The 60,948-nt window shown below is 49.8% G+C and overlaps 1 pseudogene; it reads left to right on the top strand.

The window, feature by feature from the left end:
* Nucleotides 1-3,136: 3,136 nt before the first annotated feature.
* LOC137362539 (butyrophilin subfamily 3 member A1-like) lies at nucleotides 3,137-26,338 on the top strand (annotated as a pseudogene).
* Nucleotides 26,339-60,948: the final 34,610 nt, after the last annotated feature.

Here is a 60,948-nt window from a genome sequence, read left to right as displayed (position 1 = left end):
GGACTATGAGGTTGGAAGCTGTAGAGGGAAGATCTCCAGAGGAGATGAGATCAGTGACAGTCCTGTGGACGGTGGCTTGATGTTCAGTGGTGGGGTCATGGTCCAGAGGGAAGTAGGAAGAAGTGTCTGAGAGTTGGTGCTGAGTCTCTGCAAGGTAGAGGTCGATACGCCAGACAACAACAGCACCACCCTTGTCTGCAGGTTTGATCAGAATGTTGGGGTTAGACCTGAGAGGACGGAGTGCAGCAAGTTCAGAGAGAGACAGGTTAGAGTGAGTGAGGGGGGCAGAGAAATTGAGACGACTGATGTCTCGCCGACAGTTTTCAATGAAGAGATCAAGAGTGGGTAAGGGGCCAGAGGGAGGGGTCCAGGTAGAGGGAGAATGCTGGAGGTAGGTGAATGGGTCTGCTGGTCAGGGTGAGGACTCCTGGTCAAAGAAGTGAGCCCGGAGGTGAAGGCAACGGAAGAAGAGCTCAACATCATACCGTGCGTGAAATTCATTGAGGTGGGGGCGTAAGGGGATAAACTGAGTCCTTTGCTGAGTACAGAACATTCAGCGTCAGAGAGGGGGAGGTCAGAGGGTATAGTGAATACACGGCAAGGGGTCAGATCAGAAGGGGTGGGGTCAGAGGGAAGTGAAGGGGAAGAAGGATCTGGAGGGGCATTAATCCCCATCAGCTGCTGGAGCTTGTGTTCCTTAACACCTGAAAGGAAGAACAAACGTTTTTTGTTAATTCGTCAAATTAGACGAAGGATGAAATAAAACTGTGGAGTAGAATAGCTTTGTGATAAGGTGAGGCGGTGCTTCTGGAGAGAGAGGTTCAGTGTGTACATGTGGCGGTGCATGACACTGAGTGTGGATCTCAGGATGTGGTGAGAGTAGCAGTCCGAGGAATGTTGTATTTCTCGGAGATACCTGTGATCCTGGGTGGATTCAAAACATGAAGGATGAAACTGCAGTTGGAATCCACGTGGAATAAGTTGGAGCCGGAGACAGTCACTGAGGAAGGAGATGTGGCTGTGAAAACGAGTTTTGGGAGACACTTTATCAAACACCAGGAGGGAAATAGAAAGCAATGAAGGTGAACAAGGTAAAAGAGACAAATGAAAATCCCGTCGGAGAGGAGGGACGGAGAGAGAGGGAGATATAGGGAGAAAGAGAGGGGGGAGAGTGGATGGAGGGAGAGAAAGAAAGGAAGGGAAGGAGAGAGGGGGCAGAGAGGGAAAGAGAGAGAAGAAAGAGAGAAGAACGGGGGGACGGAACGAGGGGAGAGAGGGGGGACAGAGAGAGAGGGGACAGAGAGAGCAGGAATGACACAGAGAAGGGGGACAACACACAGAGGTGGGGACGACACAGCGGGGAGGGTGACACAGAGAGAGCGAACAACACAGAGGAGAGGGAACAACACAGAGGGAGGGATAAGAGATGGGAGACATCACAGAGGGGAGAACAGAGAATGGGGAGACACAAAGAGGTGGGACAAAGAGAGGGAGGGGAGAGCGAGACAGACAGAGAGAGAGAGGAGGGAGAGCGAGCGATCAAGATCACTCCTGACAGATGAACATCTATCCGGAATACTCTGTATTGCTGCAACATGTGTGCGGGCAGTCATTGACTACTTGTGCAAGCAAAGAAAAAGCTAGGTATCTCACTAAATCACTGTCCAACATAGTGATGAGAAAGTAAGTCAATAAATTATTCTTCTCCTTTAAAGCTTCTTTGCAAAAATGCACATTTGTTACTGTTTTGATTAATAGGAAGTCAAATTTTTAATGACTTTATCTTTCTGAAATTATCTCAGTTTCACCCTGTGTAAGAGACATGGTTGAGAGAGGAGCAGGAATGGCAGCTCAATATTCAAGGGTATAGAATCTTCAGGTGTGACAGGCAAGGGGGTAAAAGAGGAGGTGGCATTGCACTATTGATCAAGGAGTCAACTACTGCAGTAAGGAGGGATGATATCTTAGAAGATTCCTCAAATGAGGCCATGTGGGTAGAACTTAATAACGAAAAGGGGGCAATCACTTGGCTGGGAGTGAACTACAGGCCTCCAAACAGTTAGGGAGAGATAGAGGAGCAGATATGCAGGCAAATCTCAGAGGTGTAAAAATAATCGGGTAATAATAGTAGGGGATTTCAACTTCCCTAATATCAACTGGGATATTCATAGTGCAAAAGACTTAAAGGGGGCAGAATTCTTAAAGTGCATCCAGGGGAACTTTCTGAGTCAGCACGTAGAAAGTCCTTCAAGAGAAGGGGCAGTACTGGACCTAATCCGAGGAAATGAAGCCGGACAAGTGATAGAAATATCAGTGGGAGAGCATTTCGGGGATAGTGACCATAACTCTGTAAGACTTAAGGTAGTTATGGAAAAGGACAAAGATGGACTGGAAATAAAAGTACTGAATTGGGGGAAGGCCGATTTCAATATGATAAAACAGGATCTGGCCAAAGTGGACTGGGAGCAGTTACTTGGTGGAAAGTCTACATCAGACCAGTGGAAGACATTCAAAGAGGAAATAGTGAGAGTTCAGAGCCAACATATTCCCATTAAGGTGAAGGATAGGACTAACAAGTCCAGGGAACCCTGGATGTCAAGGGATAGAGAGGATTGGATAAGGGAAAAAAGGAGGCTTATGGCAGATTCAGAGTGCTGAAAACAGCGGAGGCATTAGAGGAGTATAGAAAGTGTAGGGGAGTACTTAAAAAAATATTGGACTTTTTAAAAATATAAGACAATGTCAGTGAATTAGGGCCCCCACATATACATACACAGACAGGCAAGTCAGAACATACCTGACCTGTTACAACATCAAACACACTGATAGACAATGGCCTTTTGGAATATGTGTGAATGTTTTTCTTCTTGCCTTATTAAGATGCAGATATCACATCCATGGGTGGTATGCACCTAAGACTCCTCCCCCCCTGCTGAGAGCAGGATATGAGCACATGAAGATGGTCTTGCATAGCCAGGGTGGGATTGATAAGGTACTGAAGCCCAATCGGATGACCCAATTCGTAACATTACCTTATATGTCGAGGGACCAGGGTCAGAAAGGGGTATAAAGCCACAGCTCACAAGGACATTGTTGCTGCAGCCGGGAAGTGTGACTTGGTCAGTCACAGGAAGTCATGCGGAAGACATCGTTCAGCGGAGCGAGTTTCTACACAGATCTACTAAGCAACTGGTGTTGTAAGTATATACGATTTCTTGATGAGTTAATAAAGGTGTTCCACATTAAGTGGAAATTGTTTTGTTCTGACCAAGGTGGGAGAAATGCCCTGTTAAATCAGTCCCACTGCTCCACAGGTCATAGCATATCAATAAATATTCCCACCTACTAAAGAATAGCAAAATTAGACACTCTATTTGTCCCCCAGAAGAAGGCACACCAAACCAGGTTTCGTTAAACAACAACACTAACTTTTTATTCGAAGATAAATGATAAGTCTTAACTACTAATGAGATAAATTTATATATATGAAAAACTCCTTTGTTCCTTCGCCAACATGCACACACACATGCATTCAAAATAAAATGATTAACTGGGGAAAAAGGATTTTGGTTCACAACTGTTTCTTAGGAATAGAAGGAATAATAAAAAAACAATCAATTTGTCACTTTCTGAGAGGATGTTTTCAGTTGGCTGAGGTGTTCCAGAGTCGAATAGTCAGATGCCACTCGAAGTCTCTCCAAGCTAGGTTGATGAACAGTCTTTGATGGGTAGGTGTTCAAGGCAACTCAACTACAGCATAGGTCTTTCAGCAGGTGTGTAGCAACAGCTCCACTCAGGACTCACAGCAGCAGCACAGCAGAAGAAGCTTCGTTCAAGTTCCAGGAATACCAAAAACATAGAAGGCAGCAGGAATCTCACTGGATGCAGGAATTCTTCAGGGACAGGAGGCAATAGGAATCTGCTATCTTTCAAATGCAGGATTTCTTTTCAAGAGATGCAGGTTTCCTTTACAGAGAGAGGTCTTTTTCTCCAGTCTCCAGGCGGGTCAGGTCTAAGTTTCAAAAACCTCCTCTTTATCCAACTCTGTTTATTTTTAAAAGGGTCCAAATTGAAAGAACCTTCCTGAACCGATCACATGACCAGACACAGTGCCTCCTCTGTCATTCAAAGTGTTGCTATGAGGAAGTCAAACTCCTGACTGGCTTCCTTAAAACTGCTTGCCTTACCTATTCTTGTATACAAAGTCAACATCCAAAAATTTCAGCTATTTGCAGGTGTCCAAGTCTATTAAAAAATATTTTTTTCAGTCTGTTAAAACACACAGAATTCTCGGATTTTAGTACAGAAATAAAACCTCGGATAACAGTATCCAACATCTGTTTCGTGTGATTGACACTCAGTACGGGGTCAGGACCTTAGAGGGAAATGAGACCCCGTGTTAAGACTCTTACTTGCACCACACCCCGTGCCATTTCATCCTTCCAATGCCATCTGTATTTCATTCCTTCCATCCCTCTTGTGCCATCTCCATCCCTTTCTTCCCATCTCCATTTCTCACAAAACAAACTCTCCACCCAGGGTAACTTTGTTTTTGGGCTCCCTTTACCTTCCATTGTTTTTGTTCTCCACCAACCCTCCCAACCCTGCCGCTGCCACCAACAACCGTTAGCAGCTGCACTTGTGTCACACTCTCCAGTCCTCCAGGAGCTCCGCGTGCCTCCCTGTGCACCAGGTACCACCACCAACAGACGCACCCCTTAAACTGACCAATCAAAATAGTCCCAAAGAAAAGTCAGACAGTACGTTCATGGAGCCAGAGTGATTTTCACTCAGATTCAAAATGGAGGAATGTTAGAATAGCTTAAAATGGTTGAAATTGGTCAAAGTATCCCAGCATGTTTTGTTTCAGCTGTTTAGCCAGGAAGTGAATGTAGAGAAAAGGGAAGCTTTTATTTGTCTGTCAATGAAAATGAGCTGAGCCACGTGAATCAGGCACTAAGATAAGGGGCAGTTACTGAGACGCCATATACCACAGTGAGAGATAGTACAAGGCAGTTAAAATTAGTGAAGGCTACAAGGCTACTTGGTCGATGCATTAAACAGAACTTGCAGAACAGGGATCATGCCCAAAAGATTAGAGGTGAGGTGAACTCCTAAATACGTGGCCTCAGCAAATCTGCACCTTCTCGGTTATGCAGAGACACGACCAAAGTTGGCGGAATAGTATAAAGGGACATTTTTCTCTTAAAAGTCAGAGTGTTCTCGGGGTAGTCGTGACCCACAGTCATGTACAGGCCTGGAGTGCATGTAATCAAGGCTGATAATTCCGTACAGAGGGAGTGCTGTCATGTCAGATATGTCATCTTTTGGATGAACCTTTAAACTGAGGTGCCACTTGCCCTCCAAGGTGGATGTATAGATTGAAGAAGAGCAGTGACTTCTCCCCAGTGTCCTGCCAATATCTGCCTCTGAACCAACATCATTAAACAGATACAAAAGCAAAATGCTGCAGATGCTGGAAATCTGAAGTGAAAAGAAAAAATTCTGGAAATACTCATCAGTGACCGTGAGATTACTGGTGCAGACAGATCACACAGCGACTGTGAGATTACTGGTGCAGACAGATCACACAGCGACTGTGGGATTACTGGTACAGACAGATCACACAGTGACTGTGAGATTACTGGTACAGACAGATCACACAGCGACTGTGAGATTACTGGTGCAGACAGATCACACAGCGACCGTGAGATTACTGGTACAGACAGATCACACAGTGACCGTGAGATTACTGGTACAGACAGATCACACAGCGACTGTGAGATTACTGGTGCAGACAGATCACACAGCGACTGTGAGATTACTGGTGCAGACAGATCACACAGCGACCGTGAGATTACTGGTACAGACAGATCACACAGTGACCGTGAGATTACTGGTACAGACAGATCACACAGCGACTGTGAGATTACTGGTGCAGACAGATCACACAGCGACTGTGAGATTACTGGTGCAGACAGATCACACAGCGACTGTGAGATTGCTGGTACAGACAGATCACACAGCGACTGTGAGATTACTGGTGCAGACAGATCACACAGCGACTGTGGGATTACTGGTACAGACAGATCACACAGTGACCGTGAGATTACTGGTACAGACAGATCGCACAGCGACTGTGAGATTACTGGTACAGACAGATCGCACAGCGACTGTGAGATTACTGGTACAGACAGATCGCACAGCGACTGTGAGATTACTGGGACAGACAGATCACACAGTGACTGTGAGATTACTGGTACAGACAGATCACACAGCGACTGTGAGATTACTGGTACAGACAGATCACACAGCGACTGTGAGATTACTGGAACAGACAGATCACACAGTGACCGTGAGATTACTGGTACAGACAGATCACACAGTGACCGTGAGATTACTGGTACAGACAGATTGCACAGCGACTGTGAGATTACTGGGACAGACAGATCACACAGCGACTGTGAGATTACTGGAACAGACAGATCACACAGTGACTGTGAGATTACTGGTACAGACAGATCACACACTGACTGTGAGATTACTGGGACAGACAGATCACACAGCGACCGTGAGATTACTGGTACAGACAGATCAGACAGTGACCGTGAGATTACTGGTACAGACAGATCGCACAGCGACTGTGAGATTACTGGTACAGACAGATCACACACTGACCATGAGATTACTGGTACAGACACATCACACACTGACCGTGCGATTACCGGTACAGACAAATCACACACTGACCATGAGATTACTGGTACAGACAGATCACACACTGACCATGAGGTTACCGGTACAGACACATCACACACTGACCGTGAGATTACCGGTACAGACAGATCACACACTGAGTGTGAGATTACTGGTGCAGACAGATCACACAGTGACCGTGAGATTACCGGTACAGACAGATCACACAGTGACTGTGAGATTACTGGTACAGACAAATCACACACTGACCATGAGATTACTGGTACAGACAGATCACACACTGACCATGAGGTTACCGGTACAGACACATCACACACTGACCGTGAGATTACCGGTACAGACAGATCACACACTGAGTGTGAGATTACTGGTGCAGACAGATCACACACTGACCGTGAGATTACCGGTACAGACAGATCACACACTGACCGTGAGATTACCGGTACAGACAGATCACACAGTGACCGTGAGATTACCGGTACAGACACATCACACACTGACCATGAGATTACTGGTACAGACAGATCACACAGCAACCGTGAGATTACTGGTACAGACAGATCACACAGCAACCGTGTGATTACTGGTACAGACAGATCACACAGCAACCGTGTGATTACCGGTACAGACAGATCACACACTGACCGTGCGATTACTGGTACAGACAGATCACACAGCGACTGTGAGATTACTGGTACAGACAGATCGCACAGCGACTGTGAGATTACCGGTACAGACAGATCACACACTGACCGTGAGATTACTGGTACAGACAGATCACACACTGACCCTGAGATTACTGGTGCAGACAGATCACACAGCGACCGTGAGATTACTGGTACAGACAGATCACACACTGACCCTGAGATTACCGGTACAGACACATCACACACTGACCGGGAGATTACCGGTACAGACACATCACACACTGACCGTGAGATTACTGGTACAGACAGATCACACACTGACCATGAGATTACTGGTACAGACAGATCACACACTGACCATGAGATTACCGGTACAGACAGATCACACACTGACCGTGCGATTACTGGTACAGACAGATCACACAGCGACTGTGAGATTACTGGTACAGACAGATCGCATAGCGACTGTGAGATTACCGGTACAGACAGATCACACACTGACCGTGAGATTACTGGTACAGACAGATCACACACTGACCCTGAGATTACTGGTGCAGACAGATCACACAGCGACCTTGAGATTACTGGTACAGACAGATCACACAGCGACCGTGAGATTACTGGTACAGACAGATCACACACTGACCCTGAGATTACCGGTACAGACACATCACACACTGACCGGGAGATTACCGGTACAGACACATCACACACTGACCGTGAGATTACTGGTACAGACAGATCACACACTGACCATGAGATTACTGGTACAGACAGATCACACACTGACCATGAGATTACCGGTACAGACACATCACACACTGACCGTGAGATTACCGGTACAGACAGATCACACACTGACTGTGAGATTACTGGTACAGACAGATCACACACTGACCATGAGATTACTGGTACAGACAGATCACACACGGACCATGAGATTACTGGTACAGACAGATCACACACTGACCGTGCGATTACTGGTACAGACAGATCACACAGCGACTGTGAGATTACTGGTACAGACAGATCGCACAGCGACTGTGAGATTACCGGTACAGACAGATCACACACTGACCGTGAGATTACTGGTACAGACAGATCACACACTGACCCTGAGATTACTGGTGCAGACAGATCACACAGCGACCTTGAGATTACTGGTACAGACAGATCACACAGCGACCGTGAGATTACTGGTACAGACAGATCACACACTGACCCTGAGATTACCGGTACAGACACATCACACACTGACCGGGAGATTACCGGTACAGACACATCACACACTGACCGTGAGATTACTGGTACAGACAGATCACACACTGACCATGAGATTACTGGTACAGACAGATCACACACTGACCATGAGATTACCGGTACAGACACATCACACACTGACCGTGAGATTACCGGTACAGACAGATCACACACTGACTGTGAGATTACTGGTACAGACAGATCACACACGGACCATGAGATTACTGGTACAGACAGATCACACACTGACCATGAGATTACCGGTACAGACACATCACACACTGACCGTGAGATTACCGGTACAGACAGATCACACACTGACTGTGAGATTACTGGTACAGACAGATCACACACTGAGTGTGAGATTACTGGTACAGACAGATCACACAGTGACCGTGAGATTACCGGTACAGACACATCACACACTGACCGTGAGATTACTGGTACAGACAGATCACACACTGACTGTAAGATTACCGGTACAGACAGATCACACAGTGACCGTGAGATTACAGGTACAGAGAGATTCTCATGAGAAGTTGTAAACTTGTCATTGTAATCTTATGCTGGTCGAAGCTGGAAGTCCAAATCCCACTGAGCTTTGATGTGTTGTACCATGTATCGATCCAAATTTTCATAGAAACATAGAAAATAGGAGCAGGAGTAGGCCATTCGGCCCTTCAAGCCTGCTCTGCCATTCATTGTGATCATGGCTGATCATCCAACTCAGTAACCTGTTCCCGCTTTCCCCCATACCCTTTGACCCTTTAGACCCAAGAGCTATATCTAACTCCTTTTTGAAAACATACAGTGTTTTGGCCTCAACTGCTTTCTGTGTTGGTGAATTCCACAGGCTCACCACTCTCTGGGTGAAGAAATTTCGCCTCATCTCAGTCCTGAAAGGTTTACCCTGTATCCATCGTCTATGACCCCTGGTTCTGGACTCCACCACCATCGGGAACATCCTTCCTGCATCTACCCTGTCAAGTCCTGTTAGAATTTTATAGGTTTCTATGAGATCCCCCTTCTGAACTCTTCTGAACTCCAGTGAATATAATCCTAACCGACTCAATCTCTCCTCATACATCAGTCTCACCATCCCAGGAATCAGTCTGGTAAACATTCGCTGCACTCCCTCTATAGCAAGAACATCCTTCCTCAGATAAGCAGACTGCACACAATATTCCAGGTGTGGTCTCACCAAGGCCCTGTATAATTGCAGCAAGACATCCCTGCTCCTGTACTCGAATCCTTTCGCTATGAAGGCCTACATACCATTTGCCTTTTATACCACCTGTTGCACCTGCATGCTTACCTTCATTCAGCGACTGGTGTACGAGAACACCCAGGTCTCGCTGCATATTCCCTTCTCTCAGTTTATAGCCATTCAGATAATAATCTGCCTTCCTGTTTTTGTTACCAAAGTGGATAACCTCACATTTATCCACATTATACTGCATCTGCTATGCATTATCCCACACACTCAACTTGTCCAAATCACCCTGAAGCCTCTCTGCATCCTCCTCACAACTCACCCTCCCACCCAGTTTTGTGTCATCTGCAAATTTGGCGATAATACATTTAGTTCCCTCATCTAAATCATGAATGTATATTGTGAATAACTGGGGTCCTAGCACTGATCCCTGTGGTACCCCACGAGTCACTGCCTGCCATTAGGAAAAGGACCCATTTATCCCTACTCTTTGTTTCCAGTCCGCCAACCAATTTTCTATCCATCGCAATACACTACCCCCAGTCCCATGCACTTTAATTTTACACGCTAATCTCTTATGTGGGACCTTGTTGAAAGCCTTCTGAAAGTCCAAATATAACCACATCCACTGCTTCCCTTTTATCAACTCTACTAGTTACATCCTCGAAGAATTCTAGTAGATTTGTCAAGCATGATTTCCCTTTCGTAAATCCATGCTGACTCTGCCTGATTCGACCACTGTTCTCCAAGTGCTCTGCTATAAAATCTTTGATCATGGACTCTAGAATTTTCCCCACTACCGACGTCAGGCTGACTGGTTTATAATTCCCTGCTTTCTCTCTACCTCCCTTTTTAAATAGTGGGGTTACATTAACTACCCTCCAATCTGTAGGAACTGTTCCAGAGTCTGTACAATCTTGGAATATGAGCACCAAGGCATCCACTATTTCTAGGCCCACTTACTTATGTCCTCTGGGATGCAGACCATCAGGCCCTGGGGATTTATCAGCCTTCAATCCCATTAATTTCCCCAACACCATTTCTCTACTGATACTGATTTCTTTCAGTTCCTCTCTCTCACTAAACCCTGTGTTCCCCAACATTTCTAGTCTGATATTTGTGTCCTCCTTTGTGAAGACAGAACCAAATTATGCATTTCGTTGGTCAGCCATTTCTTTATTCCCCATAATAAATTCCCCTGTTCCTGACTGTAAGGAACCTACGTTTGTCTTCACCAATCTTTTTCTCTTCACATACCAATAGAAACTTTTACAGTCAGTTTTTATGTTCCCTGTAAGTTTGCTCTGGTACTCTTCTTAATCAATCCTTTGATCCTCCTTTACTGAATTCGAAACTGCTCCCAATCCTCAGGTCTGTTGTTTTTTCTGGTAAATTTATATGCCTCTTCCTTGGATCTAATGCTATCTCTAATTTCCCTTGTAAGCCATGGTTTGGCTACCTTTTCCGTTTTACTTTTGCGCCAGACAGGGATAAACAATTGTTGCAGTTCATCCATGCGCTCTTTAAATGTTTGCCATTGCCTATCCACAGTCATCCCTTTAAGTAATGTTTCTGCCAGTTATCTGTCTGAAATCAGACAAATTAGCGCAAAGATCATGGAATTTTAAACACAAATTTCATCAAGTAAAAATTGATTATCACCGTCTTTGCTGGTTGAAAAATTAATACCCTGCAATTTGGCTGTACAAATAAATCTTACCACAATCCCCAGGGATACTCCCCTATCTCCAAAGCGTCTCTCCCCCGATTCCTAGAGAGTTTCACACCGCTCTCCAGTGAGTCTCTCCCCGATTACCAACAGGTCTCTCGAGATTCCCAGTGAGTCTCTGCCGTGATCCCCAGTGAGTCTCTGCCCTGATTCCCAGTGAGTCTCTCCCCCCCGGATCCCCAGTGAGTCTCTCCCCTGATCCCCAGTGAGTCTCTGCCCTGCTCCTCAGTGAGTCTCTCCCCTGATCCCCAGTGAGTCTCTGCCCTGCTCCTCAGTGAGTCTCTCCCCCGAGATCCGCTCTTTTCTCCACCGAGATTCCCCAGCGAGTCTCTCCCCTGGTGCCCAGTGAGTCTCTGCCCTGCACCCCAGTGAGTCTCTCCCCCAATCCCCAGTGAGTCTCTCCCCCCGATCCCCAGTGAGTCTCTCCCCCGAGATCCGCTCTTTTCCCCACCGAGTTTCCCCAGCGAGTCTCTCCCCTGGTACCCAGCCTCTTCCTTCGATACCCACCGAGTCTCTCCACCGCAATCAAGTGAGTCCCTCCCCCGAACCCCAGCGAGTCCCTCCCCTGATCCCTAGCGGGTCTCTCCCTCCGATCCCCAGCGAGTCTCCCCCCGATCCCCAGCATGTCTCTCCCCCCGATCCCCAGCATATCTTTCCCCCTGATCCCCAGTGAGTCTCTCCCAATTCCCAGCGGATTTCTCGCCCGATCCCCCGTGAGTCTCTCCCACTGATCCCCAATGAGTATCTCCCCAAGACCCAACGAGTCGCTACCCTGATCCCCAGTGAGTGTCTCCCCCGATCCCCTGTGAGTCTCTTGTCCCAGATCCCCAGTGACTCTCTCACCCTGGATCTCCGCTCTTATCGCCACCGGGTTTCACCAGATCCCCAGGGAGTCTTTCCGCCCAGGTGCCCAGCGAGAATCACCCCGCAGATCTCCAGTGAGTCTCTTTCACTGATTCCTAGTGAGTTTCACCCCCCTGATCCCCAGCGTCTCTCCACAGATCCCCAAAGAGTCTCTCCCACCAGATCTCCAGTGAGTCTGTGCCCTGATCCCCATCAAGTCTCTCCCCTGATCCCCAGCGAGTCTTTCCCTTGATCCTTCGTGAGTCTCTCCCCGAGCCCCAGTGTGTCTCTTGCCCCAGATCTACGGCTAGTCTCTCCACGATCCCCAGTGAGTCTTCCCCCAATCCCCAGCAAGTGTCTCCCCCGATCCCCAGTGAGTCTTCCCCCAATCCCCAGCGAGTGTATCTCCCCGATCCCCAGTGAGTCTCTCCCCGATCCCCAGTGAGCCTCTCCCCGATCCCCAGCGTGTCTCTCCCAGATCCCAAGTGAGTCTCTCCCCGATCCCCAGTGAGTCTCTCCCTGATCCCCAGTGAGTCTCTCCCTCAAATCCCCAGTGCGTCTCTCCCAGATCCCCAGTGAGCCTCTCCCCTGATCCCCAATGAATCTCTCCCCTGATCCCCAGTGAGCTTCTCCCCTGATCCCCAGTGAGTTTCTCCCCTGATCCCCAGTGAGTCTCTCCCCCGATCCCCAGTGAGTCTCTCTCCCAGATTTCCAGTCACTCTCCCCCAATCCCCAGTGAATCTTCCCCCAATCCCCATCGAGTCTCTCCCCGATCCCCAGCGAGTCTCTCCCAGATCCCCAGTGAGTCTCTTCCCGATCCCCAGTGAGTCTCTCCCTGATCCCCAGTGAGTCTCTCCCTCAAATCCCCAGTGAGTCTCTCCCCCAAATCCCCAGTGAGTCTCTCCCAGATCCCCAGTGAGTCTCTCCCCTGATCTCCAATGAATCTCTCCCCTGATCCCCAGTGAGTTTCTCCCCTGATCCCCAGTGAGTCTCTCCCCCGATCCCCAGCGAGTCTCTCTCCCAGATTTCCAGTCACTCTCCCCCAATCCCCAGTGAATCTTCCCCCAATCCCCAGCGAGTCTCTCCCCGATCCCCAGTGAGTCTCTCCCCGATCCCCAGTGAGTCTCTCCCCGATCCCCAGCGAGTCTCTCCCAGATCCCCAGTGAGTCTCTCCCTGATCCCCAGTGAGTCTCTCCCTGATCCCCAGTGAGTTTCTCCCTCAAATCCCCTGTGAGTCTCTCCCAGATCCCCAGTGAGTCTCTCCCCTGATCCCCAACGAATCTCTCCCCTGATCCCCAGTGAGTCTCTCCCCCGATCCCCAGTGAGTCTCTCCCTCAAATCCCCTGTGAGTCTCTCCCTCAAATCCCCTGTGAGTCTCTCCCAGATCCCCAGTGAGTCTCTTCCCGATCCCCAGTGAGTCTCTCCCTGATCCCCAGTGAGTCTCTCTCCCAGATTTCCAGTCACTCTCCCCCAGATCCCCAGTGAGTCTCTTACCCCAGATCCCCAATGAGTCTCTCTCCCAGATTTCAAGTCACTCTCCCCCAGATCCCCAGTGAGTCTCTTGCTCCAGATCTGCAAAGAGTTTATCCCCCCAGCCCTCCAGTTAGTCTGTGCCCTGATCCTCAGTGACTCTCTCCCCCCAGATCTGCAGCCTCTCTCCCACTGATCCTCAGTGAGTTCCCGCTCTTATCGCCGCTGTGTTTCACCAGATCACCAGCGTGTCTCTCCCCCGATACCCAGTCTCTTCCTCCGAATCCCACTGAGTCTCCCCACCCCAACCAAGCGAGTCTCTTCCCCCGATCCCCATCGACTCATTCCCCCGTTCACCAGCGAGCCCCTCCTCCGATCCCCAGTGAGTCTCCCCCCGATCCCCAGTGAGTCTCTCCTCAAATCCCCAGCGGGTCTCCCCCCGATCCCCAGCGACTCCCTCCCAATTCCCAGTGAATTTCTCCCCCGAACCCAGGCGAGCCTCTACCCTGATCCCCATCGAGTATCTGCCCCCCCCCCCGATCCCCAGCATATCTTTCCCCCTGATCCCCAGTGAGTCTCTCCCAATTCCCAGCGGATTTCTCGCCCGATCCCCCGTGAGTCTCTCCCACTGATCCCCAATGAGTATCTCCCCAAGACCCAACGAGTCGCTACCCTGATCCCCAGTGAGTGTCTCCCCCGATCCCCTGTGAGTCTCTTGTCCCAGATCCCCAGTGACTCTCTCACCCTGGATCTCCGCTCTTATCGCCACCGGGTTTCACCAGATCCCCAGGGAGTCTTTCCCCCCAGGTGCCCAGCGAGAATCACCCCGCAGATCTCCAGTGAGTCTCTTTCACTGATTCCTAGTGAGTTTCACCCCCCTGATCCCCAGCGTCTCTCCACAGATCCCCAAAGAGTCTCTCCCACCAGATCTCCAGTGAGTCTGTGCCCTGATCCCCATCAAGTCTCTCCCCTGATCCCCAGCGAGTCTTTCCCTTGATCCTTAGTGAGTCTCTCCCCGAGCCCCAGTGTGTCTCTTGCCCCAGATCTACGGCTAGTCTCTCCACGATCCCCAGTGAGTCTTCCCCCAATCCCCAGCAAGTGTCTCCCCCGATCCCCAGTGAGTCTTCCCCCAATCCCCAGCGAGTGTATCTCCCCGATCCCCAGTGAGTCTCTCCCCGATCCCCAGTGAGCCTCTCCCCGATCCCCAGCGTGTCTCTCCCAGATCCCAAGTGAGTCTCTCCCCGATCCCCAGTGAGTCTCTCCCTGATCCCCAGTGAGTCTCTCCCTCAAATCCCCAGTGCGTCTCTCCCAGATCCCCAATGAGCCTCTCCCCTGATCCCCAACGAATCTCTCCCCTGATCCCCAGTGAGTCTCTCCCTGATCCCCAGTGAGTCTCTCCCTCAAATCCCCAGTGAGTCTCTCCCAGATCCCCAGTGAGCCTCTCCCCTGATCCCCAATGAACCTCTCCCCTGATCCCCAGTGAGCTTCTCCCCTGATCCCCAGTGAGTTTCTCCCCTGATCCTCAGTGAGTCTCTCCCCCGATCCCCAGTGAGTCTCTCTCCCAGATTTCCAGTCACTCTCCCCCAATCCCCAGTGAATCTTCCCCCAATCCCCATCGAGTCTCTCCCCGATCCCCAGCGAGTCTCTCCCAGATCCCCAGTGAGTCTCTTCCCGATCCCCAGTGAGTCTCTCCCTGATCCCCAGTGAGTCTCTCCCTCAAATCCCCAGTGAGTCTCTCCCCCAAATCCCCAGTGAGTCTCTCCCAGATCCCCAGTGAGTCTCTCCCCTGATCTCCAACGAATCTCTCCCCTGATCCCCAGTGAGTTTCTCCCCTGATCCCCAGTGAGTCTCTCCCCCGATCCCCAGCGAGTCTCTCTCCCAGATTTCCAGTCACTCTCCCCCAATCCCCAGTGAATCTTCCCCCAATCCCCAGCGAGTCTCTCCCCGATCCCCAGTGAGTCTCTCCCCGATCCCCAGTGAGTCTCTCCCCGATCCCCAGCGAGTCTCTCCCAGATCCCCAGTGAGTCTCTCCCTGATCCCCAGTGAGTCTCTCCCTGATCCCCAGTGAGTTTCTCCCTCAAATCCCCTGTGAGTCTCTCCCAGATCCCCAGTGAGTCTCTCCCCTGATCCCCAACGAATCTCTCCCCTGATCCCCAGTGAGTCTCTCCCCCGATCCCCAGTGAGTCTCTCCCTCAAATCCCCTGTGAGTCTCTCCCTCAAATCCCCTGTGAGTCTCTCCCAGATCCCCAGTGAGTCTCTTCCCGATCCCCAGTGAGTCTCTCCCTGATCCCCAGTGAGTCTCTCTCCCAGATTTCCAGTCACTCTCCCCCAGATCCCCAGTGAGTCTCTTACCCCAGATCCCCAATGAGTCTCTCTCCCAGATTTCAAGTCACTCTCCCCCAGATCCCCAGTGAGTCTCTTGCCCCAGATCCCCAGTGAGTCTCTTGCTCCAGATCCGCAAAGAGTTTATCCCCCCAGCCCTCCAGTTAGTCTGTGCCCTGATTCTCAGTGACTCTCTCCCCCCAGATCTGCAGTCTCTCTCCCACTGATCCTCAGTGAGTTCCCGCTCTTATCGCCGCTGTGTTTCACCAGATCACCAGCGTGTCTCTCCCCCCGATACCCAGTCTCTTCCTCCGAATCCCACTGAGTCTCTCCACCCCAACCAAGCGAGTCTCTCCCCCGATCCCCATCGACTCATTCCCCCGTTCACCAGCGAGCCCCTCCTCCGATCCCCAGTGAGTCTCCCCCCGATCCCCAGTGAGTCTCTCCTCAAATCCCCAGCGAGTCTCCCCCCGATCCCCAGCGACTCCCTCCCAATTCCCAGTGAATTTCTCCCCCGAACCCAGGCGAGCCTCTACCCTGATCCCCATCGAGTATCTGCCCCCCCCACGATCCCCAGCGAGTATGTCCACCCTGATCCCCATCGAGTATCTGCCCCCCGCACGACTCCAGCGAGTATGTCCACCCTGATCCCCAGCAAGTATCTCCCCCCCCCACCATGATCCCCAGCGAGTATGTCCACCCTGATTCCCATCGAGTATCTCCCCCCAACGATCCCCTGCGAGTATGCCCACCCTGAACCCCAGCAAGTATCTCCCCCCCCCCCACACGATCCCCAGCGAGTATCTCCACCCTGATCCCCATCGAGTTTCTGCCCTCGATTCCCAGCAAGAGACTCACCCAGTTCCCAAGCGGGTCTCTGCCACGATCCCCAGAGAGTCTCTGCCCCCGATCCCCAGCGAGTTGCCCCCCCGATTCCCAGCGGGTCTCTGCCACGATCCCCAGCGACTCTCTGCCCCCAGATTCCCAGTGCGTCTCTCCCCCCAGATCCCCAGCGAGTCTCTCCCCAGATCCCCAGCGAGTCTTTCCCCAGATCCCCAGTCAATCTCTCCCCAGATCCCCAGTGAGTCTCTCCCCAGATCTCCAAAGAGTCTCTCCCTCCAGATCTCCAGCGAGTCTGTGCCCTGATCCCCATCAAGTCTCTCCCCAGATCCCCAGTGCGTCTCTCCCCTGATCCCCAGTAAGTCTCTCCTCCCAGATCCCCAGTGAGACTCTCCCCCCCCATCCCCAGTAAGTCTCTCCCCTGATCCCCAGTAAGTCTCTCCTCCCAGATCCCCAGTGAGTCTCTCCCCAGATCTCCAAAGAGTCTCTCCCTCCAGATCTCCAGCGAGTCTGTGCCCTGATCCCCATCAAGTCTCTCCCCAGATCCCCAGTGCGTCTCTCCCCTGATCCCCAGTAAGTCTCTCCTCCCAGATCCCCAGTGAGACTCTCCCCCCCCATCCCCAGTAAGTCTCTCCCCTGATCCCCAGTAAGTCTCTCCCCAGATCCCCAGTGCGTCTCTCCCCCCATCCCCAGTAAGTCTCTCCCCCCAGATCCCCAGTGAGTCTCTCCCCCCAGATCCCCAGTGAGTCTCTCCCCCCAGATCCCCAGTAGGTCTCGTCCCCCAGATCCCCAGTGAGTCTCTCCCCTAATCCCCAGTAAGTCTCTGCCCCCAGATCCCTAGTGAGTTTCTCCCCTGATCCCCATCGAGTCTCTCTCCCAGATTTCCAGTCACTCTCCCCCCAGATCCCCAGTGAGTCTCTCCCCCCAGATCCCCAGTAGGTCTCGTCCCCCAGATCCCCAGTGAGTCTCTCCCCTAATCCCCAGTAAGTCTCTGCCCCCAGATCCCTAGTGAGTTTCTCCCCTGATCCCCATCGAGTCTCTCTCCCAGATTTCCAGTCACTCTCCCTCAGATCCCCTGTGAGTCTCTCCCCGCAGATGCTGAGCGAGCCTCTCCCCAATCCCCAGTGAGTCTCTCTCCGAGCCCCTGTGAGTCTCTCCCCTGAGCCCCAGTGTGTCTCTTGCCCCAGATCCACAGCTAGTCTCTCCCCCGATCCCCAGTGAGTCTTTCCCCGATCCCCGGTGAGTCTTTCCCCGATCCCCAGTGAGTCTTCCTCCAATCCCCAGTGAGTCTCTCCCTGATCCCCAGCGAATCTCTCCCCTGATCCCCAGCGAGTCTCTCTCCCAGATTTCCAGTCACTCTCCCCCAGATCCCCAGTAAGTCTCACCGTTGATCCCCAGCGAGTCTCTTGCCCCAGCTCCCCAAAGAGATTCTCCCCCCAGCCCTCCAGAGAGTCTCTCCCCTGAGCCCCAGTGAGTCTCTTGCCCCAGATCCACAGCTAGTCTCTCCCCGATCTCCAGCGAGTCTCTCCCCTGATCCCCAGCGATTCTTTCCCCTGATTCCCAGTGAGTCTCTCCCCCTAGATCCCCTGTGCGTCTCTCCCATGATCCCCAGTAAGTCTCTCCTCCTAGATCCCCAGTGAGTCTCTCCCCCCAGATCCCCAGTGATCTCTCCCCAGATCCCCAGTGAGTCTCTCCCCTAATCCCCAGTGAGTTTCTCCCCTGATCCCCATCGAGTCTCTCTCCCAGATTTCCAGTCACTCTCCCCAAGATCCCCAGCGAGTCTCTCCCCCCAGATGCCCAGTGAGTCTCTCTCCCAGATTTCCAGTCACTCTCCCCAAGATGCCCAGCGAGTCTCTCCCCCCAGATGCCCAGCGAGTCTCTCCCCCCAGATGCCCAGCGAGTCCCTGTCCCAGATTTCCAGTCACTCTCCCCCAGGTCCCCTGTGAGTCTCTCCCCACAGATGCTGAGCGAGCCTCTCCCCCAATCCCCAGTGAGTCTCTCCCCAGATCTCCAGCGAGTCTCTCCTCCCAGCTCCCCAACAAGTCTCTCCCCTGATTCCCAGCGAGTATCTCCCCCCCGGATCCCCAGCGTGTCTGTCTCCCAAATATCCAGTGGCCCTTCGTCAGATCCCCAGAAAGTCCCCAGGCGGCACAGTGGCGCAGTGGTTAGCACCGCAGCCTCACAGCTCCAGCGACCCGGGTTCAATTCTGGGTACTGCCTGTGTGGAGTTTGCAAGTTCTCCCTGTGTCTGTGTGGGTTTCCTCCGGGTGCTCCGGTTTCCTCCCACAGCCAAAAGACTTGCAGGTTGATAGGTAACAAAAGCAAGAAATGCTGGATTCACTCAGCAGGTCTGGCAGCATCTGTGGAAAGAGAAGCAGAGTTAACGTTTCGGGTCAGTGACCCTTCTTCAGAACTGACAAATATTAGCAAAGTCACAGATTATAATCTTTTCTAATATTTGTCAGTTCCGAAGAAGGGTCACTGACCCGAAACGTTAACTCTGCTTCTCTTTCCACAGATGCTGCCAGACCTGCTGAGTGAATCCAGCATTTCTTGCTTTTGTTTCAGATTTCCAGCCTCCGCAGTATTTTGCTTTTATTTTAAGTTGATAGGTAAATTGGCCATTATAAATTGCCCCTAGTATAGGTAGGTGGTAGGGGAATATAAAGACAGGTGAGGATGTATAGGGACAGGTGAGGATGTGGTAGGAATAGGGGATTAGTGCAGGATTAGTATAAATGGGTGGTTAATGGTCGGCACAGACTCGGTGGGCCGAAGGGCCTGTTTCAGTGCTGTATCTCGAAATCTAAAATCGAAATCTAAAGCAAAATGCCCAGTGAGTCTCTCCCCCCGATCCCCAGTGAATTTCTCCCCCAGATCCCCAGTGAGTCTCCCTCCCAGATCTCCAGTCGCTCTCCCTCAGATCCCCAGCGAGTCTCTCCCCCAATCCCCAGTGAATCTCTCCTCTGATCACCAGCGAAACTCCCCCCCAGATCCACAGTGAGTCTTTCCCCCCGAACCCCAGCGAGTCTCCCTCCCAGAGCTCCAGTCGCTCTCCCTCAGATCCCTAGCGAGTCTTTCCCCCGATCCCCAGTGAGTCTCTCCTCAAATCCCCAGCGCGTCTCCCCCCGATCCCCAGCGAGTCCCTCCCAATTCCCAGTGGATTTCTCCCCCGAACCCAGGCGAGCCTCTACCCTGATCCCCATCGAGTATCTCCCCCCCGACGATCCCCAGCGAGTATGTCCACCCTGATTCCCATCGAGTATCTCCCCCCCAACGATCCCCAGCGAGTATGTCCACCCTGATCCCCAGCAAGTATCTACCCCCCCACGATCCCCAGCGATTATCTCCACCCTGATCCCCATCAAGTTTCTGCCCTCGATTCCCAGCAAGAGACTCCCCCAGTTCCCAAGCGGGTTTCTCCCCCCGATTCCCAGCGAGTCTCTCCCCAGATTCCCAGCAAGCCTCTCCCCTGATCCCCAGCGAGTCTCTCCTCCCAGATCCCCAGCGAGTCTCCTCCCGATCTACAGTGAATCTTTCCCCCTGATCCCCAGTGAGTCTCTCCCCACAGACCCCCAGCGAGTCTCTTCCCCCAGATTCCCAGTGCGTCTCTCCCCCCAGATCCCCAGCGAGTCTCTCTCCCCAGATCCCCAGCGGGTCTCTCCACCGATCCCCAGCAAGTCTCTCCCCTGATCCCCAGTGAGTCTCTGCCCGATCGCCAGTGAGTCTCTCCCCAATTACCAGTGAGTCTCTCCACTGATCCCCAGCAAGTCTCTCCCCTAATCCCCAGTGAGTCTTCCCCCAATCCCCAGTGAGTCTCTCCCCCAATCCCCAGGGAGTCTCTCTCCCAGATTTCCAGTCACTCTCCCCCAGATCCCCAGTAAGTCTCACCGTTGATGCCCCGCTAGTCTCTTGCCCCAGCTCCCCAAAGAGTTTCTCCCCAGATCCCCAGCTAGTCTCTCCCCGATCCCCAGTAGTCTCTCCCCAGATCCCCAGTCAATCTCTCCCCAGATCCCCAGCGAGTCTCTCCCCAGATCACCAGTCAATCTCTCCCCAGATCCCCAGTGATTCTCTCCCTCCAGATCCCCAGCAAGTCTTTCCCCTGATCCCCAGTGAGTGTCTCCCCGATCCCCAGTAGTCTCTCCCCAGATCCCCAGTCAATCTCTCCCCAGATCCCCAGTGATTCTCTCCCTCCAGATCCCCAGCAAGTCTTTCCCCTGATCCCCAGTGAGTGTCTCCCCGATCCCCAGTAGTCTCTCCCCAGATCCCCAGTCAATCTCTCCCCAGATCCCCAGCGAGTCTCTCCCCAGATCCCCAGTCAATCTCTCCCCAGATCCCCAGCGAGTCTCTCCCCAGATCCCCAGTCAATCTCTCCCCAGATCCACAGTGATTCTCTCCCTCCAGATCCCCAGCAAGTCTTTCCCCTGATCCCCAGTGAGTGTCTCCCAGAGCCCCAGTGTGTCTCTTGCCCCAGCTCCACAGCGAGTCTCTCCCCGATCCCCAGCAAGTCTCTCCCCTGATCCCCAGTGAGTCTCTCTCCCCAGATCCCTAGCAAGTCTCTCCCCTGATCCCCAGTGAGTCTCTCCCCGATCCCCTGTTAGTCTCTCCCCTGATCCCCAGTGCGTCTCTCCCCTGATCCCCAGCGAGTCTCTTGCCCCTGATCCCCAAAGGGTTTCTCCCCCCAGCCCTCCAGTTAGTCTGTGCCCTGATCCTCAGTGACTCTCACCCCCCAGATCTGCAGTCTCTCTCCCTCTGATCCTCAGTGAGGTTCCGCTCTTATCGCTGCTGTGTTTCACCAGATCACCAGCGTGGCTCTCGCCCGATACCCAGTCTCTTCCTCCGAATCCCACTGAGTCTCCCCACCCCAACCAAGCGAGTCTGTCCCCCGATCCCCATCGACTCTCTCCCCCGTTCACCAGCGAGTCCCTCCTCCGACCCTCAGCGAGTCGCTCCCAATTCCAGTGAATTTCTCTCCCGAACCCAGGCGAGCCTCTACCCTGATCCCCATCGAGTATCTCGCTCCCCCCCACGATACCCAGCGAGTATGTCCATCCTGATCCCCAGCGAGTATCTCCCCCCCAACGATTCCCAGCAAGTATCTCCACCCTGATCCCCATCGAGTTTCTCCCCCCGATCCCCAGAGAGTCCCTGCCCCCGATCTCCATCGACTCTCTCCCCCGATCACCAGCGAGTCCCTCCTCCGATCCCCAGTGAGTCTCTCCTCCGATCCCCTGCGAGTTCCTCCCCAAATTCCCAGTGAATTTCTCCCCCGATTCCCAGCAACTCTCTCCCTGATCCCGGTCTCTCCTCTGATCCCCAGCTTGTCTCACCCTGATCTCCAGTATCTCTCCCTGAACCCAGGAGAGCCTCGACCCTGATCCCCAGCGAGTCTCCTCCCGATCTCCAGTGAATCTTTCCCCCTGATCCCCAGTGAGTCTCTCCCCGCAGATCCCCAGCGAGTCTCTTCCCCCAGATTCCCAGTGCGTCTCTCCCCCCAGATCCCCAGCGAGTCTCTCTCCCCAGATCCCCAGCGAGTCTCTCCACCGATCCCCAGCAAGTCTCTCCCCTGATCCCCAGTGAGTCTCTGCCCGATCGCCAGTGAGTCTCTCCCCAATTACCAGTGAGTCTCTCCACCGATCCCCAGCAAGTCTCTCCCCTGATCCCCAGTGAGTCTTCCCCCAATCCCCAGTGAGTCTCTCCCCCAATCCCCAGGGAGTCTCTCTCCCAGATTTCCAGTCACTCTCCCCCAGATCCCCAGTAAGTCTCACCGTTGATGCCCAGCGAGTCTCTTGCCCCAGCTCCCCAAAGAGTTTCTCCCCAGATCCCCAGCTAGTCTCTCCCCGATCCCCAGTAGTCTCTCCCCAGATCCCCAGTCAATCTCTCCCCAGATCCCCAGCGAGTCTCTCCCCAGATCCCCAGTCAATCTCTCCCCAGATCCCCAGTGATTCTCTCCCTCCAGATCCCCAGCAAGTCTTTCCCCTGATCCCCAGTGAGTGTCTCCCAGAGCCCCAGTGTGTCTCTTGCCCCAGCTCCACAGCGAGTCTCTCCCCGATCCCCAGCAAGTCTCTCCCCTGATCCCCAGTGAGTCTCTCCCCGATCCCCTGTTAGTCTCTCCGCTGATCCCCAGTGCGTCTCTCCCCTGATCCCCAGCGAGTCTCTTGCCCCTGATCCCCAAAGAGTTTCTCCCCCCAGCCCTCCAGTTAGTCTGTGCCCTGATCCTCAGTGACTCTCACCCCCCAGATCTGCAGTCTCTCTCCCTCTGATCCTCAGTGAGGTTCCGCTCTTATCGCCGCTGTGTTTCACCAGATCACCAGCGTGCCTCTCGCCCGATACCCAGTCTCTTCCTCCGAAACCCACTGAGTCTCTCCACCCCAACCAAGCGAGTCTGTCCCCCGATCCCCATCGACTCTCTCCCCCGTTCACCAGCGAGTCCCTCCTCCGACCCTCAGCGAGTCCCTCCTCCGACCCTCAGCGAGTCTCTCCCCGATCCACAGTGAGTCGCTCCCAATTCCAGTGAATTTCTCTCCCGAACACAGGCGAGCCTCTACCCTGATCCCCATCGAGTATCTCGCACCCCCCCACGATACCCAGCGAGTATGTCCATCCTGATCCCCAGCGAGTATCTCCCCCCTCCAACGATTCCCAGCAAGTATCTCCACCCTGATCCCCATCGAGTTTCTCCCCCCGATCCCCAGAGAGTCCCTGCCCCCGATCCCCAGCGAGTCTCTCCCCAGATTCCCAGCAAGTCTCTCCCCTGATCCCCAGCGAGTCTCTCCTCCCAGATCCCCAGCAAGTCTCCCCACAGATCCCCAAAGAGTTTCTCCCTCTAGATCTCCAGCGAGCCTGTGTCCTGATCCCCAGTCTCTCCCCCTAGATCCCCAGTATGTCTCTCCTCCCAAATCCCCAGTGAGTCTCTCCCCGCAGATCCCCAGTGAGTCTCTCCCTAATTCCCAGTGCAACTCTCCCCTGATCCCCAGTGAGTCTCTCCCCCCAGATCCCCAGTGTGTCTCTCCCCTGATCCCCAGTGAGTCTCTCCCCCCAGATCCCCAGTGAGTCTCTCCCCCAGATCCCCAGTGAGTCTCACCCCTGATCCCCAGCGAGTCTCTTGCCCCAGATCCCCAAAGAGTTTCTACCCCCAGCCCTCCAGTGATTACCTCCCCTAATCCCCAGTGCGTCTCTCCCCGATCCCCAGCGAGTCTCTCTCCCAGATTTCCAGTTACTCTCCCCCGGATCCCCAGTGAATCTCACCCCTGATCCCCAGCGAGTCTCTTGCCCAGATCCCCAAATAATCTCTCCCCCCAGCCCTCCAGCGCCGCTGTGTTTCACCAGATCACCAGCGAGTCTCTCCCCCGATACCCAGTCTCTTCCTCCGAATCCAACTCAGTCTCTCCACCCCAACCAAGTGAGTCTCTCACCCGATCTCCATCGACTCTCTCCCCCGATCACCAGCGAGTCCCTCCTCCGATCCCCAGTGAGTCTCTCCTCCGATCCCCTGCGAGTTCCTCCCCAAATTCCCAGTGAATTTCTCCCCCGATTATCAGCAACTCTCTCCCTGATCCCGGTCTCTCCTCTGATCCCCAGCTTGTCTCACCCTGATCTCCAGTATCTCTCCCTGAACCCAGGAGAGCCTCGACCCTGATCCCCAGCGAGTATCTCCCCTCCCGCAATCCCCAGCGAGTATCACTATCCTGATAACCATCGAGTTTCTGCCCTCGATCCCCAGCAAGTGTCTCCCCCAGTTCCCAAGCGGGTCTCACCCCCCGATCCCCAGCGAGTCTCTGCCCTCGATCCCCAGCGAGTGTCCTCCCAATCCCCAGCGAGTCTCTCCCCGATCCCCAGCGAATCTCTCCCGATTCCCAGTGAGTCTCTCCCGATTCCCAGTGAGTCTCTCCCCCGATCTGCAGCGAGTCTCTGCCCTCGATCCCCAGCGAGTTTCTCCCACTGATCCCCAGTGAGTCTCTCCCCCAATCCCCAGTGAGTTTCTCCCCCAATCCCCAGCGAGTCTCTCCCCGATCCCCAGCGAATCTCTCCCGATTCCCAGTGAGTCTCTCCCCCGATCTGCAGCGAGTCTCTGCCCTCAATCCCCAGTGAGTTTCTCCCACTGATCCCCAGTGAGTCTCTCCCCCCAGATCCGCAGTGAATCTTTCCCCCAGATCTCCAGTCACTCTCCCCCTGATCCCCAGCGAGTCTCTTGCCTCTGATCCCCAGCGAGTCTCTCCTCCCGATGCCCAGCGAGTCTCTCCCACAAACCCCAGAAATTCTCTCCCCACCATCCTCAGCGAGTCTCTCCCACAGATCTTCGGTCTCTCTCCCCCGATCCCCAGCGCCTCTCTACCCCACCCGATCCCAATCCACGGTGATTATCTCCCCCGATCCCCACCGAGTCTCTCCCACAGATCTTCGGTCTCTCTCCCCCGATCCCCAGTGAGTCTCTCCCACAGATCTTCAGTCTCTCTCCCCCGATCCCCAGTGAGTCTCTCCCACAGATCTTCAGTCTCTCTCCCCCGATCCCCAGTGAGTCTCTCCCACAGATCTTCAGTCTCTCTCCCCCGATCCCCAGTGAGTCTCTCCCACAGATCTTCAGTCTCTCTCCCCCGATCCCCAGTGAGTCTCTAATTTCCTGCTTTTTCTCCCAATCCCTGTGACCCTGGATGTGAAAACAGCGAATCCGTGGCTCGAGGTGTCTGAGGATCTGAACAGCTTGAGATGGACCCGGACCAAGAGGAGTCTCCCTGACACTGGGAAGAATTTAATGAACTGGTCCTGTGTGCTGGGAGCAGAGGGATTCACATCGGGGAGACATTACTGGGAGGTGGATGTGCTGGAGAATCGGGGCTGGAATCTGGGAGTAGCCACTGAATCTGTGGCGAGGCAGAGAGAGATCAGCCGGAGCCCGGAGACTGGATTCTGGACCATTGAGCAGATTGATGATCAATTTTATATAAACTCCTCTCCTCCATCCTGTTTCCCTGTTGATCAGATCCCTGGGAAGGTGGGAATTTATCTCAGTTATGAGTCCGGGACAGTGTCATTTTACTGCGCGGACACCAAGTCCCATCTCCACACTTTCACTGGGAATAAATTCACTTTATCCTTTCTTCCAGACTTGGGATGTAAACAAAGAGTTGAGAATCTGATCCGGTTCCGATCTGGATCTGGAAAAGGGGCGGGGCCTCAGGCCAATCACATCATCACTGATATCACAATGACCTGATCCCAGGAGCAGAGGTCAGAGATTGGGGGTCAGAAGTTGGAGGTCAGGGGTTGGGGGTCAGAGGACAGAGGTTGACCCCAGGTTGTCTCTAAATGTATCATTTAATTTCCAAATTATACATTGTAAAATCACAATCAGACTGAAAATAAAACCAATACAAATATAAATGTCAGCAGATTAAAATAAACAGTAAATTAAATATCTTGTGTCTCTCCTTCCTTCATTCACTCCCTGCTTCAGTCAGTCAAACCACCCAGTCCCGTCCTCCATCTCTTCACCTGTTTCCCAGTCTGGAGCTGTGATTTCTTCTGTGTTTCCATTTCTTACTCTGCACCCACAACATGAAAGCCTGAGGGAGAAATCCAAATATTGAAGGAGGAAAATACTGCATTTCCATGGAGTCTGGGGATGTGATCATTGTAATGTTTGAATTTTACATTAAAATCATCTTTTTGTGTTTCATTTTAAGCAGTTTTGTTTATGTTGGATTGTTGATCCTGAAAGGAATAAAAAACTGATATTAGTATTTTCAACCAGAACATCAATTCCATCCAACTCCCCACCTTATCACACACAGACACACTGGGAATGTAATCGGATGCCCAGACTGTTTGATATTTTAGTCACATTCTTCAGGGAAATGTGTGCAGCCGGTAACAACTCCAACCCAGCCCTTTCTCATCACTCCCCCATTCATTTATATTAAAACAGCAGGTAGAAGTTGTGCTCTGAAAATGAGAACATTCCTCAGGTATTCAGCACCGTGCATCATTAGAAACCAGAAATACACAAATTAACTCTCTTGTGTTGGGTGGTAAAAGTGAAAATTCCCTCCAGAATGTTTAACTTTCACTTGCAGTTCATTGTAGTGTCAGTTTCAGCCAGAAGATGGTGATAGCGAGCTGTACAAAGATCAGGAAAGTTTGACAGTGCAGTCTCACCACCTGCTGCTGGATACCTGGTACTGGCAGCAATACCAAGAACTCTTCACACAGTTGGGTTGTCTATTGAACATTCTACCATTATACTGCTCTTATTGTAAATCTGCCTTTAACATTTTCTTGGGCCAGAATAATCCAGAATAACATTAACTAATGGAGTTCTGTTTCACCATTTTGCTGTTGTATTATTTTGATAGTTGCCTCTGTTACAAGGAGATCGGGGAGATTTACTGCTTCCAGTATTAGATGATAAATCTCAGGATGCAGATGCACAGTTTCCTAATTAGCTCCAGAATTAAGAATCAGGATCAAATATCTTCTTATTCAAATCAATGGAAATGAATATCAGAAATCGCTGTGTCCAAGTAAATCTCTTCACACAGCACCTTCCTATACCAGCACAGGAGATACAACACCTGCCTTTTTACCTTCTCTCTTCCCAGTGACCAGGGCCCCAAACACTCCTTCCAGGTGAAACAGTGATTTACTTGTGTTCCTTTCAATTTACTAAACTGTATTCACTGTTCACAATGAATGGGGAGGCCAAAAGCAGATTACTGATCACTTTGCAGAAACACTTCTGTTCAGTTTGCAAGTGTGACCCAGAGCTTGTGGTCACCTGTCATTTTAATTCCCCAGCCCTTTCTGTCCTCTTTGTCCTCTGTCTCCTACACAGTTCTAATGAAGCTCAATGAACAGCACTTCAGCTTTTGATTAGGAACTTTACAGCTTCCAGACTCAATACTGTGTTCAACAATTTCAGACAATAACCTCTGACCCCTTTTATTCTTGTTCTATGATAGATTTCTGAAGTTCCACCTCTGGAAAGATACAATGAAAACATTATGATGAATAAAAGAAGCTGTGACATCATTAATCAAAAGGAAAATGCTGCGGATGCTGGAAATCTGTTCTAAAAACAGAAAATGCTGGAAATACTCAGGAGGTTCGGCAGTGTCTGCGGAGATTTTTAGTCATTTTTAGTTATTTTTTCTTCCTTTTTTTTGCATTCCTTTTTACATTTTTTACAATCTTTTTTTGCATTTATTTCATTTCATCTTAGTTTGTTCAGTTTGCTTACCCACTGTTTTTTTCAGGTTGTTTTTCTTCAGGTTTGCACTTGCTGCTGTTCAATATTCAGTATATTCACACCTAATCTGTACTAATGCTTTGTCTTTCAACACACCATTAACATATTGTTTGCCTTTGCTCTGTGACCTTTTGGTCAGCTATGTGGCCAGGTCCAATCTGCACCTTCTCCTTTGTTATCTCTTGCCCAACCCCCACCTCACTTGCTTATAATCTGTGACTTTTCTAATATTTGTCAGTTCCGAAGAAGGGTCACTGACGCGAAACGTTAACTCTGCTTCTCTTTCCACAGATGCTGCCAGACCTGCTGAGTGAATCCAGCATTTCTTGTTTTTGTTTCAGATTTCCAGCATCCGCAGTATTTTGCTTTTATTAACATTTCAGATTACCGGCAAGTACAGAGGCAGGAAGAGGGAGGAGGGGAGGAAAGAACAAAAGGGAAGATCTGTGATAGGATGGAAGGCAGGAGATATTAAAAAACAAAAGGGACGGTAATGGGAGAAGTAAAGAAACACAAGCTGGGTTTCTTTTTGTTTTTAAATGGCAGCTATTTCCGTTTGTGTTCTTCCCATTTACACCTCCTCTAGACAAAGCTTGTGTTTCTTTACTTACCCTTTTGGTTAATGATGTCACAGCTTCTTTTATTCATCATAATGTTTTCATTGTATCTTTCCAGAGGTGAAACTTCAGAAATCTATCATAGAACTTGGCAAGAATTTAATATTGAAATATTCACAAACTACAAAGAATGTTGCTTTTGGAGTAATTGCAAGTTTAATTAATTATAGATTAATTATATATATCTAGATGCATAAATCAACCAGCGCATGGGAAAGGCTTCCACTGCTATGTCCAGACTGGCCAAGAGAGTGTGGGAAAATGGCGCACTGACACGAAACACGAAAGTCCGAGTGTATCAGGCCTGTGTCCTCAGTACCTTGCTCTATGACAGCGAGGCCTGGACAACGTATGTCAGCCAAGAGCGACGTCTCAATTCATTCCATCTTCGCTGCCTCCGGAGAATACTTGGCATCAGGTGGCAGGACCGTATCTCCAACACAGAAGTCCTCGAGGTGGCCAACATCCCCAGCATATACACACTACTGAGTCAACGGCGCTTGAGATGGCTTGTCCATGTGAGCCGCATGGAAGATGGCAGGATCCCCAAAGACACATTGTACAGCGAGCTCGCCACTGGTATCAGACCCACCGGCCGTCCATGTCACCGCTTTAAAGACGTCTGCAAACGCGACATGAAATCCTGTGACATTGATCGTGGGAGTCAGTTGCCAGCGTTCGCCAGAGCTGGCGGGCAGCTATAAAGACGGGGCTAAAATGTGGCGAGTCGAAGAGACTTAGTAGTTGGCAGGAAAAAAGACAGAGGCGCAAGGGGAGAGCCAACTGTGTAACAGCCCCGGCAAACAAATTTCTCTGCAGCACCTGTGGAAGAGCCTGTCACTCCAGAATTGGCCTTTATAGCCACTCCAGGCGCGGTTTCACAAACCACTGACCACCTCCAGGCGCTTATCCATTGTCTCTCGAGATAAGGAGGCCAAAGGAAAAATTTATTATTTTATCTGTTAGGATCAGGTGTTTATACAAGACTATCCTTTACACCAAAGGCTAATAAACTGTTCCTCTGACCTATTCTTAGTGTAGAATTCAGTGAGAAAGAAAGACTCTCGGAGAAGGATGCACCATCTGTGTCTAACTAAGGAAGTTGAAGATAGTATCAAATTAAAAGAAAAAGTGTACAATTCTACAAAGATTAGTGATAGGTCAGAAGATTGAACAGAATTTAAAAACCAGCAAAGAATGATGAAAATAAATGAGGGAGAAATGAGAGTATGAGAGAAAGCTAACTAGAAATATAAAAACAGATAGTAAGAGTTTCTCCAGGTATTTAAAAAGGAAAAGAGCAACTAAAGTGAATGTGGGTCGTCTAGAGAGTGAGTCTGGGGAATTAATAACAGGAAATAAGGAAATGGTGGAAGTGTTGAACAGATATTTTGTGTCTGTCTTCACTGTAGAAAATACAAATAACATCCCAGAAATACTTGTAAATCAAGAGGTGAAAGGGAGGGAGGAAATTCAAACAATTATCATCACCAGGGAAAAGGTACAGAGAAAACTATTAGAACCACCGGCTGACAAGTTCCCAGGACCTGATGGACTTCATCCTAGGATCTGTAAAGAAGTGGCGAGGGAGATAGTATATGTTGTAGTTTTCCAAAATTTCCCAGATTCTGGAAAAGTCCCATCAGATTGGAAAATAGTGAATGGAACTTCTTGATTCAAGAAAGGAGAGAGACAGAAAGCAGGAAACTACAGGCCAGTTAGCCTAACTTCTGTCATAGGGAAAATGCTAGAACCTATTATTAAGGAGGTTAGAACCATAGCAACCATGGAAAAGTTATGGCATAGAAAGAGGCCATTCAGTCCATCGTGTCTGCAGTGGCTGAAAAAACTAGCCAACCATTCTAATTCCACTTTCCAGTCCCTGGTCCATAGCCTTGCCAGTTACAATACTTCAGGTGCAGGTCCAGGTACTTTTTAAATGAGTTGAGGGTTTCTGCCTCCACCACCAATCTGGGCAGTGAATTCCAGACACCCACCACCCTCTGGGTGAAAACGTTTTTCCTCATGTCATAGAAACGTAGGAAATAGGAGCAGGAGTAGGCCATTCGGCCCTTCGAGCCTGCTCCGACATTCAATACGATCATGGCTGATCATCCAAACTCAGTAATCCGTTCCCGCTTTCTCCCCGTATCCCTTGATTCCATTAGCCCTAAGAACTATATCTAACTCTTTCTTGAATATAATTAATGATTTGGGCTCAACTCCTTTCTGTGGCAGAGAATTCCACAGGTTCACCACTCTCTGGGTGAAGAAATCCCTCCTCATCTCAGTCCTAATTGGCTTACCCCATATCCTGAGATTGTGACCCCTTGTCTTGGACTCCCCCACCATCAGGAACATCCTTCCTGCATCTAGTTTGTCCGGTCCTGTTATGTCACCTCTAATCCTTCTAACAATCACCTTAAATCTGTGCCTCCTGGTAATTGACTTTTCCGTTAGGGAAAACAGGTCCTTCCTGTCTACTCTATCTGGGCCCCTCATAATTTTTTACAACTCAATTAAGTCACCTCTCACCCTCCTCTGTTCTAAGGCAAACAACCCTAGCCTATCCAATCTTTCCTCATGGCTGCAATTTTCAAACCCTGGCAACATTCTTGTAAATCTCCTCTGTACTCTCTCCAGAACAATTATGTCCTTTCTGTAATGTGGTGACCAGAACTGTACGCAATACTCCAGCTGTGGCCTAACCAGCATTTTATACACTTCCAGCATTACATCTCTGCTTTTGTATTCTATACCTCGACCAATGAAGGAAAACATTCCATGTGCCTTCTTCACCACTTTATCTACCTGTCCAGCCACCTTCAGGGACCTGTGGACATGCACTCCAAGGTCTCTCACTTCCTCTACCCCTCTCAAAGTCCTCCTGTTTATTGTGTTTTCTCTTGCTTTGTTTGCCCTTCCCAAATGCATTACCTCTCACTACTCCGGTTTGAATTCCATTTGCCACTTTTCCGCCCACTAAACCAAGCCATTGATATCATTCTGGAGTCTACAGCTGTCCTCTTCACTATCAACAACATGGCCAATGTCAGATGAAAATTTCCCAATCATGCCTCCCACATTTAAGTGCAAATCATTAATATATATCACAAACAGCAAGGGACCCAACACTGAGCCCTGTGGAACGCCACTGGAAACCGCTTTCCATTTGCAAAAACATCTGTTGATCATTATCCTTGGTTTCCTGTCACTGAGCCAATTTTGGATCCAACTTGCCACATTCCTCCTGTATCCCATGGGCTTTTACTTTTCTTACCTGTCTGTCATGTGAGACCTTGTCAAATTAAAGAAAGCTAATTGTATCTAATATTTCACTCCTCTTTAACTACAATGTCTGCATCATCCCTTTCCTTTGCGAAAACAGAGACAACATACTCATTAATGCCCACATCTTCTTCATCCATTCATAAGTTATCTTGTACATCTCTGATAGGACCTACCCTTTCCTTAGTTATCCTCTTGTTCTTAATGTACTGGCATGATCCTATTTTTTGTGGGGAATGTGAAGTGTGTCTTTAAGACAGCAAAGGATCAATACTGCTTTAAGAAAATGCAAGTTTCACGAGTTACCAAGTAAAGGTGCATCTTGGTTGCCTTGGGTACAACCATTCAGAGACCAAGAACAGAATATACAATGTTGCGATTGACCTTTGAACTGGCTTTTGCAGAGTCAGTTGAGACAGACTATTTGAACAGACACAGACATAGCTGGGCCAGCATGAACAGAAAAGAGATCTCTGTCAATTTAAACTGAAGGAAGTAAATTTAGACTATTTTTCAACCTCTCAAAATTCTAAAAGTTAAGCCAGATTGATTCTTTTGAAAGTGGTTGCAAGTTGTTGATTTTGCTGTGGTCATCACTGGAAGGAAGAGGAGTTTGAAGCTTCAGATGTTGGACTGGATTTCCTTCTCTCATTGGAACCTGGAAGATTGCGAGTGGACTTTGAATCAGAGGACTGATCATCAGGAAGGACTTGTTATTGATATGGTTATTACTATTTTTTAAATGTTGTTTTGTCGTTGTGTGTTTAAGATTTTTAGTTTTTTCTAATGAACCATTAATTTGTTGATATCCAAAGATATCTGGTTTGGTTCGCCGCACTCGGGGATTAATAGATTGTTCAATTTGGCTGTGGCTTTCTTTAATTTGGAAAGTTTAAAGTGATATGTTATGTGATCTGTGGAGTAACGGGACTGAATTGACAGTGCATTGCTCCCACCACAATCAGAATCATATATTTTGATTGGGAGCTTTGTCTTGAGCGGTCATGTCATAACCTACTTGCAGTCAGCAGCCGTCCCACTCCGATCTTACGGCCACTGTTTGTGCTCCCTGCACCTTCGGATCTCCACATGGAGTTCCGGGCAAGAACCTGGTGGGAGGGGGGAGCAATAGAATTTTCAGGGCGGGAGGGGTGGAGGAGCAGGGAAATCAATTGTAATTGGATGTGGGGATGGTGGGAAGGCGTTGAGGGTCAAAGGGAACTAATTTCAGGGGGAACATTCTGAATACTAATAAAAGTTTATTATGGTGGGAGCGGGAAATTAATATATAAATGACCAATTGGGGGTGAGAGATGGGATTTAGAGTTGAAATTTAAATTTATTTTCATTTCCCGGAGATCGGGACCTTTAAATTTTAAAATGTTACAGATAGACTTGAAGCCCTTTAAAAATGACACTGACGACATGGCAGCCGCCCCCTTATGTCATCAGGGGTGGCAGCTCCACCCCCTCGTTTTAAATGAGCCCCCACGCAAAATATATTGGGGACCGCTTGGTGACTGCTGAATGCGGGCACCACGCTGAGTTTAAAGGGCGCCGCTGTGGAGTGCAGCACCTGAATAAAATTCAGCCCAATGAGTGGGAAAAAAAACATGGCAGATGGAATATAATGTGGAAAAATGTGAGATTATCCACTTTGGTAGGAGGAATAGATGTGCAGAGTATTTCTAAAATGGTGAGAGATTAGAAAGTGTAGATGTACAAAGGGACCTGGGTGTCCTTGTCAATAAGTCACTGAAATCTAACATGTAGGTCCAGCAAGCAATTAAGAAGGCTAATGGTATGTTAGCCTTTGTCGCAAAAAGATTTGAGTACAGGAGTAGTGAAGTCTTGTTTCAATTGTATCGAGCCTTGGTTAGACTGCATCTGGAGTACTGTGTGCAGTTTTGGCCATGTTATTTTAGGAAGGATATTATTGCCATCGAGGGAGTGCAATGAAGGTTCACCAGACTTGCTCCCGGGATGGGAGGACTGCCCTGTGAAGAGAGATTGGGGAAACTGGGTCTGTATTCTCTAGAGTTTCGAAGAATGAGAGGTGATCTCATTGAAACCTGCAAAATACTTAAAGAGATAAACAGGGTAAATGCATGTCAGATGTTTCCCCTAGTTGGGGACACAATTTCAAAATAAGGGGGAAGCCACTTAGGACCGAGATGAGGAGAAATTTCTTTGCTCAGAACGTTGTGAATCTTGGATTTCTCAACCCCAGAGGGCTGTGGAAGCTTAGTCATTGAATATGTTTAACACAGAGATTGACAGATTTCGAAATACCAATGACATAAGGAGATATGGGGATAGTGTGGGAAAAGGGCATTGAAGTGGATGATCGTATTGAATGGTGCAGCAGGCTTGATGGACTGAATGGCCTACTCCTGCTCCTATGTTCCAAGTCCAGAACCTTGCCTTTTCTTGTTGGACTTGCTACATACTGGCCGAAAAAGGTCTCCTGAATGCACCTCAAGAATTCTGTTTCCTCCATTCCTTTCATATTAAAACTATCCCAGTTAATATTGGGGTAGTTAAAATCCCCTACTATTACTGCCCTGTTGTTTTGACACTTCTCAGAGATTTGCCTACATATCTGTTCTTCTATCTCCCTCTGACTGGGGGTCTGTAGTACATTCCCTGCAGTGTAATTGCCCCTCTTTTGTTCCTAAACTCAATCCATTTGGCCTCAATTGATGAATCTTCCAACATATCATCCCTCCTCACAGCTCTAATTGTTTTATCTGAAAACCCTGTAACCAGGAACGTTGAGCTGCCATTCCAGTCCCTCCTTAAGTCATGTTTCTGGAATAGCTATGATAACATACTACCACGTGTCTATGTGTGCCCTCAGCTCACCTGCTTTTATTTGTTCTGAAGAACAAAGAACAAAGAAAATTACAGCACAGGAACAGGCCCTTCGGCCCTCCAAGCCTGCGCCGATCCAGATCCTCTACCTAAACATGTAGCCTATTTTCTAAGGGTCTGTATCTCTTTGCTTCCTGCCCATTCATGTGTCTGTCTAGATACATCTTAAAAGACACTATCATGTTCACATCTACCACCTCCGCTGGCAACGCGTTCCAGGCACCCACCACCCTCTGCGTAAAGAACTTTCCACGCATATCCCCCCTAAACCTTTCCCCTTTCACTTTGAACTCGTGACCCCTAGTAATTGAATCCCCCACTCTGGGAAAAAGCTTCTTGCTATCCACCCTGTCTATACCTCTCATGATTTTGTACACCTCAATCAGGTTCCCCCTCAACCTCCGTCTTTCTAATGAAAATAATCCTAATCTACTCAATCTCTCTTCATAGCTAGTGCCCTCCATACCAGGCAACATCCTGGTGAACCTCCTCTGCACCCTCTCCAAAGCATCCACATCCTTTTGCTAATGTGGTGACCAGAACTGCACGCAGGATTCCAAATGTGGCCGAACCAAAGTCTTATACAACTGTAACATGACCTGCCAACTCTTGTACTCAATACCCCGTCCGATGAAGGAAAGCATGCCGTATGCCTTCTTGACCACTCTATTTACCTGCGTTGCCACCTTCAGGGAACAATGGACCTGAACACCCAAATCTCTCTGTACATCAATTTTCCCCAGGACTTTTCCATTTACTGTATAGTTCACTCTTGAATTGGATCTTCCAAAATGCATCACCTCGCATTTGCCCTGATTGAACTCCATCTGCCATTTCTCTGCCCAACTCTCCAGTCTATCTATATTCTGCTGTATTCTCTGACAGTCCCCTTCACTATCTGCTACTCCACCAATCTTAGAGTCGTCTGCAAACTTGCTAATCAGACCACTTATACTTTCCTCCAAATCATTAATGTATATCACAAACAACAGTGGTCCCAGCACGGATCCCTGTGGAACACCACTGGTCACACGTCTCCATTTTGAGAAACTCCCTTCCACTGCTACTCTCTGTCTCCTGTTGCCCAGCCAGTTCTTTATCCATCTAGCTAGTACAGCCTGGACCCCATGCGACTTCACTTTCTCCATCAGCTTGTCATGGGGAACCTTATCAAACGCCTTACTGAAGTCCATGTATATGACATCTACAGCCCTTCCCTCATCAATCAACTTTGTCACTTCCTCAAAGAATTCTATTAAGTTGGTAAGACATGACCTTCCCTGCACAAAACCATGTTGCCTATCACTGATGAGCCCATTTTCTTCCAAATGGGAATAGATCCTATCCCTCAGTATCTTCTCCAGCAGCTTCCCTGCCACTGACGTCAGGCTCACCGGTCTATAATTACCTGGATTATCCCTGCTACCCTTCTTAAACAAGGGGACAACATAAGCAATTCTCCAGTCCTCCGGGACCTCACCCGTGTTTAAGGATGCTGCAAAGATATCTGTTAAGGTCCCAGCTATTTCCTCTCTCGCTTCCCACAGTAACCTGGGATAGATCCCATCCGGACCTGGGGACTTGTCCACCTTAATGCCTTTTAGAATATCCAACACTTCCTCCGTCCTTATGCCGACTTGACCTAGAGTAATCAAACATCTGTCCCTAACCTCAACATCCTTCATGTCCCTCTCCTCGGTGAATACCGATGCAAAGTACTCATTTAGAATCTCACCCATTTTCTCTGACTCCACGAATAACTTTCCTCCTTTGTCCTTGAGTGGGCCAATCCTTTCTCTAGTTACCCTCTAGTCCTTGCATTGAAGTAGATACCCTTGAGCACTGCCAAAGGCTGCCTGGTCTGCTGAGTATTTCCAGCATTTCTTGTTTTTATTTCAGATTTCCAGCATCTGCAGTATTTTACTTTGTTTCCCTGTTTTTTCTCACCTTTGTTTTCTCTGCATTCCAGACTCATCCACTAATTTTCTGCCTTCCATTTCCATTTCTGATTTTTCCCGATTTGAGTCTACCCTCAGGTTCCCATCCCCTGCCAAACTAGATTAAACCCTCCCCAACAGCACTAACAAACCTCCCAGCAAGGATGGTGGTCCCAGCCCTATTGAGGTGCAAACTGTGCGGCTTGTACAGGTCCCACCTCCGCCAGACCCGGTCCCAATGACACAGGAATCTAAAGCCCTCCCTCCTGCACTATCTCTCCAGCCATGCACTCATCAGCTCTAACATTCTATTTCTATGCTGACTATTACATGGAAGTGGGAGTAATCCGGAGATTACTACCTCTGAGGTCCCACTTTTTAATGTCTTACCTAACTCCCTAAAATCTGCTTTCAGGACCTCATGCCTATTTCTACCTCTGTCGTTGATACCAATGTGCACCACAACCTCTGGCTGTTCACCCTCCCCCAGAAGAATGTCCTGCAGCCACTCTGGGACATCCTTGAACGTGACACCAGGGAGGCAACTGCCATCCTGGAGTCACGTTTATGGCCACAGGAATACCTGTCTGTTTCCTGTGAGAATGCAGAGGAGACTTACCAGAATGATTCCAGGGATGAGGGATTTTAGTTACAAGGTTAAACTGCAGAACTGGGTTTGATCTCCTAAAGCAATGGAGATTGGGGGGAGATTTGATAGAGGTGTACTAGATCAGGGTTGTCCAACCTTTTCTGGTGAAGGCCCACATTATGATTTTTGCTCGGTCTGGGGGGGTGCCGGTGACCAAATTTCAAAAGATAAAGGTATGAAAAATTTATCTTACTAATAAAAACAACAACATGTGTATTTTTGTGAAGAATCTTTTAATGAGAAGACTAAGTTATTCACTTACTTTCACGTCACTATATTGAAAACTGATTTAGTGACACACCTGGCATTGTTTTTACATGTTTAAGTAATCAATCTCTGCCTGTACACTTGATGTAGCGATGCAGAATATTCTGGATAGATATCCATCTGTCAGGAGTGACCTTGATCTCTCTGTCTCTGTCTTTCTCTCTCTCCCTGTGTTCCCCCCTCTCTGTGTTGTTGCCCCCTCTCTATGGCAGCCTCATTGTGTGTTTCCCCATCCCCCCCTCTCTCTCCTCTCTCTCTCCCCCCTCTCTCTGTGTCTCCCCTCTCCGTGCCTCTCTCTCTGTTTCCTCCTCTCTCTGTTTCCCCCCTCTCCGTTCCCTCCCTCTCTCTCTTTCCCCCCTCTCTCTCTTTCCTCCCTCTCGCTGTTTCTCCCCTCTCTCTGTTTCTCCGCCCTGTCTGTTTCCCCCCCCCTCTGTTCCCTCCTCTCTCTCTCTCTGTTCTCTCTCTCTCTCTGTTCTCCCCTCTGTTTTATCCACTCTCTCTCAGATGTCCCCACTTTCTCTCTGTTTTCCCCCCTCTCTGTTTTCCCTGTTACAACCAGGTGAGAAGGTGTCCGTGGGTCCCTCTCCACCTTCACCAGTCCTTACTGTAACAGGGTTTTAATTTTAAACACACTGTTTTTAGCTCTCCCTTGGTGAGTCCTTGTTCATCGCTTTCCAATTATAAGACAAAGAAACCAATCCACACAGGTTTTCTGAGGTTTAAACAAGAAAGATTGAAATTTTTTTAAACTTACTTAACTCTAAGTCGGTTAACACCTACAGATATACAATGCGCCCATGCTACCATGCATGCAGGATACACACATGCAGATAGGGACAGAAAAGAGAAGAAACTATAAGGTGAAAGGTTTGAGACAGTCTCTGAAGGTTTTTTTTTACTGTTATTGTGCTTCACTCGCTGTAGAGTCCTGAATTATAGGTAGGTCTTATTTTCATTGGGGCCCAGTATTCTTCTTTAACCTTGTTCACCTGGGAAACTTTTCTCTCTTTGAGGTTCACGTGTCTTCACAAGATTCAGTTCCGTGAGAAAGAGATGGGAGCAGGCAGGACAAGAGAGGAGGTCTGTTCAAACCCGGAGCACACGTCTTTCTGATCAGTTCAAAAGTCTGTGGCAAGTTCAAATTCTGCAACAGCCAGCTAGTCATGTGACTTCACTGGTCTGACCAGTCCTGGCCCTTGCGGATTGTATTGTTCTAGCAGACGCTGGAATGTCTGCTCTACACACAATAGCTGGTGATCAAAGGTCTATTGTGGATTAAATTGGAGCAGGGAGTAGCCCCTTTGTCCTTTGAAGTACTGTCTGTTGATAAGCAAAAAGTGACTTCCAGCCAGGATCCATTGTGGGTTTTTTTAACCAGCTATTTCTTCACTCCAGTAACAGTTTAAAATCAATGTTCGTGTGATGAAATTAATATTCCTCATTCTTGGCGGGTGGGAGCCTGCATGACATCCCCCTCTCTCTCTGTTTTCCCCCTCTCTCTCTTCCCCCCTCTCTGTTCCCTCTCTCTCCGTTTCTCCCCTCTTTCTCTGTTTTCCCCCTCTTTCTGTTTCCCCCTCTCTTTTTGTTTCCCCCTCTCTCTGTTCACCCTTTCTCTCTTCCCCCTCTCTCTCCGTTTCTCCCTTCTTTCTCTGTTTTCCCCCTCTTTCTGTTTCCCCCTCTCTTTTTGTTTCCCCCTCTCTCTCTTCCCCCTCTCTCTCTTCCCCCTCTCACTCGGTTTCCCCCCTCTCTGTTTTCCCCCCTCTCTGTTTTCCCTCCTTTCTCTGTATCCCCTTATTTCTCTGTTTTCTCCCCCATTCTCTGTTTCCCCATCTCTGTTTTCCCCCTCTCTTTCTGTTTGTCCCATTCTCCCTGTTCCACCCTCTCTGTTTATTCTCCTCTCTCTTTTTCCCCTTCTCTCTGTTTCCTGTCTCTCTCTCTCTGTTTCCCCCCTCTCTGTTACCCCCTCTCTCTGTGTCCTCCCCTCTCTGTCCCCACTCCCTCTTTGTGAACCCGCCTTCTGTGTTTTCCACCTCTCTCTGTTTCCCTTTCTCTTTCTCTCTTTATTTCCGCCACACCTCTCTCTCTCTGACAGTTGCACTGAGTGGGAGCACTCAGCACAACAGTTTTGTGGTTGGTCAGTTTGTTTAAAAACATCATGCTGTCAATTTCACAGCTGCTGACGCAGGAACACGCTTCCCAACATCAGACAGATTAGGGTTTTCTGACAGGCCTTTAAAAAAGTTGAAAAATCCTGAATCTGACAAAGTTGGGAAGCACATTCCTGTTTCAGCAGCTGTCAGCTGTGAAACTGACAGTGTGATTTTTTAAAAAGGCCAGTCTGCAAGAAGAAGACAAAAGGAAATGTCCCATCTCCCATCATTGAGCCCTGGCAAGGGTGAGGAATGGCCCTGGGTACAGTTTACACCTGTGGGCCAAATGGTAACTTTGGTGGGCCGGATCCTAGCCCACGGGACGTATATTGGACAATCCTGTACTAGTTTATGACAGTTTTAGATCATTTTGGAGAATGTGGTAGATGGCCTCGGGGCACAGATTTAAGATTTTGGCCAAATGATGCATGGGGGGCATGTGAGGAAGAACCTTTTATATGCAGCGAGTGGTAATGAACTCACTGCCTATGAGGGTGGTGAAAGCAGAGATAATTAATGATTTCAAAAAGAAATCAGCATTTTGTGATTCAGTGCAGCTTGTGTTTGTTTTTTAAATGAGTCCCTGATTTGAAAATTAAACTCAAGGCTTCCAAGTTTTTGGGGAGTCAAAGCCAGGTTAGCCAAACAAACAGTCCTGTGACTGAGAAAAAACAAAGTTTTTTTTAACCAAGGACTGGGGTGGGGGTGGGGTGGGGGTTGGGGGGTGGGTGCTAGGTTGCAGTTTAACCAGACAGTTTTTGAAAAAGAAGGAAGCCAGTTGAAGGGCTTTGTGTGTGTTTTTTCATAAAGGCTTTTGGAGAGGGGAGAAGGACTCTGCAGTGGTTGGAAAATCACCCAGATTATTCAAGAGACAGGCTGAGAGCTGAAAGGTTTTGGGCTTCTCGAGAGGCCTCTTGGAATAGAATCAGACTACAAAGCAGCTGGTTGAATCAATTGGACTGCAGGCAAAGGAACTTGTACTGAGGGTTGACCATTGGTGAATGACTTATGGCAGCTGTCTTCAGTGACTGCAAGAGTTATCTGCGATGCCACACAGGACGGTAGTGCGCAATGACGAGTTTGTTCAAGAGACCAAACTGTTAAAGGGAAGATTGCATCCTTTGCTATCAAAGGGATGTCATTACTTCCATATCTACATCCTGGAGGACAGGACTTGAAAAACTACCCGAGGAAGATCCTGATTTTGTTGTACTGTAGCACTGTTTGATGCCATCTTGCTGATAAGCCTGTTCAGAGGAATAGAAATGACTACCTTTATTGCATCTGGGATGACCTAAGTTCAGGAAACCAGGATGTAGAAGTGGTTTGGTAGTGATGAGAAATGATAAAGGTAAGAAGTCACTTGTGGGAGTGGTGTACAGGCCCCCTAACATTAACCACGTGGTAAGACAGAGTATAAAGGAAGAAATAATGGCAGCTTGTCAGAAAGGTACGGCGATAATCATGGAGGATTGGACTGGAAGAATCAGATGGACAAAGGAAGCCTAGATAAGGAGTTCATAGAACATTTTCAGGAAAGTTGCTCAGAACAATAAGTTCTGGAACCTACCAGAGAGCAGGCTATACTAGACCTGACATTGTGCAATGAGATAGGATTAATTAATGACCTCATAGCGAAGGTGTCCTGAGGTAGCAGCGATCATAATATGGTTGAATTGTACATTCAGTTTGAGGGAGATAAAGAATGGGTCCAAGATTAGTATTTTAAACTTAAATAAGGACAATTATAAGGGTATGAAAGCAGAGCTAGCTAAAGTGAACTGGCAAAGTAAGTTAAGGAATAGGTCAACAGAGATGCAGTGGCAGACATTTAAAGGGATATTTCAGAATACACAGATAGATACATTCCAGTGAGTATGAAAAAATTCCAAGGGGAGGACTCACCATCTGTGTTCTTATTAAAGATAGTATCAAACTGAAAGAAAAAGCATATAATTGTGCAAAGATGGTTGGTAGGTCAGATGATTGAACAGAATATAAAAAACAGCAAAGCATGACTAAAAGACTAACATGGAGGGAAAAAATAGAGTACAAGAGAAAGCTAGCTAGAAATATAAAAAACAGATGGTAAGAGTTTCTCTAGATATTTTAAAAAGAAAAGAGTTAACAAAGTTAACGTTGGCCCTAGAGAAAGTGAGTCTGGGAAATTAATAAGGGAAAATAAGGAGACAGCAGATGAATTGAGCAGGTATTTTGCATCAGTCTTCACTACAGATGACAAAAGCAACATCCCAGAAATAGCTGCAAATCAGGAAATGGAAGGGAGGGAGCAACTCAAGAAAATTATAATCAAGAGGGAAGTGGTACTGAGCAAATTGTTGGAGTTATGGGCTGACAAGTCCCCGGGTCCTGATGGACTTCATCCTAGGGTCTTAAAAGAAGTGGCTAGTGAGATAGTTAACGAGTTGGTTTTAATTTTCCAAAATTCCTTAGATTCGAGAAAGGTTTCATGAGATTGGAAAATAACAAATGTAACTCGTTTATTTAAAAAGGGAGGGAGACATAAAGTAGGAAACGACAGGTTAGTTAGCTTAGCATCTGTCACGCGGACAATGTTAGAAGCTATTATTAAAGATGTTATAGCAGGTCAGTGAGAAAAATACCAGGTTTTCAGGCAGAGTCAACATGGTTTTATGAAAGGGAAATTATGTTTAACCAATTTATTGGAGTTTTTTGAAGAAGTAACACGTGCTGTGGATAAAGGGGAACTGGTAGATGTACTGTACTTAGATTTCCAGAAGGCTTTTGATAAGGTGCCACATCAAATGTTATTGCAAGAAATAAAAGCTCATGGTGTAGGGGGTAACATATTGGCATGGATAGAAGATTGGCTAGCTAACAGGACACAGTGAGTAGGCATAAATGGGTCATTTTCTGGTTGGCAAGATGTAATGAGTGGTGTGCCACAAGGAGCGGTGCTGGGCCTCAACGTTTTACAATTTATATAAATGACTTCCCTCGTGATTATAATTTTCTTGAGTTCCTCCCTCCCTCGCTAAATTTGCTGATGAAACAAAGCTGGGAAAGTAAGTTGTGACGAAGACATAAAGAGGCCCCAAAGGGATATAGATGGGGTAAGTGAGTGGGCAAAGATCTAGCAAATGGAGTAGAATGTGGGAAAGTGTGAAATTGTCCATTTTGGCAGGAAGAATAAAAAAGAAACACATTATCTAAATAGTGAGAGATTGGAGAGCTCTGAGATGCAGAGGGAGCAGGGTGTCCGAGTGTGTGAATCGCAAAAGGTTAGTATGCAGTTACAGCACATATTGAGGAAAGCTAATAGAATGTTATCGCTTATTGCGAGGGGAAACTAAAGGTAGGGAGTTTATGCTTCAGTTATGCAGGGCATTGGTGAGACCACATCTGGAGTATCGTGTACAGAATTGGCCTCCTTATTTAAGGAAGGATGTAAATGTGTTGGAAGCAGTTCAGAGAAGGTTTACTAGACGAATACCTGGAATGGGCAGGTAAGATTTACTCACGAGGAAAGACTGGACAGGCTAGGCTTGTATCTGCTGGAACTTAGAAGAGCAGGATACAACTTGATTGAAACATATAAGATCCTGAGGGGTCTTGACAAAGTGGATGTGAAAAGGTGTTTCCCCTTCTGGGAGAATCTAGAACTAGGGGTCACTGTTTAAAAATAAGGGGTCGCCCATTTAAGATAGAGATGAGGAGAAATGTTTTCTCTCAGAGGGTGGTGAATCTTTGGAATTCTCTTCCTCAAAAGGTGATGGAAGCAGAGTCTTTCAATATATTAAAGGAAGAGGTAGATAGATTCTTGATAAGCAAGGGGGTGAATGGTTATTGGGGGTAGGTGGTAATGTGGAGTTGAGGTTACAATCAGATCAGCCATGATCTTATAGAATGGCGGAGCAGGCTCGAGGGGCCGAGTGGCCTACTCCTGCTCCAAATTCATATGTTTGTATGTATGTTCGGTGAAGCCTCAAGTGTGTCTAGGTGTTCTTATTTATATGTTTTTGTGTGATTCCACACGGTGCGACCCTTGAGCTGGCAGCTGGACTGGAGGCAGGCTGCTGATCGAATCTCCCTTGGCCTGGGCTGATTTTGGCCTCTGGGTGCCCGAGCCTAGAGGGCCCTGGCTGGCTGAAGGGTTCCTGCACATGAGTAGAAGCCTCCTCAGTCGGTGCAACTCCTGGAGCTGGGATCACTGGCGGAGGGGGTGAGGAGCTGCTAACCTCACTCAGAGCACCCTGAGTACAGGCCCCAGCTGTGGAAGTCAGCCTCTTCTCCTACCCTTCATGGCTCACCAGAGAAGGTCGAAGAGTGGGAGAAGACTCCAGGTGCCTTGTCTTTCTCTCGCCTTGTCACTGCTGTGTTGAACACATGGCCAAGGCAATGGTGTGCAGGTCTGCACACATCTGTGGGATCTGCCTCTCCATCAGGGTCACCAGCCTCTCAGTGGAGGAAGCCATGTGCTCACACGCCTGAGACATGGCAGCACTCATAGCATGGATGGACTCCTCCATCGTTTGCTCATGGCTGTGCAGGGCCTCTGGCAGCTCTGCCTCTACAGCCTGACCTCTCTCTGCAACTCCAGCATGTCCTGTGCTGCCAGTACCAGAGGCTCATCAACAGCCTGGGGCTCAGCAAGGGCCTGGCCACCCACAGTCCTCCACCTGTCAGTGGCCTTGGCTGTCTCAGTCTCTGTCAGCTGTTCGGGTGTGTGTGTCATGCTCTCACCTGCGTGTGACCCTGTAGTCAAACCTGAGCGGGTACCCATCAAGATGAGAGCAGTTGTGCTGGTGGAGGGTGCAGGGGAATGATGTGATGATCCATCCTCTAACTCCACATCCTCAGAGGTCGATGGTAGGCCCACTGTCTCACAGGCTGAGCTTCCATCCAAACTGCTATGAGCTGCAAGAAAGAAAACAAATCTTTGTGGTGTAGATTGTTCAGATCTCCTCATATCAACCAGGTGTGATATGGGCCTCCAGAAATGTGGTGGAAGACACAAACACAATATCCCTCCACTGCCTAGTTCAGAGATTCCTGTCTCACTGCCCAAGATTGCCTGGCAGCCCTGGGCCACCAATAGCAGCAGAACTCCTCCAATGCTGATGTCAGAGGACACACATGAGGAGTTACAGCAGTAGCAGTGGTAGAGGGAGGTCCAGGAGTTACAGCAGCAGCAGTGGTAGAGGGAGGTCCAGGAGTTACAGCAGCAGCAGTGGTAGAGGGGGGTCCAGGAGTTACAGCAGCAGCAGTGGTAGAGGGGGGTCCAGGAGTTACAGCAGTAGAAGTGGTAGAGGAGGGTCCAGGAGTTACAGCAGCAGCAGTGGTAGAGGAGGGTCCAGGAGTTACAGCAGCAGCAGTGGTAGAGGGGGGTCCAGGAGTTACAGCAGTAGCAGTGGTAGAGGGGGGTCCAGGTGTTACAGCAGTAGAAGTGGTAGAGGAGGGTCCAGGAGTTACAGCAGCAGCAGTGGTAGAGGAGGGTCCAGGAGTTACTGCAGTAGCAGTGGTAGAGGGGGGTCCAGGAGTTACAGCAGCAGAAGTGGTAGAGGAGGGTCCAGGAGTTACAGCAGTAGCAGTGGTAGAGGGGGGTCCAGGAGTTACAGCAGCAGCAGTGGTAGAGGGGGGTCCAGGAGTTACAGCAGGAGCAGTGGTAGAGGGGGGCCCAGGAGTTACAGCAGCAGAAGTGGTAGAGGAGGGTCCAGGAGTTACAGCAGCAGCAGTGGTAGAGGAGGGTCCAGGAGTTACAGCAACAGCAGTGGTAGAGGAGGGTCCAGGAGTTACAGCAGCAGTGGTAGAGGGGGGTCCAGGAGTTACAGCAGCAGCAGTGGTAGAGGGGGGTCCAGGAGTTACAGCAGCAGCAGTGGTAGAGGAGGGTCCAGGAGTTACAGCAGCAGCAGTGGTAGAGGGGGGTCCAGGAGTTACAGCAGTAGCAGTGGTAGAGGGGGGTCCAGGAGTTACAGCAGCAGCAGTGGTAGAGGGGGGTCCAGGAGTTACAGCAGTAGCAGTGGTAGAGGGCGGTCCAGGAGTTACAGCAGCATCAGTGGTAGAGGGGGGTCCAGGAGTTACAGCAGTAGCAGTGGTAGAGGGGGGTCCAGGAGTTACAGCAGCAGCAGTGGTAGAGGGGGGTCCAGGAGTTACAGCAGCAGTGGTAGAGGGGGGTCCAGGAGTTACAGCAGCAGCAGTGGTAGAGGAGGGTCCAGGAGTTACAGCAGTAGCAGTGGTAGAGGAGGGTCCAGGAGTTACAGCAGTAGCAGTGGTAGAGGGGGGTCCAGGAGTTACAGTAGCAGCAGTGGTAGAGGGGGGTCCAGGAGTTACAGTAGCAGTGGTAGAGGAGGGTCCAGGAGTTACAGCAGCAGCAGTGGTAGAGGGAAGGTCCAGGAGTTACAGCAGCAGCAGTGGTAGAGGGGGGTCCAGGAGTTACAGCAGCAGCAGTGGTAGAGGGGGGTCCAGGAGTTACAGCAGTAGCAGTGGTAGAGGGGGATCCAGGAGTTACAGCAGCAGCAGTGGTAGAGGGAAGGTCCAGGAGTTACAGCAGCAGCAGTGGTAGAGGGGGGTCCAGGAGTTACAGCAGCAGCAGTGGTAGAGGGGGATCCAGGAGTTACAGCAGCAGCAGTGGTAGAGGGGGGTCCAGGAGTTACAGCAGCAGTGGTAGAGGGGGGTCCAGGAGTTACAGCAGCAGTGGTAGAGGGGGGTCCAGGGGTTACAGCAGGAGCAGTGGTAGAGGGAGGTCCAGGAGTTACAGCAGCAGCAGTGGTAGAGGGGGGTCCAGGAGTTACAGCAGCAGCAGTGGTAGAGGGGGGTCCAGGAGTTACAGCAGCAGCAGTGGTAGAGGGGGGTCCAGGGGTTACAGCAGGAGCAGTGGTAGAGGGAGGTCCAGGAGTTACAGCAGCAGCAGTGGTAGAGGGAGGTCCAGGAGTTACAGCAGCAGCAGTGGTAGAGGGGGGTCCAGGAGTTACAGCAGCAGCAGTGGTAGAGGGGGGTCCAGGAGTTACAGCAGCAGCAGTGGTAGAGGGGGGTCCAGGAGTTACAGCAGTAGCAGTGGTAGAGGGGGATCCAGGAGTTACAGCAGTAGCAGTGGTAGAGGGGGGTCCAGGAGTTACAGCAGTAGCAGTGGTAGAGGGAAGGTCCAGGAGTTACAGCAGCAGCAGTGGTAGAGGGGGGTCCAGGAGTTACAGCAGCAGCAGTGGTAGAGGGGGATCCAGGAGTTACAGCAGCAGCAGTGGTAGAGGGGGGTCCAGGAGTTACAGCAGCAGTGGTAGAGGGGGGTCCAGGAGTTACAGCAGCAGTGGTAGAGGGGGGTCCAGGGGTTACAGCAGGAGCAGTGGTAGAGGGAGGTCCAGGAGTTACAGCAGCAGCAGTGGTAGAGGGGGGTCCAGGAGTTACAGCAGCAGCAGTGGTAGAGGAGGGTCCAGGAGTTACAGCAGCAGCAGTGGTAGAGGAGGGTCCAGGGGTTACAGCAGTAGCAGTGGTAGAGGAGGGTCCAGGAGTTACAGCAGCATCAGTGGTAGAGGAGGGTCCAGGAGTTACAGCAGCAGCAGTGGTAGAGGAGGGTCCAGGAGTTACAGCAGTAGCAGTGGTAGAGGGGGGTCCAGGAGTTACAGCAGTAGCAGTGGTAGAGGGGGGTCCAGGGGTTACAGCAGTAGCAGTGGTAGAGGGGGGGTCCAGGGGTTACAGCAGCAGCAGTGGTAGAGGAGGGTCCAGGAGTTACAGCAGCAGCAGTGGTAGAGGAGGGTCCAGGGGTTACAGCAGCAGCAGTGGTAGAGGGAGGTCCAGGAGTTACAGCAGCAGCAGTGGTAGAGGAGGGTCCAGGAGTTACAGCAGCAGCAGTGGTAGAGGAGGGTCCAGGGGTTACAGCAGTAGCAGTGGTAGAGGAGGGTCCAGGGGTTACAGCAGCAGCAGTGGTAGAGGAGGGTCCAGGAGTTACAGCAGCAGCAGTGGTAGAGGAGGGTCCAGGGGTTACAGCAGTAGCAGTGGTAGAGGAGGGTCCAGGGGTTACAGCAGTAGCAGTGGTAGAGGAGGGTCCAGGGGTTACAGCAGTAGCAGTGGTAGAGGAGGGTCCAGGAGTTACAGCAGTAGCAGTGGTAGAGGGGGGTCCAGGAGTTACAGCAGCAGCAGTGGTAGAGGGAGGTCCAGGAGTTACAGCAGCAGCAGTGGTAGAGGAGGGTCCAGGAGTTACAGCAGCAGCAGTGGGAGAGGAGGGTCCAGGGGTTACAGCAGTAGCAGTGGTAGAGGGGGGTCCAGGAGTTACAGCAGCAGCAGTGGTAGAGGAGGGTCCAGGAGTTACAGCAGCAGCAGTGGTAGAGGAGGGTCCAGGAGTTACAGCAGCAGCAGTGGGAGAGGAGGGTCCAGGGGTTACAGCAGTAGCAGTGGTAGAGGGGGGTCCAGGAGTTACAGCAGTAGCAGTGGTAGAGGGGGGTCCAGGAGTTACAGCAGTAGCAGTGGTAGAGGGGGGTCCAGGAGTTACAGCAGCAGCAGTGGTAGAGGAGGGTCCAGGAGTTACAGCAGTAGCAGTGGTAGAGGAGGGTCCAGGAGTTACAGTAACAGCAGTGGTAGAGGGGGCTCCAGGGGTTACAGCAGTAGCAGTGGGAGAGGAGGGTCCAGGGGTTACAGCAGTAGCAGTGGTAGAGGGGGGTCCAGGAGTTACAGCAGTAGCAGTGGTAGAGGGGGGTCCAGGAGTTACAGCAGCAGCAGTGGTAGAGGGGGGTCCAGGAGTTACAGCAGCATCAGTGGTAGAGGAGGGTCCAGGAGTTACAGCAGCAGCAGTGGTAGAGGAGGGTCCAGGAGTTACAGCAGCAGCAGTGGGAGAGGAGGGTCCAGGAGTTACAGCAGTAGCAGTGGTAGAGGGGGGTCCAGGAGTTACAGCAGCAGCAGTGGTAGAGGGGGGTCCAGGAGTTACAGCAGCATCAGTGGTAGAGGAGGGTCCAGGAGTTACAGCAGCAGCAGTGGTAGAGGGGGGTCCAGGAGTTACAGCAGCATCAGTGGTAGAGGAGGGTCCAGGAGTTACAGCAGCAGCAGTGGTAGAGGGGGGTCCAGGAGTTACAGCAGCATCAGTGGTAGAGGAGGGTCCAGGAGTTACAGCAGCAGCAGTGGTAGAGGGGGGTCCAGGAGTTACAGCAGCATCAGTGGTAGAGGAGGGTCCAGGAGTTACAGCAGCAGCAGTGGTAGAGGGGGGTCCAGGGGTTACAGCAGCAGTGGTAGAGGAGGGTCCAGGAGTTACAGCAGTAGCAGTGGTAGAGGGGGGTCCAGGGGTTACAGCAGCAGTGGTAGAGGAGGGTCCAGGAGTTACAGCAGCAGCAGTGGTAGAGGGGGGTCCAGGGGTTACAGCAGCAGTGGTAGAGGAGGGTCCAGGAGTTACAGCAGTAGCAGTGGTAGAGGAGGGTCCAGGAGTTACAGCAGTAGCAGTGGTAGAGGGGGGTCCAGGAGTTACAGCAGCATCAGTGGTAGAGGGAGGTCCAGGAGTTACAGCAGCATCAGTGGTAGAGGGGGGTCCAGGAGTTACAGCAGCATCAGTGGTAGAGGGAGGTCCAGGAGTTACAGCAGCATCAGTGGTAGAGGGAGGTCCAGGGGTTACAGCAGCATCAGTGTTGCACTTATTGCACTAGTAATTTTTTTTTGTCCAGCTAAGATATGGCAGGGCAGCTCGGACAAGTGGAATTTGCCTCCTGTGTTATGTGGGAAGTTATGGACGCACCATGTGTGCTTGACAAAGACATCTGCAGGAAGTGTCACCGGCTGCAGAAAGCTGAAGCTCCGGGTTTCGAAACTCGAATGTCGCCCGGAGTCATTGTGGTGCATCCGCGAGGCAGAGAATGACGTGGATAGCACGTTTCTGGAGTGAGTCACCCCGGAGCTAAAGAGAGCACAGGAAGAGAGGGATTGGATGGCTGCCAGACAGACAAGAAGGACAAGGCAGGTGGTGCAGGAGTCCCTGGAGAACATCCCACTTCGTAAGCGGTATTCAGTTCTGGGTATTGATGGGACAGAGGTTTCCTCTGGAGAGTGTAGTGAGAGTCATGACCAGAGCACCATGGTAACTCAGCTGTGCAGGGTGGGAGGAGAAAAGACAAGAGAGCAATAGTCATAGTGGATTCTGTATTTAGGGGAACAGAGAGGTGTTTCTGTGGTGACAGACGTGATTCCAGGATGGGATGTTGCCTCCCTGGTGTAAGGGTCTTGGATATCAGCAAGTGGGTACAGAGCATTCTGGAGGGTGAAGGTGCCCATCCAGAGGTCGCGGTCCACGCTGGTATCAATGATACAGGAAGAAAGAGGAATAAGGTCCTGCAGGCTGAGTTTAGGAAGTTAGGAAAGATTAACAAGCAGGATCTCAAAGGTAGTAATTTCCGGATTACTCGCAAGGCCACGTGCTCGTGAGTATAGAAATAGGAGAATACACCAGATGAATGCGTGGCTGGAGAGATGTGTAGGAGAGAGGGATTCAGATTTCTGGGATATTGGGACCAGTTTTGGGGAAGGTGGGACCTGCACAAGCTGGACGCTCTGCACCTGAACAGGACTGGAATGAATATCCTTGCAGGAAAGTTTGCTAGTGCTGGTGGGGATGGTAGATTGGCAGGGGAATGGGAAGCTGAGAGCAGATTCAGATCGGACAAATTCATAGCAGGGAACAGGAGGCAAAGAATTATCGAGGGACTCTGAAAGGCAGCAGAAGCAAAGGTTAAAAAGTGTATGCACAGGAATTTGGCAGTGTTAACAGGTATTTATTTAAATGCAAGGAGTATAGTAAATAAAGCCGATGAGCTGAGGGCACACATAGAAGCATGGCAACACATATCATTGCTGTAATGGAAATTTTGCTTAAAGGGGGACAAGAATGGCATCTCTCTCTCTCTCTCTCTGTCCCCCTTTCTCTATCTGTAACTCTCTCTCTGCCCCCTCTCTTTGTGCCCCCTGATCCGTATCTCTCTGTCCGTGCCCTCTCTCTCTCTCTGTCTCTCTTTCCCCCCTCCCTCTGTCCCCCCTCTGTCTCTCTTTCCCCCCTCCCTCTGTCCCCCCTCTCTCTCTATGTTTTCCTTTCTCTCTCTATCTCTATTTGTTTCCCCCCCACCTCTCTGACAGTTGCAGGGAGCGGGAGCACTCAGCACAGCAGCTTTGTGGTTGGTCAGTTTGTTTAAAAACATCATGCTGTCAGTTTCACAGCTGCTGACGCAGGAACACGCTTCCCAACTTTAGACAGATTAAGGGTTTTCCAGCAGGCTTTTAAAAATGCCGGAAAACCCCAAATCTACTCAAAGTTGGGAAGCATGTTCCTACTTCAGCAGCTGTCAGCTGTGAAACTGACAGTGTGGTGTTTTTAAAAAGGTCACTCTGCAAGAAAAGGACAATGGAAAATTTCCCATCTCCAGTCACGGAGCCCTGGTGAGGATGAGGAACAACCCCAGGTACAGTTTAGATCCGTGGGCCAGATGGAAACCTTTGGTGGGCCGGATCCTGGCCCGTGGGTCGTATGTTGGACAACCCTGCTTTTAATAGAGGAACTGGTTCCAATAGTGGAAAAAGAACCAGAGGCGACATGAGGAAATACTTTTAGGCTAATGAGGTGGTTAGAATTTGGAATGCACTACTTGACAGACTGGTGGAATTAGATCTAATTGTAGCCTCTGAAAGGAAATTGGATCAAAACTTGAAAGAGAAAAAATTGTAGATATATGGGGAAAGCGCAGAGTGGGACTAACTGGATTGCTCTTCAAGACAGCCAGTGCAAACTCGATGGGCTGAATGGCCTCTTTCTATGCTGCACATTTCTATACTTTCTTGAATTAAACCAGTAGACTATAGTAGAGGAACAGGAAGACCCTGGGTTTAAGCCTGTCTCTCAATGGTAGCACAGAGGACCTGGTAGGAAAGAGTGGCAACCTCTGTGGCTTCCCCTCGATGAGGGACCTTTCGTGACATCTTCGTCTTGAAAGGCAGAAGATGAATGCAAGATGGGGTGGCGTGGGAGCAGGGGTGAATGAGGTGGGGCCGGTGACAGGCGCTGGGATTTAAGGATGAACTGGGTGTGCACCCCTTTCTTGTGTTAGTCAGATGGGGGGGGCGGTTGTGGGAAGAGGGAGGGTTCACCAGTGTGGGTGGAGAGAGGGAGGGATCGCCATGGTGGGCGGAGAGAGGGAGGGATCGCCAGTGTGGGAGGAGAGAGGGAGGGATCACCAGTGTGGGCGGAGAGAGGGAGGGATCGCCAGTGTGGGCGGAGAGAGGGAGGGATCGCCAGTGTGGGCGGAGAGAGGGAGGGATCGCCAGTGTGGGAGGAGAGAGGGAGGGATCACCTCTGTGGGCGGAGAGAGGGAGGGTTCACCAGTGTGGGTGAAGAGAGGGAGGGATCACCAGTGTGGGCGGAGAGAGGGAGGTATCGCCAGTGTGTGCGGAGACAGGGAGGGATCACCAGTGTGGGCGGAGAGAGGGAGGGGTTGCCAATGTGGGCAGAGAGAGCAAGAGATCACCAGTGTGGGCGGAGAGAGGGAGGGATCACCAGTGTGGGAGGAGAGAGGGAGGGATCACCAGTGTGGGAGGAGAGAGGGAGGGATCGCCAGTGTGGGAGGAGAGAGGGAGGGATCACCAGTGTGGGCGGAGAGAGGGAGGGATCACCAGTGTGGGCGGAGAGAGGGAGGGATCACCACTGTGGGCGGAGAGAGGGAGGGATCACCACTGTGGGCGGAGAGAGGGAGGGATCATCACTGTGGGCGGAGAGAGGGAAGGATCACCACTGTGGGCGGAGAGAGGGAGGGATCGCCAGTGTGGGCGGAGAGAGGGAGGGATCACCAGTGTGGGCGGAGAGAGGGAGGGATCACCAGTGTGGGTGGAGAGAGGGAGGGATCACCAGTGTGGGCGGAGAGAGGGAGTGATCACCACTGTGGGCGGAGAGAGGGAGGGATCGCCATGGTGGGCGGAGAGAGGGAGGGGTAGCCAGTGTGGGAGGAGAGAGGGAGGGATCACCAGTGTGGGCAGAGAGAGGGAGGGATCACCAGTGTGGGCGGAGAGAGGGAGGGATCGCCAGTGTGGGCGGAGAGAGGGAGGGATCGCCAGTGTGGGCGGAGAGAGGGAGGGATCGCCAGTGTGGGAGGAGAGAGGGAGGGATCACCTCTGTGGGCGGAGAGAGGGAGGGTTCACCAGTGTGGGTGAAGAGAGGGAGGGATCACCAGTGTGGGCGGAGAGAGGGAGGTATCGCCAGTGTGTGCGGAGACAGGGAGGGATCACCAGTGTGGGCGGAGAGAGGGAGGGGTTGCCAATGTGGGCAGAGAGAGCAAGAGATCACCAGTGTGGGCGGAGAGAGGAAGGGATCACCAGTGTGGGAGGAGAGAGGGAGGGATCACCAGTGTGGGAGGAGAGAGGGAGGGATCGCCAGTGTGGGAGGAGAGAGGGAGGGATCACCAGTGTGGGCGGAGAGAGGGAGGGATCACCAGTGTGGGCGGAGAGAGGGAGGGATCACCACTGTGGGCGGAGAGAGGGAGGGATCACCACTGTGGGCGGAGAGAGGGAGGGATCATCACTGTGGGCGGAGAGAGGGAAGGATCACCACTGTGGGCGGAGAGAGGGAGGGATCGCCAGTGTGGGCGGAGAGAGGGAGGGATCACCAGTGTGGGCGGAGAGAGGGAGGGATCACCAGTGTGGGTGGAGAGAGGGAGGGATCACCAGTGTGGGCGGAGAGAGGGAGTGATCACCACTGTGGGCGGAGAGAGGGAGGGATCGCCAGTGTGGACGGAGAGAGGGAGGGTTCACCACTGTGGGCGGAGAGAGGGAGGGATCGCCAGTGTGGGTGGAGAGAGGGAGGGATTGCCAGTGTGGGTGGAGAGAGGGAGGGATCACCAGTGTGGGCGGAGAGAGGGAGGGATCACCACTGTGGGCGGAGAGAGGGAGGGATCGCCAGTGTGGGCGGAGAAAGGGAGGGATCATCACTGTGTGTCTGCCCCATCCATCGTGATGTGACTTTACAACAACTACTTGCATTTCTATAGCACATTCGATGTAACAAAACATTCCAATGCACTTCACAGGAGATTTTATCAAATCAGGTTTGATACCCAGCCACATAAAGATATATTCGGAGGAGCGATCAACAGTCTGGTTAAAGAGGCAACTTTTCAGAAGCATTTGAAGGGATTTGAAAGAGGGATGAGGCGGAGAGGTTTAGGGAGGGAATTCTAGAGTTTAGGGCCCCGGCAGCTGCAGGCTCGGCCACCAATGGTGAAGTGATTATAATCAGTGATACACAATAGGTGAGAATTGTCGGAGTGCAGAGATCTCGGAGGGTCGTGGGGCTGGAGGAGATTACAGAGATAGTGAGGGGTGAGGCCATGGAGGGATTTGTAAACAAGGATGAGAATTTTAAAATGAAAGTGGTTGGTCTGTTGAGACCAGTTCTCCCGACAGGAATGGATTAGCTCTCCAGCGAGGGGACCCTGGGCTCACATGAAGAGGGGGAATTCACCGTACTAAGGTGAAGCTGAGAAAATTCCCAAAACTGCTTCCTAATGGCGATCCATTGCAGAGGAAGGGGCCATCGAAAAATCACTGCCCTTTTTATTTAATTTAACTTTTCAACTGAAAGGTCAACTGCCATGACAAAGCAGCAGAGGGGGTTCTCAGGCATTACTGGTATTCACTAAGTAAACGACCCACCCACTTTATGTAAATCACCCTGTTCCCAGGACTTGGGAAGGGTTTAGTACCACCCTGCCTATAAAACTGGAGGTCCTACTTCTCTTACAGAACTGTAGCAGAGTGAAGTGCCTGGAATCTCCAGGCTTTAGGTTGTCCGTCATGGTTCAGTGCGGACTGCTCTCACCCTGAGTCAGAAGGTTGTGCGTTTAAATCCCACTCTAAAGACTTGCGCCCATAACCCAGGCCAATATAACCAGCGCAGTACCGAGGGAACACTGCACTGCCGGAGGTGCCGTCTTTTGATGTTGGAGTTGTTAAAACAAATCCCTCTCTGTCCCCTCCGGTGGGATATAAAAGATCCCATGACACGATTTCAAAGGGGAAGGGAGTTATCCCCTGTATCCTGTCAATATTTATCCCTAAATTAACATCACTATAACAGATTATCTGGTCATTATCACATTGCTGTCTGTGGGAGCTTGCTGTGCACAGTGGCACAGTGATTAGCACCACAGCCTCACAGCTCCAGGGACCCAGGTTCGATTCTGGGTACTGCCTGTGCAGAGTTTGCAAGTTCTCCCTGTGACCGCGTGGGTTTTCACCGGGTGCTCTGGTTTCCTCCCACAGCCAAAGACTTGCAGGTGATAGGTAAATTGGCTGTTGTAAATTGCTCCTAGTGTAGGTAAGTGATAGGGAATATGGGATTACTGTAGGATTAGTATAAATGGGTGGTTGTTGGTTGGCACAGACTTGGTGGGCCGAAGGGCCTGTTTCAGTGCTGTATCTCTAAATAAATAAATATTGGCTGCTGTGTTTCCTACATAACAGTGACTACACTTGAAAAAGTACTTCACTGGCTTCAAAGCACTTCAGGATATCCTGAGGTTGTGAAAGGCGCTATAGAAATGGAAATGATTCTTTTTGCTTTGTAGAATCTGCAATCAAAAACCATGGCAGACCAGCTCAGCCATTCCATCCCTTTAGCTCAAGACTTTGGTTTAGCCCTAGGGCAGAGCACAAATGGTACAGTTTAAACTCAAAAGGCTGAATTTTACACCCCCCAAAAGAGCGGGAAGGTGGCAGGGGGCATAAAATGGAGCGGGAGGCTCTGGGGTCCATCCCGGTCCGCTCCCACCTCTGCCGCCACTTTACGCAGGGTGGCACTGTCAGAAAATGGCCCACCCGCCCCAGTCCAATCAAGGTCCTTAAGTGGCCAGTTAACAGCCGAGGCCCGAGAGAAGCCACCTGACAAAAGCACCCTGTGCCCAATGGAGGGCCGCACCCACTGCCTCAACCATCCCCAACACACACCCTCCATCCCCCTAATCAACCACACTTGCCTCACCAGGGTCTGACCTATCAACCCCGGCGAGGCCCCAAAAACGTACCTTTTTTCCGGGGCTCCCCAACAGCTTCCTTCCGATGGCTGGGTTGCAGTCCCAGCAGTGGCCACTGCTCACGGTGGCGCTGCTGCAACTAAGAGCTGTCGGCCCGCTGATTGGCCGACGGCTCCTTTAAGCGGGACTTCCTGCCTCAATGAGGTGCAAGCCCCGCCTCAAACCAATTCAAGGCCTGGGGACCGTAAATATGGATCGGATCCCCAGGCCAGGCGGAGGCGGGTTCACCGACTTGTCAGTGGTGGACGGCTCCCGTCTGCTAAGTGTAAAATTCTGCCCCATATTCACTGAAAAATAAAACACTTCTGTCAGTGAGCCGCAACTGTCACTTCACTGCTGAACATCTCAGCAGTAAGTTTCATACTTGATTGGACATTTTGGGGTTGGAGTCATCACAACACCTCAATCTATTGGAGGTCCACTGTTCTATGCCACAATGATAAATTGTGCCTTGAAGATTACAATTCCCGATGTATGGATAACTCAATCTGGATGCTACCATTGGAAATTTAAGCACACGGTTCTTGAATCTGAATGCCATTAAGGAACATAGGAACAGGAGGAGGCCATTCAGCTCTTCAGGCCTGTTCCATCATTCACTATGTCTATGTTAACTCCATCTACCTGCCTTGGTTCCATATCCTTTAATACCCTTACCCAACACAAACCTATCAATCTCAGTTTTGACATTTGCAATGGGACACCCAACATTGACAGCTTTTTGGGGAAAGGAGTTCCAGATTTCCGTTACCCTTCATGAGAAGCAGTTCCCCCCTGACATGGCTGGTGGAAGCAGATTCAATAGTAACCTTCAAAAGTGAACTGGATAAATACTTGAAAAAGAAAAATATGCAGGGCTCCGGAGAAAGAGCAGAGGGAGAGGGACTAATTGGATAGCACTTTCAAAGGGTCAGCACAGTGTTACGACTGGCTCAAGACAAAGCCCCCAGCCAAAATATACGATTCTTATTGCAGTAGGAGCAATGCACTGTTAAATCAGTCCTGCCACTCCACAAATCACCTAACATATCACTTTAAACTTTCCAAATTAAAGAAAACCACAGCCAAATTGACCACTTATTCACCCGCAAATGAGGCTAACCAAACCAGGTGTCTTTAGATCAAAAAATTAGCTATTTAATTAGAAAAACTAAAAATCTAAAAAAACTAATAAGATATAAACAACATTTAAATAGAAAAATGAGCATCCTTGCAGAATAAGCTCCTGCTGAAGTGGAATCTTCCAATGTGGAACGGTTCAAGGTTGCTATAAGTCCTCAAGCGATCCGATGGGGGAAAAAAGGTTCTTCAACAGTAGGACTGTCAGTAGTCTAGTTTAAGTTGAAGTAATGCTCTTTTCATATTACCAGCGATGAATTCAGCAATTACAGTTCAGTAGTTCAAGTCATCTTCTTTAAAGAAATTAATCTGGCTTGATTTATCAAAATTCTGAGAGTATAATAAATAAGGTCTAAATAAACCGAGAGAGAGCTCTCTTTCCTTCAGTATCTGCTGGCTGAACAGCTGTCTGTGTCTATGTCAAAAACAAGCTTTTAGGTAGATTTTAAAAAGGCAATCGGCAACATTGTATCTTTGTCCTTGTTCGCCGAATGGCTGTTGCCGGGTAACCAGGATGCATTCTTTGAAGCTGGTTGGTTCCCTCTCCATATGGTTGCATCCAACGGCAAACAACATGCATCTTAACATAAGAACATATGAAATAAGAGCAGGAGTAGGCCATTCAGCCCCTCAAGCCTGCCCTGCCATTCAATAAGATCATGGCTGATCTGTCCCAGACCTCAACTCCTCTTTCAGGCCTGCTCCACATATCCCTCAACTCCCCGAGATTTCAAAAATCTATCTACCTCCTCCTTAAATACATTTAGTTACCTGGCCTCCACAACTCTCTGAGACAGAAAATTCCAGAGATTCACCACCCTCTGAGAGAAGAAATTCCTTCGTATCTCTGTTTTAAATGTGTGACCCCTTATTCTGTAACTATGTACCCTAGTTCGAGATTCCCCCACCAGTGGAAACATATTCTCAACATCTAAAATAAAAGCAAAATACTGCGGATGCTGGAAATCTGAAATAAAAACAAGAAATGCTGGAAATACTCAGCAGGTCTGGTACCATCTGTGGAGAGAAACAGAGTTAACATTTCAGGTCAGTGACCCTTCTTCAGAACCAGCAGATGTTAGAAACGTGAAAGGTTTTAAACAAGTAAAGCGGGGCTGGGGGGGGTGGGGGACAAGAGATAACAAAGGAGAAGATGTAGATTGGACAAGGTCACAGAGAATAACTGACCAGAAGGTCATGGAGCAAAGGCAAACAATATGTTAATGGTGTGTTGAAAGACAAGCGTTAGTACAGATAGGGTGTTAATGGACTGAAACTGAACAGCCACAAGCACAAACATGAAAAAAACAGTGGGTAGGAAAACTGAACAAACTAAGATAAAATAAAATAAAATAAACACAAAAAATGTAAATAAAGAAAAAATAACTAAAAATAAAAGTAAAATGGGGGGCCCGTCATGCTCTGAAATTATTGAACTCAATGTTCAGTCCAGCAGGCTAACCTGTTTAGCCGTTCTTGATAAGATAACCCCTTCATCCCAGGAATCAGCCTCGTGAACCTTTTCTGAACTGCCTCCAATGCTAGTATATCTTTCCTTAAATACGGGGACCAAAACTGTACGCAGTACTCCAGGTGTGGCCTCACCAACAACCTGTACAGTTGTAACAAGACTTCCCTATTTTTAAACTCTAATCCAGTAGCAATAAAGGCCAAAATTCCTTTTACCTTGCTAATTACTTGCTGCTAACGTTTTGTGTTTCATCTACAAGAACACCCAGATCCCTCTGTACTGCAGTATTTTGGAATCTTTCTCCATCCTTTTTATTCTTCCTACCAAAGTGGATGACCTCACACTTTCCCACATTGAACTCCAAGTTTTTGCCCACTCAGTTAACCTAAAATAAAAGACCAGAATAGAGAGGGGAAAGCATCTTGCAGTCAGTATCAGCATTGCGCATCTCAGACAGTGCCAGAGGAACAGCTTGCTCCTTGAGGAGGCTGGCTGCAAAGGGCAGGGTCAGGTTTCCTGGCATTTTACACTGCTACATCATAGAGTGTGATTGAAGGCACGAATAATGTGTGGGTGACCCACATCCAGCTGAATCCTGACCAATCCATATCACATTGTCAAATATATGCGAGGTCCATGTGTTCCAAGAACACAGCGAGAAGGAACCAACTTGTGACATTTCCAATTACTTATTGCACAACTCACTCTAATCAGGCAGGGCAGAAAAGTGCTTCTGATTTCTAATCAGTACTATTGTCCCTGCTGAAATTTAACAGTGGATTAACTCGACAGCATAAATCACTGACACTGGCCAGTTCTGGAACGTACTGTGCTCAGATTAGGAATGCTTTTACAATCTGAGTGGAGTGGGTGGATACTTAATTGGGAGTATAAATGCATAATAGGAGCAAGAGTAGGCCATTCGGCCCCTCCAGCCTGGTCTGTCACTCATGGCTGATCTTCAACCTCAACTTCACTTTCCTGCCCTATCTCTACATCCCATAATTTCCTTAAGTGTCCAAAACGTTTGTTGTAGGAACGGGGAAAAGACGGGGGATTGGGATCGAAAGATGAAGCTGTGGCTTACAAGAGTAACAGAGAAAGCTTGATGGGCCGATTGGTTGTCCCTTGTTGCTATGTCACTCCAGCGCTGACTGAGAAAGGAAATTCTGGGGATAAGGGCGTTGGGTATCAGGTGGCCATTTATTACCCATCCACAGTTACCATTGAGAAGGTGATAATGAGCCGTCTTCTTGAACCGCTGCAGTCTGGATGATTAAGGTGTATTTGATGAGAAAGCAAGAACTTGCATTTAGAGAGTGCTTTTCACCTCAGGACATCCCAAAGTCTTTTACAACCAATGAAGTACTTTTTGAAGTGTAGTCACTGTTGTAATTTAGGAAACACATCAGCCAATTTGAACACAGCAAGATCCCACAGACAGCAATGTGATAAGAACCGGATTATCTGTTTTTGTGATGTTGATTGAGGGATAAATATTAGCCAGGACACGGGGACGAACTCCCCTGCTCTTCCTTGAAATAGAGTCAGATAAGGTTACCAACTCTCCTTGACCATATTCCAGGAGGTTTCATCACATGACTCCCACCTCCAATTGCCCCATCCCCAGTCTCCCACCATTGGTTGCATGTTCACCTCCTTCCAAAAGCCAATTGGAAAGTGGACGGACTCCATTATCCAATTGGTTGAATCTTGACTATCAATCAAACCACCTTTGCTTCCCCAGCTCCAACGTTTTTGAATTATATTTTAATTCCCCTCTGATCTTTCTTCAGCGTTGTCACCAGTGGTGTCCTGCAGATTAATGTACAATTCCAGGAGTCTCCAGGACAATAATAGTAAAAGCAAAATACTGCAGATGCTGGAAATCTGAAATAAAAACAAAGTGTTGGAAAGAGCAGGTCTGGCAGCATCTGTGGAGAGAGAAGCAGAGTTAACATTTCAGGTTAGTGAGCTTTCATCAGAACTGGCAAAGGTTAGAAATGTAAGAGGTTTTAAGCAAATAAAGTCGGGGGTGGGGCAAGAGATAACAAAAGGGAAGGTGTTGATAGGACAGAAGGTCAGAGAGATTAACTGAAATGGAGGTCATGGGAACAAAGGCAAAGAGTGTGTTACTGATGTAGTGAAAGACAAAGCGTTAGTGCAGAGAGGGTGTTAAGTGACAGAATAATGAAAACCCTAGCCAAAAGCACAAACATGAAAAAAACAGTGGGCAGGCACCATGGTTAAAAGAAAATGAATGATGAAACAAACTAA

The sequence above is a fragment of the Heterodontus francisci genome, unplaced genomic scaffold (genome assembly GCF_036365525.1).
Source record: "Heterodontus francisci isolate sHetFra1 unplaced genomic scaffold, sHetFra1.hap1 HAP1_SCAFFOLD_631, whole genome shotgun sequence".
In the NCBI taxonomy this organism is placed as follows: domain Eukaryota; kingdom Metazoa; phylum Chordata; class Chondrichthyes; order Heterodontiformes; family Heterodontidae; genus Heterodontus; species Heterodontus francisci.
This window is presented reverse-complemented; position numbering and strand designations above follow the sequence as displayed.